The sequence below is a fragment of the Poromitra crassiceps genome (genome assembly GCF_964638095.1).
Source record: "Poromitra crassiceps genome assembly, chromosome: 1".
Classification (NCBI taxonomy): Eukaryota; Metazoa; Chordata; class Actinopteri; order Beryciformes; family Melamphaidae; genus Poromitra; species Poromitra crassiceps.
The window spans coordinates 47,027,786-47,099,874 of record NC_139623.1 but is presented as its reverse complement, the minus strand read 5'-3'; the positions used below and the strand labels follow the sequence as shown (position 1 = coordinate 47,099,874).

General features: G+C 42.3%; 1 protein-coding gene across 2 annotated transcripts; it reads left to right on the top strand.

The window, feature by feature from the left end:
* Positions 1–27,027: 27,027 nt before the first annotated feature.
* On the top strand, positions 27,028–68,569 carry LOC310781698 (sodium/calcium exchanger 2-like; the record flags this gene model as incomplete). 2 transcript variants are annotated; one of them, XM_083642299.1, is made up of 12 exons in its annotated part: positions 27,028–27,381; positions 29,910–30,047; positions 36,496–36,723; positions 37,547–37,774; positions 43,441–43,884; positions 48,307–48,668; positions 52,107–52,210; positions 52,937–52,954; positions 53,935–54,047; positions 62,220–62,319; positions 63,580–63,849; positions 68,193–68,569. In XM_083642299.1, 12 exons carry the CDS (start codon positions 27,028–27,030, stop codon positions 68,567–68,569), a joined length of 2,736 nt encoding a protein of 911 aa, XP_083498425.1. The 2 variants fall into 2 exon arrangements, with proteins under 2 accessions (XP_083498425.1, XP_083498426.1); XM_083642300.1 differs by lacking the exon at positions 52,937–52,954.
* Between the last annotated feature and the right edge of the window lie 3,520 nt (positions 68,570–72,089).

Here is a 72,089-nt window from a genome sequence, read left to right as displayed (position 1 = left end):
ACATGTGTCTGCTGCAGCGTTAATCGGAATTAGTTCGCTTTTATGTAAATTAACTCATTGAGTGCCAGCCACTTTTGGAGAACGGACGCTCCCCAGTGCCAGAGTTTCAGAGCGTTTTTCAGTGATTTCTCGAGGCCCACAGAATATTGTGGGATATTACTATGTAAACACCGAACACGCACAAAGAACGATGAGACTCTCTTCTATCATCTGCAAAAAAAAGTTTATTGATACCATTTTCCGTTCTTTAGTTATGAGCCGGAGAAGATAGGCTGTTTGGAGCAAAAAGACACATTTCAAATTAGAAGCTGAGTTATTCCGCCTTTTGTGAAATGCAGCATTTCAAGCACATTCACTGAGTCTGAAGCTAATATTTTCTGATGTAGTGACGTGGTGTAGTTGTGTGGTGCACTGCGTGCCCCACCCCCCTCTCCCCCCCTCAGCTGCAAACTCCTCCCCACACTAACACACAGCCTAACACGCACCCAGTCAATTTTCGGAGCGCTCCATTTTTGTGCGGCGGTTCCCAGCGCGACACGGAAATGCCAAACCGGACTGCAGGGAAAGGTTTGGCCCTTCGGCGTCGGGTGCTGCCTTTCTGGCGGCTAATCGTGTGGAGAAACTATACAGCAGAGACAGAGGGGCTGAGTTGTGGGCGCGGATTGACTGCTGTTCGCAGCCAACGTCAGATTGCAGCCAGAGCCATCTATATGGCTCTGGCTGCAGCATGAGCGGTTTCTTTTTCATCACGGGGCTTTTTCCTGCTGTTTTCCGGACCTTCCTCTAATCTGGAGAGCACTGTCGCCACCTAATGGGTCTGTAAAATAGGTTATACACATCCAATAGCTACAATATTTGTACAGGAGATGCAGAAGGCTTTGATCCACGTCCCACCGTCAAAAAACGCATTTGACGTCGATCGACGTCCTTGGCACTCTACGTCACTATTTACTTTGACGTCGATCGACGTCCTTGGTTTGTACCCAGAAAAAATACCAAATTCTTTTAATAACTTCAAAATCTTAGGGATACAGATTAGTGGATCCGATACAAAAACCAGCAAATCGTCTGCAAAAAGTGAAACTTTATGGACCTGGTCTCTGCGAATACCATAAATACTATGATCGCTACGCAGGGCTATGGCAAGTGGTTCTATTGCTAGCACAAAGAGCAGGGGACTTAAGGGACAACCCTGCCTCGTCCCTCTGTGCAGCTGGAAGAATGGAGACATAGTGTAATTTGTGCGTACTGAGGCCCTTGGGGAAGAATATAATAGTCTGACCATGGATATAAAACTATCACCAAAACCAAATTTTCGTAAAACGAAAAGGAGATAATCCCACTCTACACGGTCAAAAGCCTTTTCCACATCAAATGACACTACTACCTCTGGGGTCTGGGATGGTTTAGAATAGATAATATTGAAAAGACGTCGGAGATTGGAAAAAGACTGTCTCTTTTTGACAAATCCAGTCTGGTCTGGAGAAATAATCTCTGGGAGCACTGTCTCTAAACGGTGAGCTAAAACCTTAGCCAGTATTTTCACATCGGTGTTAAGAAGAGAAATAGGCCGATAGGATGCACAATCAAGGGGACTTTTACCTTTCTTGAGTAAAATAGAGATTGAGGCTTCGCACAGTGATGGAGGGAGCGAGAGTGCAATGATTGATTCATTAAACATTTCAGACAGTAATGGAGAGAGTAGCTTTGAGAATGTCCTAAAAAATTCATTTGGGAACCTATCGGGCCCCGGAGATTTCCCAATTTGCATGGTTCCAATTGCTCGTGTTATTTCAGCTTCGGAGATGGACTCCTCAAATCTATCTCTGACGTCAATGCCAATGGAGGGGATCCCCACCTTTTGGAAGAAACTCTCCATTGGTGTCTGATCTTCAGGGGGGTTCGAAGCATAGAGATTAGAATAAAACTTTGAAAATGTGTTATTAATTTCCTCGTGGTTGGTGGTAACCATACCTGAGAAAGTGCGAATCTCGGAAATATTTAATCGAACTGAAGATTGGCGAAGCTGGTGTGCCAGGATTCTGCTAGGTTTCTCTCCCTGCTCATAATTGTTAGAGCGTGACTTCAAAAGAAGACGTTCAGCATGTCCAGTTGTAAGAATGTCAAATTCTGTTTGTAATGACAGACGAGTTTTATAAAGCTCGGGCGAGGGGGAGGAGGCAAAAATTCTATCAAGTTTAAGGATTTCATTTTGTAAAAAATTGGTTTGTTGCAATTTACATTTTCGAACATGGGAAGAGTAGGACATAATTTGTCCTCTCATATAAGCTTTTAATGTCTCCCATAGAGTCGCTATAGATATTTCCGGGGTACGATTAATTTCAAGAAATGATGTAATATGGTCAGATAAAAAAAGTATAAATGCTTCATCCGACAGTAAGAGAGAGTTAAAGCGCCATGTACGGTGGGTTAAAGGTAGATTTGGTAAAGTTAATTCAAGAAGTAGTGGAGCATGATCAGAGATTACAATGGGCCTATAACTACAACTTTGCACCGATGAGAGTAATTTGTTATCTAACAAGAAATAATCGATTCGAGAATAAGTCTTGTGGACATGTGAAAAAAAAGAATAATCCCGAGCTGTGGGATTTCGAAAACGCCAAACGTCCGACACTCCATGGGAACTTAAAGATGAGTTAATGGCAGCAGAGCATTTAGAAAGTGGAGTAGGCTTTGGTGAGCTACGATCGAGAGTAGTGGATAAAACGCAATTGAAATCCCCCCCTAGGATCAAACGGTGGATATTAATGTCAGGTAGACGAGAGAGAAAATCCCCAAAGAAGTGAGCATCATCCCAATTTGGAGCATATATATTGGCTAATGTAATCAAAGTGTCGTATATCCGACCAGTGACAATAATGTAACGACCCCTTGAATCTGCATCCACTTTGGAGACTGAAAAAGGAATATTTTTATCTACAAGAATAGCGGCCCCTCTAGATTTGGATTTGAACTCTGAATGAAAGAGCTGACCCCCCCAACCACAGTGTAGCTTAGCCTGATCTAAATCACAAAGATGTGTTTCCTGAAGAAATGCAATCTGCGTATTGAGCTGCTTTAGATGCGTCAGAACCTTTTTCATTTTTACCGGAGAGTTGAGGCCTTTTACGTTCCAGCTGGTGCACTTGATTGATCTACTCGTACCCAAGCAGCAGATTAGAGTCCTGCCAAATGGAAATGTGCGAAAAATAGAAACAAAAGGAGGATACATTTGTGTATATAATAGGGGTGTCACAATATATCGTCCCACGAAATTTCGCGATAGTAAAACGTCACGATATGTATCGTTGAGATGAAATCTCATATCGTGATTTTTTTTTTTTTTTTTTTTTTTTTTTTTCCAAAAATAGACAAAGAAACGTCTTTGTTTGTTGAAGTTCAATGTGTGGAAAGTAGTTCAGTTGAACAAGTCTCTGAAGAGACACATGAGAAGTTATACAGGAGAGAAACCATTCAATTGAGTTTCTGGCAAAACTGTTTACTTGACAGGAAAAACTGAAGATGCATAAAAAATAGACTAAGAAAAGTCTTGTTGTTTGAGTTTGAAGAAAAACTGAAGATGCATAATGAGAATTTATACTGCTGAGAAACCTTTTAGTTCAAAGTAAATCTAAGTGACGGTGTAACTCATTCTATTTCAAGATAAGCCTTATCTCCAATCTCATGTTTTTTCTAGTTGTTATTGTAATAACAATTTCCCACAACAGCATGTTTTGTATTTGTGCATTTCAAATAAAGTACTACTTTTCCAGTCATATATTGTCATTATTCAAGTTTAAAAAAATATTGTTAAAATCGTATCGTATCGTATCGTTATCGTGAACCCAGTATCGTGATACGTATCGTATCGTGAACTGAGTGTATCGTGACACCCCTAGTATATAAGTGTTGGCACTTGGGAATAATAATGAACCATTTCAAAGGGAGAGGGGGACAAAGAAAGAGTATAAATTAATAGTGGATAATCAGACAACTTTTGATTTTTGATTTTTTTTAAACCCCTTATCACCTGAGCAAATTTATATCATTTAACCTTCTTTAAAATATATAGTGTGTGACCCCAGTGAAGAAAAAAAATAATATACGATCCGATGTCATAGTTAGGAAACAAATGAAGTTGTACAGAGTAGCTCCACCAAATGTTCGACAGCCATGATATTAATTAGTATAATAGTGCAACTTATTTTAAGAAGAAGCATGGCTACCATTTGAAAAGGCATATTTGTGGAACTATACTGTACAAGCCACTAATGATCGGAGTGAGATAGGGAAAGGGAGGAGGAGAAAAAATATATATATAAAATAAAATAAAAAAGGAGAGGTAGGGGAAAGTGGGGAGGAGAGGGGGGAGGGGTAGGGATATACAAGTAATGCAGCCCAAAGGACCGTTTTTTTTTCTTCTTTTTTTCTTTCCTTTTATATGGAAGATATAGACAAGGAACAGACAAGGAACTCTTGTAGAGACAAGGAGTCTCCCTATTTTTAACCCTCTCTCCTGTTGTGATTGGTAACTTCTTGTTCATCTCCAAAATGCGGCCGCATTTTGCCCCAGGGCCACAAGAAATGACTGTAGAACAGTCATTTCTTACACATGAGATTACTTTGAGCCTTTTAGTCATAAAGATTATTGAAAGATATTCCATATTCTAGACTGAAATGTTATAACAGAAGTGGAGTATTGGCCAGAATGACATGAACATTTGGACACTTATTCAGCGGGTATCTTGCATGTTGTGTTCAGGTGCACTTTTTCTTTTTTTGCAATTCCATCGCGGGCCACACAGGCGGGCCGTATTTTGCCCATGTGTGGGCTATACCATTTCAAGATTTTGCCATTTGGAATGAAGAATGCAATCACTACATTTCAGGGCCTCATGCACATAGTCACCCAGGGGTTGAGTAATACCATCACCTACTTGGATGATGTAGTAACCTACAGTCATACATGGGAGGAGTATGTGGCTCATATTGGAGCCTTGTTTGAGCGCTTGACTGAGCCTGGGTTGGTAGCCAACCCTCCCAAATGTGAGTTCGTTATCTGGCCCATCAGGTCAGAGGCGGAGTGGTAGCCAAGGTGCAGGCCGTAGTTGATTTCCCCATTCGGCGACGAGGACTCAGCTGATGCAGGGTGTAAGAATATGTGGTTTCTACAGGCGTTGTGTGTCTCACTTTGCTGCTGTGACTGTGCCTCTGACCAATCTGCTCAGAAAGGAGGTGAAGTGGGATTGGTCAGATGAAAGGAGGTGAAGTGGGATTGGTCAGATGAAAGGAGGTGAAGTGGGATTGGTCAGATGAAAGGAGGTGAAGTGGGATTGGTCAGATGGAAGGAGGTGAAGTGGGATTGGTCAGATGAAAGGAGGTGAAGTGGGATTGTTCAGATGAAAGGAGGTGAAGTGGGATTGGTCAGATGAATGCTCAAGTAAAAAACACCCTCTCTAGTGCAACAATTGTGAAAGCTCCTGATGCCTTGACAGTGGATGGATGTGATGTTTAGGAGTAGGGGCTATCCTGTTACAGGCAGGGACTGACGGTTGTGAGCGCCATGTAGCCTATAGTGGGGCTCAAAATTGCACTTTCAATGTAAGTTTGTTCGCTTCCGGAAAGAAGCGAAATACTCCTTGTGGATTGTTATTTTGATAAAAGTCATTAGCCATGCAAAAATCATGATTTTTCCAAGATGGCCACCATTTCCCGCCCCAAAAACACTATTTTGGGGGCGATGTCTCGTCACACACATGGTCTATGGGTCAGCTTGGGGGAAAACGCGGTCCTGGCGGAGATCTGCACTCCACCGAGTGCGTTTTTCTAGTTTGGCGTATGAGTTTGGTTTGCCAACTTTTTCAAGTCTGTCTAATCTTCTAAGAAGATTCCTAAACTACATTCTGTGTCTGTAAGTAATAATTAACATTTATTTTAGACATTTACCTTTATGTGATTCTCAGCTTTGATACTGTATATTTGAAAACTTGAAATATTTCTAGTTTCTTCTTTGACTGTAGAAACGCTAGCTAGTAGCATAACGGTTACAGTACACAAGCTAACCACATTATGTTGTATACTGTATTTGTAACTTACTTGTTTTTTCCTCATTATAGTCTATGTAAATGCAAAGACGTTATACACATTGAGACACATTGTAACTTATTTATTTGTATTTCAGTTTTACAGTGCTTTTAACAGTAAACATCCTAAAACTTTCCTGCTGCCTCTTGGATGTTTATTGAAAAAACCTGTTTAGCGTAGCTAGCTATGAGGACGGGGAGGTCCGGACCTCCCCTAATATTTCAGAGATTTTTTTAATATTTCAGAGATTTTTTTTTTTTTTTTTTTAGCCTTTATTTAACCAGGTTTGTCCCATTGAGATCAAATATCTCTTTTACAAGAGAGACCTGGCCAAGAAACAGCAGCAACACAAAGTTACAACAAACAAACACATAAACACATACAATTGAAAAACATTAAAATGATCAAATAAAACATTTGCATACAGACAGCCTGTTCTCAAGAGATTTTACCATAGCCTTAAAACCATTTAAGGTTACTAAGCTATTAAGTTTAAGATCAGACTGCAGACTGTTCCATGCGGTGGGTGCAGAGAACCTAAAAGCTTTCTTCCCCAATTCAGTTCGGACTTTGGGAACAGAAAATTGTAGAGTGTCCTGAGAACGAAGATTGTAAAAAAATAAAACAATCTGCATGGAAAACAGGAAAAGCATGAAAAACACGGGATCGCTTTTATTTTGAAACGAAAGGCAGGTCAGGCAGGAAGTCATCTGACACCGCGTCCGCGGTAACTTGATTCTGAGAGAGCAGCAGCATGGTGGTGAGTGATGACTGTCTGTCTGCCTGGCGAGATAATTGAAGGTGAGCGAGCTGCGAGACAGTGAGCGAGTGAACGACAGACAGTGAGTGACACACACTGACAGATTTTTTAGCAACAACCAAGAAAGTAATTGTCTAGTCTGTCTAAGTAACTTTGTGTGTTGTGTACGGCTTGGGTTGTGTACCTGTGTTTGTAGGTGTCATTTTGATATGAATTTGGCTAAAACAGTTTGTGTTTGTTAGTTACAATTATGTTGACAGGAGAGCTGAGCAGGTGGTGACATGAAAGAGAATATACTGAATAATGACATCACAACAGTATAATCCTAATGTTGATTTAAAATGATATATTACTCTAAATATGGCTTAAAAAGGGGGGGAAAAAAACTCCATTTTCCGCCTCCCCTTGCTGGACCTCCCCTATTTCGGAACCCTGGCTACGGCCCTGCTGCCAAGCTAAGCCAGCAGCTTAGTGAGGGCTGTGTGTGTGTGTGTGTGTGTGTGTGTGTGTGTGTGTGTGTGTGTGTGTGTGAGTGTGTGTGTGTGTAAGTGTGTGCGCGCACTCAGGAGATGATCCCACACTACACCCCCACCCCACCCATTGATTTCCTGTCCCCACCTTGACTCTCATTCTTTCAAAGCTATTTACTGTTTTAGCAAACATTTATGTAATTACTTTGCAGCAAGGTGTCCATTTACAAAAGGGGTATTTATGAGATCAAAAATACTTTATTTATAGCTTAGGGCAGGCTATGTGTATTCAATCGTAACCAAATAATCGCTCCCTGACATAAAATGTCAATTTTCTATCCATTTCTAATAAAAGTTGTGCTAAAATACTGTTGTTTATGCATATTTTCACATTACTTCAAAATCGCCCTGGACAGTGAAATTCTATGGTAAAAATAGCTGAAATGGCAGCCATCTTTAAAATGGCAGCCATTTTGAAATTTTCATGGAATAAATCTGGCTTCTCTGTGGTCATAAATGTATGGTTTGATAGCACGATCATTCATATTGGACAATTCTACCCAAAGATGCGCCCAAAATAGTGTTTTCAGGCTGGAAAGGTGGCCATCTTGGAAAAGAACGTTAATTTTTGCGTGGCTAATGACTTTTATCAAAATAACAGTCCACAAGGAGTATTTGTGCCAATTTTGGTGCTTCTAACGATTTTTCTGTTTTGAACCCCACTACTACTTTTCGAAGAAGCTTAATCATCACAGGAGAAGTCTTGTCGGTGAAGCACTTTGAAATATATGCAGCTAACAGGGATCAGGTGGTGAAGGTCTATTCTGATTATAACCTGCTGTCCTTTCTTGCTAGGTTCCGGAGCACCAATGCTCATGTGTTCCATTGGAGTCTCCTCTTACAGCCATACAGTCTAGTGCAGGCAGGGGCGGAGCGACCCTATCAGCCCAGAGGAAGCGAAGCTCTTAGGGGGGCCCCATCCAAAAAAAATTTTTTTTTTTTTTTTTTTTTTTTTGAAGGCCAGGCCAGGCCGCAGGGCCGGTTCCAGAACAAGATGACTAGGGGTGCATCCTAGATAGGAAGGGGTGCAGATGCCCGGCCGGCCGAAAAATTTGACATGTTATTTTACTAAAAATAATGCATTTGACCATCATTTCAAGTAGAATGATACCACCCAAGCAAGAATATTTCAAGTGTTTCAAGTGCTTTACTGAAATATTTGGACCATATAATGATAATACAATTATCTCAACCTTAAAAGGTTACATATAGGTGCCAAAAAGCCATAAAATCACATCAAAGAACAAAGAAAAACAACAACTATAATTCAAGTTTAAACAGTAAGTGTGCAGCTGTAGCATTTATACATTTTTTTACTTTTCAACTGAGCATGCAGACAAATAAGGGTGCAATGCATGCTTTTGCACCCCCGTAGAACCGGGCCTGCCAGGCCGCGAAGAAAAATGTGCCTTTTTTGCATGTTTGAATCGGTTTTAGCCATATTTAGTGGAATATCTCATTTTAAACACACCAATGTTATTGTCTATTGATTGAATTCCTCTCAGACTCACACCACTGACTTTATTAAATAAAGTCATTTTAAGTCACAACTGTAAAATAGCTGATAGCCCCTATATCCGAAAACACAATTTGTCACTCACTGAGCCAAGTAATATTATGTCCAAGAAAGACTACAGTGAAGCCACTTTACAGACAAGCTTGTTCTGAAGAAGAAAAATAAAAACACAGGTTGCCAGCCAGGTGGCCTGGCCTGCAAAATTTTTTTTTTTTTTTTTTTTTTTTTGATGGGCCCCCCTGACGAGTGGGCCCGTGGCGGCCGCACCCTCTGCCCCGGCGTACGCTCCGCTACTGAGTGCAGGGGTTCCCAAACTGGGGTACATGTACTGTACCCGAGGGGTACTTGGAGTGAGATGTACTACAGCTGGGGGTACTTGTCAGAAAGTTGAAAATGGAAAAATGTAAGAATAAATCATGAAAATAAATGAAACGTTAATTCATAAATCTGCTGAGAAGGCACTAACTCTTTCAGTCCATTTCTTATTTTGTAATGTTATATTCTTCAAAAGGTGGGTTATCATTAATTCATTGCATCTAGACTCTGGAGGTGCACCGATTGATCGGCACGCGATCGGCAGATTTTGACCTCAAATATGCGATCGGGGGATTGCAGATATTGCTTTATTGTTGCCGATATAGCCGATCATGATGCACGTGTCGTGAGAAACACGAGACAGCCAATTTATCCGCAGAGTTAATTGGTGTCAAAAAACAAACATTGTTTTCACGATAGAAAATGTCAATAGTTTCACTTTCATATTCTGCTCTGTCATTTATGTGATTGTGTTGCAAATCACACGCTTTGCTTTTGTCCGTTTTTTTTTACTCACCTCCACACACACACACACACACACACACACACACACACACACCAGTCCGCACCAGACTCTGTCAACACGCCCCTTGCGTCTTTATAGCCACTTCTTAACATGCAGTGGAATCCGGATTATAACCAGCTCCTAGCCGGTTGGCCTGCATGTTAAAAAACAATTAGCCGGCTTATGCGCACTCCCGCGAGTGCGGATCATGACCATCTCAACCCCTAGTATAGGATCCGCATTATAGGAAAAGCAGCTGTTGTTTAACACTGGCAGCTCATGATCCAGATCATGTAGCTGTTATGTCTGAGTGGGCGGGTGGTGGCACTTTACAAACCATGAATGTCCCATCATTATTTTCATGAATGGACGTAGCGTTAGTTACGTGGCTGGATTATTTGGAAGAGAGCCAATTAGGTGACTAAACAACTAAAAGTTGAATCGTTTCTTTGTCCCCCATCTGCCAGTTTAAAAATGCAACAAGGAGATGATAAATCAATCAATCAATCAATCAATCAAACCTTTATTGGCAGACGCTTGGTCCATAGATGACACATACACAATTACAAAAAGCACATAAGGGCACAAAATAGCCTATGATAGCCTACTAGAGTTGCGCGATCTTGACCTCAGTCAGATCGTCAATCGCCACCCTTTGACATCGCCAATACACAATGTCATCGCGCAAGCACATGGCTATATATTAATATGGACGTTAACGTCCATATTAATTAGCTTTAGCTGCGCTCTCGCTGTACTTTGCTAACTTAGCATCGATGCTAGTGGGACTTACCCAGCTATCGTCATTGCCTGCTTTTACTGCTGCTTGCTGGTAATGTTAATCCCATCATTCCCATGTCAGAAAAAGTCTCCAGATTTGTCGCTAACGTTAGTCTCTTCTGAGAAAGATTGTCTCCAGGAGGGTCTGAAAAGTTTTCTCGAGTTGGATGCAGCCAAGTATTGTGTGAGGCAGCCATTTGAGGCAGCCAGTGTTGTGTGACTGTGAGCGTCCAAGCTAACACAGCTGCGGAGAGGAGCCTATTTGGTTATGTCGATGAGAGGAGCTGACTGACTGACAGCCTATATCGAGACATAGGCCTAGCCTAACTTTTGTGGGGAGAAATAAATTGAAAACTAGTCAGATATGACTTGAATGCCACTTGTAAAAGAAATCACCCACAATGATTGACGACGGTGCAACCACTATTTTGACTGGGTGGGTTTATGTAACAAAGGCAAGCTCTAATTTTTGGCACATTGCCACCTCTCGTTATTGCCTGAATGGTCAGAATGGATCCTCCATTAAAACGGCATGTTTTTGAATGGAGTTTGGTTACAGATTCGCTAAAGCTGTTTCCATATCACATTTCTTGTTATCGATACATGCTACCGCACCCCCTTCCCCCGCCCACTGGCAGAGAGAATACGGACCATTTCCAGCGGTTTCTAAACACAGACTCCTCATGTCTAGAAAGGTAAAACCGGAAAATATCCTGCTCTGGCTAGCCGGACATGATCCAGACTTCATGTTTAGAAGAGGCTTATGAGTCACACAAATCAGCCGGTGAGTAAAGAGCAGGGAGAAGTTACCTCCAGTCCTCCACTACGTTACCTACCGAGGCATTCGCGTTGTGTTAAGTTCGCCTTTGATCCATATTAACGTTAACGTTAAACCTGGCAAAACATCTCGTCTCATCCTCTCTTCATCCCAAGGAAATCCATTGGGGAGCCGATAGCCAAACGTCTCCAGTCCAAAGACTTGGCAACAGCTGTTCTAATCTTGTCATCAACTAGTCAACTAATTAACTAAGCTGAACTGACAACAGCAGCTGTCACCAGCCGTGCACTGGCAAAAGACTGGTGACCACCTGACAAAGCTTTGGGTTAGCTTCGGTTATCTTTAGCTTATATATCTATAAAATAGTTTCCTTGGGTTTGAGCTGTGTTTCTTGACAGCGAAAACAGCGAAATCCCGCATTGGAGTATTTTTGTTGAGTGAACTGAACTGCATTGAACTGGTAACATGGAAATCCCAAAGTGGAATTTTTTGTTCCTTTATAAACTGAACTGAGGGAACTGGACTAAACTATAAAGAACTTTTCTTCTACCCGTTTTGCTCTAATAATCTTTGAAAATGGAACTGGCAGTTTCTCTTGTAAAGAAAATAACCAGGCTATGCAGACTATAAAGCTGGAAAAGATCAGATGTACCCTCAACGGCTCTGTCAAGAGATTCCACAAAACCTGGGACCCCCTAATAAACTACAGTATGTGAATAGTTTACCTGGTCTGGAACTAGAACTATGAACTAGGGATGCACCGATCGATGGGCACGTGACCGGAAATGGCCGATTTTCACGTGATCGGCCTCGATCGTGATCTGCGCCGGTCACTCTAAATAGCCGATTCTGTGAGCCGATTTTCACATGACGTGCGCGCACCCCAAAGCACCGAGACAGGCACCCAGCCACCACACCACACATGCAAGCATACCTTCCTCGTTGTGGATTTTTTTCACCGTCAGTGAAGTAGACAAAGCTCGCAGTTTGTCACACATGCAAGTCGAAAATAAGCCGTGGAGACAGAGATGCGGCCGAGTCCCGCTCGGCTGGAGTCCAGTCTGAGCGGCTCGCTTCACCTCACTGGCCCCTCTCTCTCTGCTCTCTCTCCCCGGGAAGCGGTGCTCCAGCAACCCGCCACCGCGCACAGCCGGCTTGGCGAGGTGAACGCGAGCATTGTGTCCAGTATGATAACCATTCCCCGACCTGCATTCTCCATTCCACATCAGCGCTGCTGCCTCAGCCTGTCACTCATGTTGCAACGTGGTGGATACAGGAGAGACTATTTGTTTCGTATTGCAAATAGAACGACATGAGAACGACGGACATAATAATAAAAATGCATCGGACTCACAAGTGTGCAACGTTTTCTGTGCGTGATGATATTTTTTCGGATGGCAGATAAAAATACGCATACCAAACTTCGGACTGTGTGTAAACTCCGCCTGATATTCAGACTGAAGATCGTTACTGTAACTCATAAACTAATTTCCCCTCTACTCAAGAGGACTGGTCTGGAGCCAGTCTATAAACTCCTTGTCCATGGATCATTTTGATGTTCTGTTGCACCTGTTTTCTTTTGGAAAAGTAAATGCATGATAGCTGTGGCATATAGGCTATTGGATTTAATTTAATTTTTGTATTCATTGTATTTGCACAAAAAAGCTCTGTCCAGTAGCCTAACCTGGAACACTTTTATTTTGAGATGTGTTTGAGTGAGATGGTCCTACTTCATGCAAATGATAAGAATTGTTTATTTGTTTATTTGGATCCCCATTAGATGTAAGAATTGTTCTATGAATCTTAATTTTCAAACAAAGTTACAAAAACGTTTGTGTAAGCTGTCAATTGTTGTTTTTAGAAAAAAAAATCTGAATCGGCAAAAATCGGTATCGGCAAGTCAGACTATTCAAAAATCGGAAATCGGAATCGGCCAAGAAAATGGCAATCGGTGCATCCCTACTATGAACTCCTACTCCTGCCCGTGGCGGGGACTGTCCTATAGTGAATAATATGCTATAGTGCACCTTTTCTGTTTGTTTGTTTTTTGTGATCTGTTTGTCATGTTGATTTTGGTTTTGTTCTGTCTATAGTTATTGATAGAGAATAGAATTCTATACATCCGCTTAAATGTATATGTAAATGTATATCACAGCTTATCTAATACCAAATAAATTGAAACCAATGAGTCCAGGAAGATTTACCATAAAAGTATATTTAATAGCTTACATTCTCTGCAATATGCATATTGACAGAGGGCATGAATCTCAATGTACACATGTATCGATGTACAGAGTCAAATATTCAGCCGCGATGTCACAATTTGACATACGCTTTATACTGTAAAAGGAGGGAGGAGCAGAGAGGAGGGGGTGATGGGGTGATGACTTGACTTGGAGCCTGTCTGTATCAGCAAGTGTTCCTGTCTCATGGCCATTGTCATGCTGAGTTTCTGAAGGCCAGAGCAAAGGGGAGAAATCTCCTGCTTGATAAGCTAGTTATGTGTCTCTGCATAGTGCAAATATGCATTTGTGAGATGTCATGGGTGAATCTATATGTCAGATGTCATGTCATAATGTGTATGTCATGTCATCACTTATAGCATTAATTATGTGTATGCAATTATAGCTTATAGCTTATTGATTAGGAAATATTGATTAGGAAATGGCATGGAACTTATATTTTTCTCCAACAATCCACCCAATTGTTATGTTCATCAACTATAACAATAATAATTACAAAATTTAAGTTCACTATTCACTATAATGCTTGTATCTGTACTTGTGGGCCAGGGCTGGGCAGGGTTTTTTTTGAAAACATAGGAAACATTAAACACTTGAAAGAAAACAGAATTTTTGATCAATATGCAGTCCAGCGCAGTCTCAGCTCATATCACAGCATCTCCATTATCTATTGGGAAGAGAAAAACAAATTTTAGGGATACAATGACAAAATTACATCACCACTGCGGCTATAATAATATAGGAGTGGGCCTTAATGTTAACTCTATATGGTTCAATGCAAACAGTCTAATTAATAATAATATAATGCATTGAACTTAATATTCAGTGTGTTCCAAATCACACTTAAATCTTTTCCACTATTGTAAAAGAAGCTTCTTATATACTTGTATAATTTCACTTTATTCAACGCTCGAGTCCTTCGGACCTTCCTCTAAAAGGAATCATGTTAAGTATTCACAACAGGAACAATATTTTCAAAGTATTCACAACAACAACAATATTTCTCATCTTATGTGATGACTCTAGTTCATTCATTTATTTGTTTGTTCCTGGTGCTGTTGTTATTGGTGTTATTAAACTATTTAATAGCCCATCTCCATGCAGTGGTTTAATTTCTTTTTGGGAACTATTTTATTAGAATAAAATTCTATTTCTAGTTTACTTTAATATTGGTTTGTTTGAATAGGAACTGAAACTTTCTAAAATGCAAAACATTCATAACATTGATTAATCATATTCATTAAAACATAATCACAGTATCATATAACTGATTATTCTTAAAATGATACTTTAAAACACTTAATTTTATTTAATATTGAAAATAGAAAGAATTTTCTTTACTCTAGTGAGCACAGTTAAACGTACTCTCTCTAGTAGTTTACTAGGCTAGGGAGCACAGTACTCAAAGTACAGATTTGTGCTGGTGTTGAAGGTTTTCTGTGACGTACAACCTGTAACTATAAACATTAGATTTCACAATGTGCCTGTATTTTAGACAAAATAACTTCATTACAAGTTATTAGTACAACAAGTACGTACATACGGCAGATAATGTTTTGAGATACTCTGTGAGTACATATTCAATTGTTTATTTAATAATTTGTTTGCAATGAACCTCATAAACAAGATGGCTCCTTGAGTCTGCCTTTCAAGTTTACAGATTTCGTGGACTTGTCTTGAGTGGGCTGGATGAATTCCCCAAAAAAACTGCTTTAAGAGCTAGCTTATTGGGGTGGGTCAGTCCCCAGACTGAGGCAAAACAACAATACTCTAAACGCAAACTCAAGTGTAATCTCGTCCTCAGAGGCCATTGGCTTATCTATAGATACTTTTGAAAACATCTCACCGTACTTAAGTGTAAATTTTGCTTATGTGTATATCAAACCAAAAGTTAAATGTTGGTTTGCCCACTTAATTTTATTTCTCATCCACCCAATTGGTGGTTAATAAATGTGCATTTTTCTGTTTAAGAAAATACTTCAGATTCAGATTATCGTACACAGGAAACTCTTCACCCTTCAACACATTCTATTAGGATTTATTTTCAAAATAATAATAATCAACAGTCTATATATTACTAATTGGTTGATTCAAATTTGCTTACTGCACTTTAAATAATGCAGAGCTTACTCCACTCTATTGATTCATAACAAACAAAACATTCAATCACTTTGCTCTCTCAGGGTGTGTTAACACAATCAGCCTGGAGGTGTCGCCATAGACTAGCTTGGCGTCGTATTCCAAATTGTTTTCGCTAGGCTAATGTTTTGGCTAAGTTGTTCTGAGGGAAGATAAACAAATTCTTTCAGCCTGTTATATTCCAAAACATTTTTTTCTGTCCTACCCATGTTGATCTGATCACAGCATCTGTGTGCTCAAAGTTTTGGGGATTGAACCTGGGGCTTGTTTCGACATTCAATTTCATAATGAATAATACTGTGGGGTTTTAAACCTGTGACTCAGGGCCGATCTCTCCAACCAGAAAAGGCGGTGGCTGGCTCACTGTTGTTTGCTCAAAGGCTGGGAATTGAACCTGGGGCTTGTTTCGACACTCGTAAGCCCAGTGTCCACGTTTCCCACATGCACGGCATCTATCGCTACGACGTTTATGCTTTTGGGGTACACCTGGTGCGGTGTCTAATTTTACGGGCCCAGTCAAATGCTTATCTCTCTCATATTGTTTGATAACAATCCCAAGCTGTCTAATTGTCTCTCTGGCTCCTTCACACTCTGGCCTTCTACAAGGCCCTTCAGCGTCCATTATGATAGCTTTTTCAGAGAGCAGAACCAGATGGCTTCCTTACAGTATGAAAAGACAACTGAGCAGGCCTAGGCTTATCTACAGTATTTGTTTTAGTTTACACACGACTCGGTGAGCCGTTGTTTTGATCAATTCTGTTACGTCTCTCTCTCTCTCTCTCTCTTTGGCAGAAGGCAAATCACTGATTAGGTAAACTGACCTCTCAGGAAAAACTCTGGAGGTAAACACACATCTCAGGTCAACTCAAAACTCTGGAGGTAAAACACACATCTCAGGTGAACTCAAAACTCTGGAGGTAAAACACACATCTCAGGTCAACTCAAAACTCTGGAGGTAAAACACACATCTCAGGTGAACTCAAAACTCTGGAGGTAAACTGACCTCTCAGGTGAAGGCAAAACTCTGGAAGTAAACTGACCTAAAGTAATAAACCTGTATTTTAGAGAGAGAGAGAACTAAGAGAGAGAACTACGTATTTTGTTTATCACTTACTTGTGATCTCTGATAGTGTCCGTGTGTGTAAAGTAATTTTCAACACTTTACCTTTTAGTCGATGTGGGGTCTCTGGTGACAGAGGGACGGTTGTTCTCCTGTTGACCAGTTCCGTCCGTGTGTGGGGTATCTGGAATTTACAAACTTGGTGACAGATCAATTTGTTCAATCGACAATTGATTCTGTATTTTGGGATTGGCTAAAATACACTTTTTGCAAACCTCCTGTTCAACTCCTTTAAAATAGGCTTCTTAAGAAATTGTTTTGTTTTACAATGAAACAGCTGCTTATTTTTGTTTGTTTGTTTGTTACATGCTTGTTACACATTGTAGGTATTTCAAAAACATCTCAACCATATTGGTTAGACAACTATGATTGCTTCCCAGTCTCGCTCGGTGCTAAATATCTCTGGCCGATCCTAGCCAGCGCGCCACGGGGCTACACAAACCCCTCGAGTGAGTGGTATGTTATGGGGAGATCTTTTGGTTTTATTTAGTATGTCGTGTGGTTCTTAAAGACCGTATCAAGCATTATGCCTAGAATCACCGCAGTTTCCCACTGGACTATAATAGTCGCTGCTAATGCAGCCTTATGGCCTTTCCAGGCAATATGTGATAACGCTTCTCAGGCTCTCTTGCTGTGCAGCTTAACACTGGACCATCCTGGTCACTGCAAAATACAGCCGGTCAAGAGAGTTTGTAATGGTCCTGAGGTCATCTGTATTATTTACATTGGGGCGTCCCTCCTTTGTCTCAAGAAGCCCACAAAATACTAACTTAGGTTAATATATCAACCATACATATTTACAGTTATATACAATGTCATTTTGACACACCCACAACATGCAAACATTTCAGATTCTTTTAGATATCAGACGACAGCTTCAGTAATGAATTATGAAATTAATTCAGACTTACCCGCTCTCGTAGATATCCTGTTCGTGACACGCCAATTGATAGAGAATAGAATTCTATACATCCGCTTAAATGTATATGTAAATGTATATCACAGCTTATCTAATACCAAATAAATTGAAACCAATGAGTCCAGGAAGATTTACCATAAAAGTATATTTAATAGCTTACATTCTCTGCAATATGCATATTGACAGAGGGCATGAATCTCAATGTACACATGTATCGATGTACAGAGTCAAATATTCAGCCGCGATGTCACAATTTGACATACGCTTTATACTGTAAAAGGAGGGAGGAGCAGAGAGGAGGGGGTGATGGGGTGATGACTTGACTTGGAGCCTGTCTGTATCAGCAAGTGTTCCTGTCTCATGGCCATTGTCATGCTGAGTTTCTGAAGGCCAGAGCAAAGGGGAGAAATCTCCTGCTTGATAAGCTAGTTATGTGTCTCTGCATAGTGCAAATATGCATTTGTGAGATGTCATGGGTGAATCTATATGTCAGATGTCATGTCATAATGTGTATGTCATGTCATCACTTATAGCATTAATTATGTGTATGCAATTATAGCTTATAGCTTATTGATTAGGAAATATTGATTAGGAAATGGCATGGAACTTATATTTTTCTCCAACAGTTATTTAGGGCATTATTTTTCTGTGGATATTTGTGACTCGAGAAAATTGTATACTGATGTCATATCTGATAAATGAAAAAGTTACAAATAAAGTGTTAAAAAAATAATAATAATAAATAATAAAAAAATAAAAATAAATGAAAAAGAATTGGCTTAATCTGTATTCTGAATGCATGTATCCTTTGTGGGAATCGGCATTTACTCAAACTTTTGACTGGTTTAACCTTGGCCAAACTACATAAATAAATGGCCATGTGGTCATTTTATATAAACTATTAATTGAATTTCCAGAAAATATGCTATATTGTGATATATCATAATCGGGATGTGAAATTACCTATATCGGGATATGAGATTTTGGTCATCTCGCCCAGCCCTACTCAGATTCAATCTTTTTGTTGGTGTTTATTCTTTTCAAATTCATGGTTAAAAATGGTTTGCTGTCCCGCCCGCACCTGTTGCTCGCTCCTTTTCCCTCTCCCTCAATGACGGTTGAGAGACCAGCGGAGGGACAACTGAAAAGTCTAATTTCTCTCTCTCTTATAAGTAACATTCACTTAGCCTACAAAGACTGAAACAGATATATTTTCTGAGTGTCTCCATTTATTTAACTCCACTCAACAACGCATGCAAGTGTCAACAGTCTTGTGCTCCAATTATCTCACAAAAAATAATCATGTTGGCGGTTTCGGTTACACAATATAAAATATTGATGTATAAAAAAAGAAAATGTGCTGCACTTTCAATTTGATGAAATGTGGGCCTATATGTAAAATGGAAACTGTTCTATAATGGACTGCTATAGTTGCTTAAAAAATCGGTAATGGGTGATCGGTCGCGCAGATATTTCTCATCGGCGATCGGTGGCAAAAAAACATGATCGGTGCACCCCTAATTGCATCATTATGCTATAATTTTCTTTTGTAGTTTTCTAAGCAAAATGTTGTAGTTGGGTAAAGGCGGTACTTGGATTCAGAAATCAGGGAAAGGGTGGACTTGCAGGCAAGGATAATGCCGATGCCCTGTCTGGAGTCTGAAGTAGCACTGACAGTGATTGCTTTACAGTTGACAGTCTTGGGTAGTGAAGCCTTTGAAGGAAAAGTCTTTTGCTGAATTTTGTGAGGGGTAAATAGGGAATAGCCATGAGAGGGTTCAGGGGAAGGATGAACTCATGGGAAGGCTGGATATTCTAACCCTTTTTGTTTTGAAGGCAGAGTTTTTGTAAGTAAAGCAGGATAGGTTTGAGCACTGAAAGTAGAAAACAAGAAAGAAAGAACTAGTTTACTACTTTTTTCTATGGGGGGCGGGGTGGTGTCACCGTCTGATTGGTTAGACGCCATGTTTGTCATATGTTTGAGTGGATGATTGGCTGAGGGTGGGCCGACCTAGCACCCGGCATACGGCGCAGACCGCAGGGCCCCGAGGCAGACAGCTTTACGGGACAGCCCGAGCCGGGCTGTGGAGGCTAGGTAGTACTAGCTTCCGCTCATTAGTTTATACGCTAACAAAAATAAGTATCACACACACTCACACCCATACATGAAAAGAAAGGAATAAAGACAATAGAGAACAGGAGGTGGGAGAGACAACGGGCCCTATTCTCCCACAAGCCTTCGGCGCTAAAACGGGCCTTAAACGCAAAAAAAACGTGCCTTGCGCCTGTTTTGGGACGATATCAATATGGCTTTACGCTGCCAAATGCGCTTTAGGCCGAATGGGCGTGGCGCAGTCCCAGAATGGGCCAGAGTGGGCGTGTCGGCGCTAAATACCGGCGTACTGCTATCTTCCGACCTGGCGTACATTTAGCGCTTTGCGCTTTTGAAAACCAGGCCTATTCAGAGTGCGCCAGTTGCGCGGAGCGCTCCCCTCTGGCTCTCTCCCTCCCCTCTGGCTCTCTCCTCTGTCACCCTTCTCTGTGTCACTCTCTCCCTCTCTCCTCAGTCTGCCAGGCACAATACCGACTGTCTCTGACTCCCTCGCTCAGAGTCCCATAGAAAAAATAAGCTGTAAGTTCACTGCAATGTGAATGTCCCAACATGCATTGTGTTTCTCCATTTCGCTACTAAATAGCAACCAAATGAGCCGAAAACCTATATTAAGGGAGGATCTAAATAATGTGTAATGGTAAGACAACCTCCAATTGTAGAACATTTCAATATTGGACCAAATAAAACATCGAAATGAAAACACCACCCTATGTGAAACATATATGTCCTACTGGGGCTATAAATATCCCTTGTCGATTTAACGTGATTTAGATAAGTGACAGCGGAACGCGCTTCGGAAGCTTCTACTGTCATCTGCTATACTGTGATGTTCGCTCCAATAACTTGGCCCTACTCCACATTTAGTTTTACAATAAAAACACATTTATGCAATGACTTTACATAATGTAGACTATATTTATGTGCATCATCCTTCCTGCAGCAGGCGAGAGAAAATGATATCTTTCTGGACAAACTTTCACCAATCTAATAGGCTATATTTTTCTAGCTGATGCATTTAGAACATTATTTTCACTTTGATCTTGCTATAGTGTAGCGTATTTACATGCTTGCAGTATTTAAACTGCAGTTAGATTGGTTTGAGAAGCATAATAATATGGAATAATAGCCTATAATGGAGACAGACAAGACTGGATGAAGGGAGGGGGGGGGGGGCAGAGCGCTTGGCTTTCGTCTGGTTTTGCGGGACCAGTGGAATTGGAGCTAAAAAGGCAAGCGTGCGATTCGTTTATTGCAGTTATCCAATGAGCATGATGGTGCATAATTTTCCGCTTAAAAGGCGTGGTTGTAATGCTTTAGGCTGCGTGTAGCGCCAGCACGACGATATCAAGTGCGCTGGTCCACGCCCACTGATTTGCGCTGCGCCAGGCGCTCGGCCTAGAAACAGCGCCGATGCAACGATAGGGGGCAACATGTCTTCCCTGTTTGGAGGTCTGGAGTGGCAGAGCGAAAGCCGCAGCCTATTGCCACTTCATATAGATCACACCCCCTCAAGTCAACTCCCACTTTCCCATGACCTCACCCTCACGCGACGTCATAAATCACATAACAGGGATAACCAGTCATACAAAGAAGGAGGTTATGATTTAAGAGGTAAATATAATTTGAAACAGCCGTGTGCTCGCACTACTCTTAAGAGCATGTGTATTACAGTCTATGGGGTGACTCTTTGGAACAGACTGGATGACAGGATCAAAGAAAGCTCTAGTATCCCTATTTTCAAATCTAAATTAAAAAAATATTTAATCAAGAAATACATTCTTACTGTTTTTTGGCAATGTCCTTTTTTCTTCCTGGTAGAGTATTACTGTGTTATTGGTGGGTGTATGTACCTGGTTCTGATGTGTATTCTGTACATTAATATACATATATGTATGATATACATATATGTATACAAATTATTGTATGTGTAATGAGGTTATTATGCATACAATGTATAATATATGGTGTACATGATGTAAATTATATTGTAATATACAGTATGTAAAGAATTGTTCTATACATTGGATGGATTCTTGGATGCATTGGTTCAACACAGGTTGATATCAAAAGATTGGGTTTTTGGGGTAATGTTGGATTGTATTATTGGGAATGGGTATTGATAGGGATTTGTAGGTGGATTTATGATGTATGTGTATGGGTAAGTTTGTGTATATACATGCATATATATGTATGTATGTGTATGCATGAGCATGTGGGGAGGAGCGTAAGAGGTGGGATAGGCATATAATATAGGGATGTATGATTTTGTTTATGAATGATTGGGGGGCTGGACTCGATAAGCCTAGGCTTCTTCCTGCCCCTTTTCAAACAGTTCACCTTTTTTATGTTTGCGTTTACGTATTTTTCTTTTGATGAAGTCTATTAGACTGTTATGTTTACTGTTTTTTCACTTTATGTATTGTTTTAACTGTTTGAAATAAATCGTTTCAATCAATCAATCAATCAATCAAACATCATACTAACAAACTGTGACAGGGGTCATTTCCAGTAGGAAGTGAGTGAGAGAGAGCTGGACCCCAAACCAAAGACAATGGCCTAACTAATGAACTATTGACTGTGAACCGAACCGTGACATTCTTCAGTGTTACAGTGTATGTGATACGCGTGTTAGTCATCCGTCAGATTGCCTTTGGGTAACGGTCCTCCTCGCGTTGTGGAGTTGCACAACACCAACAGCATCGACTGAGTGGTTGGGGTCCTGGAGAGCTGTGCTGAGGGGATGGCTTTCCTACTTGCGCTGGCCCAGTTAGATTATATGAGTTAGATCATTACTAGTAGGAACAGCTGCACATTTTTGAATTCATTTTGAATTTTTGATTCATGATTTAAAAATGGTTCAATGTGCCGACTGTAGCGTCCAACAGATGCAGATAGGCTAACTGTGAGTGAGTGGGTGAGTGAGTGAGTGAGTGAGTTAGCGACTGAGCGAGTGAGGAGAGTGAGTGTGAGTTACTTTCTGGATCCATGAGGTGCTTCACACCTAAAAACACGTGTATACATGACCTAATACCTTGAATTAATAGAATAGTCTTTCTCAATTTCTTGTTTCCTATGTCCTTTTCATTCATCATCAGCTCCTTTAGTCCAAGGTACACACAATCTTTAGTCAGTATCGATCAGTTTTATTGCCTTTGTAATTCACACTGTGCTGCATTTGGCAGTTTGGGATGTAAACTGCCACTCATTCGTAATGCACCAAGCTGTGTTGCAGGCTTGCATTTAATATCAGTGTGGCCCAACTGCCGTCTTCATTTCTCAGCATGTCAGTGTGGTGATCTGGACCTCGCCATTACTTGTTTCATGTGTGCAGCCAGCGTCTCTAGATTGATACATGATACAGACTTGGCTAACATGTTTTTTTTCTTCACATCGAGTCACATTCAGTTTGAAACTAGAGAAGCCCATTGTGTAGTGCAGTTGAATGTAAGAAATACCAAATGTACAAACCAGAGTCAAGGAGATTTTACACTTCACCCTAGTCTCCCCAGCCACCGATCATTGCAGCCTAATTAGCGCCAATGAATGATAACGATGGCAGCTGCATGGCTAAATACCCTGGCTTTAGTTTCTCACAGGTCATTTTGACATGCAATTAAGATGAGTCATGGGGTCAGTTTACTCGCACTTAACGGCTAACCCCCTTTGTGTTGGTGGCTATGGCAAAGAGAACAAAACAGCCCTGCACCCTGCTTGACTGTGCAGCACTGTCCTGAAGATGAACAGTAGGAATATGTGTGTGTTCATTAGTCAGTCCAGGTACAGTGTGGCTCATCAATCAATCAATCAATCAATCAATCAATTAATCAATTAATCAATCAATCAATCTCCTTTATTTAACCAGGTCAAAGTCTCACTGAGATTAAAAATCTCTTTTCCAAGAGCGACCTGGCCAAGAGAGCAGCATCAACCTTGTTACAACAAAACACAAGCAATACAAACAGAGAAGTACACAATCACACAAGGAAGAACACAGTATCCAGTTAATATGCAAAATAAGGTCACAGACAAAAATACAGTTATGATGCATCTAGGGACAATCAACAATTTCACTAAGAATTTAGGGGCAGTTACATTGATCGAGAGTACTCATTTCTCCATCCTTTAAAACTGACTTAAATTCCCCCAAAGTGATCAGCTGTGATCATTTCAGGTCCTTCTGTACATTGTTCCAGGAGGAAGGCTATTTGAAGGCCTTTTTGCCTCATTCAGTCTAGACTCTAGAGTATTGTGAGAACTCATGGTTGACTCAAAGCGATACCGATGACTTAATGATTCAGTAGGGTTTCACACAGGAGTCTGGGCCCTATCGTCGTACAGGCCCTATCGTTTGCGCACCTCTTATGCTATCTTCCCTGTGTCTTAAGCTACCATCTGCCTCCACCATCCAGTGTTGTGCTGGGATCTAAGCGCAGACACAGGTGTAGGCGTGGCCCAGGCATGTCGGTGCTAAATACTGGCCTTTGCGTGCCTCAAATGCTATCGTCTGACTCCCGCAAGGGCGTCGCCCATGCCAAACTAGGCGTTTCTGTGCAGTGTTAGGAAAAATGTCCTTGGGTGCTCTCAATTTTAAGGCCACTTAATAGCATGTCTTAGCGCTAAAAACCCCACTGTGCCTGAGTGCACGCAGTATTCTCCGCGCAGTGCAGGAAATCCTCACTTGGATACATTACGCAGGGCATGGATGTCCCTCTCTCTCCAAAACCTCGCGCGCGCACACACACTCCCCCGCCTCTTCAGAATGCCACATTTCTTTTCAACTATAGCATACATTGCACGAGATGACGCCAAGCGCAGCGGGACGACACGCCCACAATTAGGGCTTTGCGCGCCACTATTCCGGCGCAAAACGGGCGCTAACGCAAAATTACCGCATTTGCGACGATAGAGCCCTTAAGCAAGCAGTAAGGGAAGGAAGGAAAGGGCAACTTTGCCTCAGGTGATTGTGGAATTTGATTACTTGAATTATTCACAATACCATTTAAGTCCATTGAACTAAGAGGTAAACCCAAAGTCCAACAGCAACAGAAGGTTCCTAATTCACCTTATGTAGCCACGCCCATTTGACCCAGTTGTGTGGTCGTGTGACAACTTCCGGCAAAAAAAAATAAAAAAAAATGGCTGGCTGCTCCAATATCATCTAACTCTGAATTAACTAATAATTTTGCCAATTGTATGTAACATACCAAATAAAAGCAAACGGCAATGTCTAAGAATGCAACGCCATGTAACTGGCTCGTTAAGTCTCGCATTCCAGGGAATTATGTTAAGGTCTGCAGGTCTTATAGAGAAGTGGCTCGAGCACTCGGGGGAGAGAAAACTATCTGAAGCTTTCTTTGTTGGAGTCCAGGTATGTTTTACAAGAAAGTGCTCGTCATTAGGGATGCACCGATCCACTTTTTTCACTTCCGATCCGATTCCGATACCGATATTATGGCGATACCAATATTTTTCTTGAATATACAGTATAGGCAAAGATTTGCCCAATTTAAAAAAAAATGTTTAAATGTGTGTTGCAAAAAGCAGACAAAATTAAGAAAATATACAAGGCAAAGAAGGATACTATTATACATGGGCAAATTACGACCAGCGCCCGCGCTGGAATTGCAAAAAAAAAAAAAAGAATTGGATCAGATTTTTTTCTCTCGATCTGATCCGATCCGTGAATTAGTGCCAATATCGGCACCCGATACCGATATTGGATCGGATCGGCCACATCCCTACTCGTCATTGTCGACGATAACGTTATCTGACCTGGCTAACAGTGGATACTCGCTTGCTTGCTGTGTACCGAGCTCAAAGTAATAGGCTACGTTCTTTATTTTACCCCCTGCACTGTCTGCTCCAAAAAAACTCTTCTTCATGACGTTCTTTCATATTTGGCGCCGTGACCGCCGGAAGTGTTAACACGACCCGGAAGAATTTGGCCCACCCCCGCGTCTGAACATAAGGTGAATAGTAAGAACCATTTTTAATTTGTCGCAGAGGTTGACTAAAGCTGCCATAGGCAAAGTTTTCCGACCACTTTTGTACACATTTGTAAATAACACACTGCACTACGGAGGCCTGCCAAGGACAAACATTGCACCATGCACAAAATGCTAACAGCTAAGCTAAACATAGTATCTCCAGAGAACTCTCGCTGGTTACCAGTGTCACTTTGCCAGGCCTGTCTCTCACTAAAGGTTATGTGCCAAGGTTATAGTGTGAATAAAAAGTAGAGTCCGCACACTGCTGTTGGAATCTCCCAGTAGATTTATTTTGACGTTTCGGTCTCACAACTTTCTTCAGAAAGGTTATAGTGTGCCACAAACAAATTTGCTCCATCGTTTCATCGATTCCACTATTACGAGAAAATTGGATTGGAGGGGTGATTGGCGTTTTTAAACAGTGAGGGAGGAGCCCAGCTAGTTAAAAAAAGAAAAAAAAAGAAAAAAGAAATTGAAAGCTACTGGGTGGAGCGGGAGGAGTTTTGTTCCGGACCTGAATTGGACAACAAGCTTTTGAAGAGGTGAAAACAGCAATGTGTGTGGATAGCACACATTAGGTTCAGGATTGCATAAGGTCTGATATCGCTTATTGCAGGTTTAAGTGCAACTTCGCACTTTGGTGGCTCAAAGTGGCTGCGAGAGATAACTGGCAGAATTTTTTGAAAGTCAACCTGAAATTAATTTAGGAAAACTAAAGTGAATCTGCAGCATCTCAGGTAGGATCTGTCCCACTTGTGATTCAGGCTGAAATGAGTTGCTCATTCATACATGCCCTGTTATGCAGAAAGGTGTGTGTGTGTGTGTGTGTGTGTGTGTGTGTGTGTGTGTGTGTGTGTGTGTGTGTGTGTGTGTGTGTGTGTGTGTGTGTGTGTGTGTGTGTGTGTGTGTGTGTATGTGTGTATGTGTGTATTGTGTGTGTGTGTGTGTGTGTGTGTGTGTGTGTGTGTGTGTGTGTGTGTGTGTGTGGGTGTGGGTGTGGGAGTGAGGGTGGGCTGGAGGGGGGGAGGAAGTGTCCTGGAATACCAATGGGTGGGGGGCTTTATGTTTCAAAACAGTCTGATCAGATAGTGAGTTTTGAAATCCAGAAATCTCAGCACCCTGCTAAGGAATAATTGTACATATTTCTCTGTTTCTCCAGGAGAGTCTTCTGACCCAGCTGCCCCCCCCCCCCCCCCCCCCCCCCGGTGACCCCAGGCCCCACCTGACTTAGGGATAGCATGGGACCCCTCCCCCTTCACCCCTCCCCAGTCCTCTTCCTCCTCCTCTCCCTCCTCCTCCTCTGCCACCCCTGCACCTCCGCCTCCTTCAGGCCCCAGGTTGTGCAGCGGGCGTCGAGCAACCAGCCGCCCCCGCCCCCGGGGAACGCCTCGGGGTCCGGCAGGCGGACGTGTGACGACGAGGTGGTGTGTAGGCCCGGTATCCTGCTGCCAGTGTGGGAGCCACTCAAGCCTCCAGTGGGGGAGCAGGCGGGGAGGGCAATCGTATACTTCACCTGCCTCCTATACATGTTCCTGGGTGTGTCCATCATCGCTGACCGCTTCATGGCCTCCATAGAGGTCATCACCTCTCAGGTATCATTTCACCATTTTGTCCTCCTGTTTGTTTGTTTTGACATGAAAACATGAGCACAGTGTCCTGATCTGGTGAAGCTCGAAGGCTTTAGCCACAATAAGAAAGCGGGTATATGCAGACTGTAAACACATTATTTGTCTCTACTGTGTAAGCAAACAAAAATGTGCTTATCTTTTTAATGGCTTATGATATTTTGAAGAGACGGCTGATTGTAATTATGGGCACTTATGTGACCTCACCATCTATGGCTGTTAATACTGTTAATTACAGGCTGTTGATATTCTTTATATCTGTTAACAATCTTTGAGTCCTTTTATATTCTTTATATCTTGTATATTTGTTCTAATTTATCATCAGTGATGTCACATAGCTTATTTTTCCCCACAGAATTCTGACTTTAATCTAAAAATTCAGACTTTTTTCTCAAGATTCTGACAGTAACTTAGAATTCTGCCTTTATTCTCAGAATCCTAATTTAAAATTATAATCTAAAAGATTTTCATCCCCCCCAAAAAAGAGTCACTCACAATGTTGATTGAGGCTATGTCCATTTGGATGAAGCCTTTGCAGTATAGTGACATTATGTGACATTACACTGTTTCGATCTCACCTGCAATTACCACCCAACACCATAGGTGTCACCCAAGAGAACAAAACTGAAATCTTAGAGATTATCACTTGTACCCTCCTTATATTTTTTGCCTGTTACACTTCCTCGTCCAGCAGCTGGATATTGATAATCAATTATATTCATAATAATTATTATAATTATTATTATGATTTTTATATTGATTCTTATCCATTGGTAACTTCATCCCTCATACCTCATATCAACATTTCATGCTTACTCAGAATTTTAACCCCTCAAATGCCAGTTTACTGTACTTACTGTACAATCAAATTTACAGTAGAAAAGACAAAATATGATTTTTTTGCTTTCCCATCAATGCCACCTGGATATCCCCCTGTGGGATTATTTTAGCCTGTGATTTCTCACATTTTTAGCGGAGGAATTATTTTCTTACTTATTTCATCTTTTGAGAATTGCAATCCTTATTATCCATCCATATTTTTTGCCTATCTGGCTGCTTGCCAGATATTGATCGATAAACGACGATACGCGCCGGTTCTGTGACACGGAAGTCCACAGGATGTATCTGGAGGACGACCCGGATGTTGTTCATGAGCGATCTTTGCCATCCGGGTGACTGGCCTGTGGTGACCTGCTCTCAGAGAAGCAGGGAGACGCAGAGAGAGGCGGACAACCAGACAGACCTCCGCACCGAGGCGTCCAGCACCATTAGCCGAGAAAGAGCCTCGTTTCACGGCTTTGGATTTACTGTGCATCGGTGCTTTGAGCGCACCTCAAACCGGGAGCGATAGACAGCTCCTACAACCACAAAACACGACGATGTTAGAGATCTATGGTCAATTTTCGACGGCGATTCCAGAAATGCTATCGGCGAGTCGCTACGACGAACGAGCGCGGAGATACGGACGTATTGTCAATGAAGGTGAGTTTCATAAAAAATCATGAAACTGCTAATTTTCGACTGCCAGCTAATTTTCACAAAAAACATAAGATAGCTTCATTGATCCATCAATCTTGGTCTAAAGGCTTCAAATCAGTAGTTTGCACTGGAAAATCCGGGTTCTCAGGTCATGTGACATGTTGCTAGGACGACCACTGTACTGTGTATTTAATGTTAAACTGCATGCAATTGGCTGCTATGCCAGCACTGATCAAATACAGGGGTGGGGCCAAACACAATAGAAGCTACAAATTTGATGTATTGACTCTAGCTGAGAGATGTAAGATCAGAAAAATAATTATTTTTGGGGAAAGTACGTGGGAGTCAAAACATTTTTTTTGTTTTTTTGCTAAATTAACATTGAAATCAATGGGAAAAATATGCAATGGATTTTGAATGGTTGTAACTCCACCAAATGTTCAACCAACTCCAAGGTTAGATATTAAGGTCAAATTTAAAGGTGTTTGGTCCAGGATGCCCGCTGAAAAAAATAAAATAGATTAATTTTGTAAAAATTTCCTGGAGGTCTCAAAAAAGTGGTTTTAATGGTTTTAATACGCCGGCTGCTGGATCCGAGGGGGGTTAACGTGATTATAGCACTTACTTTGTGCCAGGAACACTTTTTTAGCATGGCGGAAGGGTGAATTACCATGATAAATCAAAAAAACATGATGGGGAAAGTTTCAGCCCTGAACTCCCAAAACTTTTTTTTCCACAGAAAAAAAAAAAAAAAAAATACACCTTACGATCCAGCTGCTGGACGAGGGGGGTACAAGGGACTAAAAAAAAAAAAAAAAAAAAAAAAATTGCAAGTGACCCTAATCATCTTCGGTAGTATTAAATTGTGTGTGGTGTAAAAATAATAATAAAAAAAAATCAGGCGAGCCTATTTGAATTCCAGGTGACCCCACTTAGGATCATGACCCTAAGTTTGGGAACCACTGCAGTAAGGCATATTGTTCCACTAATTGTGGAACTAATCTCTGTCTTTCTAGGAGAAAGAGGTGAAAATCACCAAACCCAATGGGGAAACAACAGTAACTACGGTGCGAATCTGGAACGAGACTGTGTCCAACCTCACGCTCATGGCCCTGGGCTCCTCAGCACCAGAGATTCTGCTTTCCGTCATTGAGGTACACAGCGGCTTCACATCCTCTGAACCCACATACATCTCATTTACAAAACAAAAATAATCAAGAAGTTACCTGTCACTGTGAACAGGGTATTTCCAAAAGTCTCAAAATGTATACAATTATCTAAATTTAAAATAGTAAAGTACTAATGACTGGGGTGCCTGCAGACTCCAGAGGTATAGGAGGGATCAGCCGAGCAGCATTTTGGTAAACAAACCGCGTCACTGGGTGGAAACGACAATGGGACCTATGGAGCATGAGCATGAGTGTCTGACTCTAGCTGGCTGACTCTGGTTACATTTTAAAAACTGCGACAGTTCACACAACTTTAACACGACAGGCATATATTATACCGTACATCAAATTCTGCTCTCACTCAGAATGTCAAAATATAAGCGATGTGAGGTATAGTTTTTGAGATATTAACGTTTGTTTGGCACAACTCATACTAGTTGTTATACTAACTGCTGCGGGGGTCCACATTTCTGGGTGGTTGTGACGTCACGCTGATTCGTCCTATCCACCTTATTTCTAGCTGCCATGATGCTTGATGGGTGATTTCTCAGCACAGCATCGACTTTGATACACGCTGCCTTGCATGCTGAGTCTCAGAAACGGCCCCCAAATTCCCCAGAATTTGGACCCCGCGGTGGAATTCGCAGGGTGTTGTCTGAGACGACGAGTGAGGAAAAACGAAAGAGTAGTCGCCTGAAAAAATAAACACCGGCAAGGGCTTTCAGTTCTCAGATGAAGGCTACAGGTAACTATCGTTAACAATAATGTATTCTTACCTTTTCTTCCAGTTTAAAGTTAAACAAACATTGCCAGCTGTGCTTGTTAAGTTTAATTAGCCTATTGTCCGTTCGGAATGCGAGTTGCCCCTGCATGTGACATGCGGCGTGTCAATCAGCTGTAGTCTGCTTTTAATAACATTATTGTCGTCATTGACAACGTTAGACCCGCTTCGTTTCAGAAAATCCTTTTTCATCTATCTCTCTTTCTCTCTCTGCATGTTGTTATGCAGGTGCCCCTGTGGTATAGTCACACTCTCTCCACCTGTTGAGAGCTGCTGACTCAGGCACACGCGTGTATAATTGTGAATTATACTTTTGATTGTTTCTTTCATCTCATAACACACAGTAGCCTACACTATAACCTACACATCAAAATAATCATTTATGCTATTTAATAGGATGAGCTGTGTGGAAATGTAATTTGAGACCATTTTAATACAATTCAAACTGTGCTGAGAGGGGATTATTTTCACTGCACTTGGTGACCGGCAGACTTTAATTTGTCGGACTTTGATTAATTATAACGTCACAGTCTGGCAATTACCGGATAACAGAAACCCCGGTCTCAGCCCGTGCTGCGCATGTTCATGAGTTTTACACATTGGAGGGTGAGATACGTAATTGTGACATTGTAAAAATGACATCGGGCCGCTTTGCGTCATAACGTGACGCAAACCGTGACTGACACCACTACCCGCTACCTGACCGCATACCCGCCCGCCCGTCCACCTAGGCAATTTTATTATAGGACTAGGAAGGGCGGAGACTCTGGAGATGATGCGCCATGGCTGCAGTTATGGAAATCGCCCGCTCCGCGGGCTCCCAAAATCATGACTGACAGACAGACAGACAGACAGACAGGCCGACAGACAGACAGAGACCACCACCTATCTACCTAGATGCCATCATGCCCTCTTTTGGCTAGTGGGCATTGAAAGTTAATCAATTCGAAGTTGGCCCATGACCTGCTTTTCTGCCAAGATTCGTTCAAATCGTGATTGATAGATGGTGATAGACAGATCGTTCATTCAATCACCTGACAAGTATTTTTTCTATGAAAGTGCACTTGTGCACTTGTCCAAACAGTTTTCAATGACGAGTTCCCAACTAACAAACCATCTGACCATGTCAAGTTAAGTCAGTAGTTGTTATATCTTAAATATGTTGGAGGAAGAGGGTTTTAAAATGTCTTACATGTAGTTATTGAAGTCTGAATATTTTCCCCATGTAATGGCAGGTTTGCTTTTTAATAAATTTCATTTTGATGTACCGGTATGTATGAAATTAAATCATAGTATAAACGAATTAAATCTATTGAGTCAATGATCTAGTTAGCACAGTTGGACAGTAAGGCATACAAAATAAGGCAAATACCATGAATTGTTTATTTCACCAAAAGCTATTACTGGCAGTACTATGGAAGCCCATAGCTGACTCTATTCAAATGATAATTTAAACTTGAAAATGGTAATGTAATTCCTCAATAACATTATCATTTTCAACACATGTGTGTGTTATTTCAGTAAAAATTAAAATTAAAATGGAATAATCCAATTTTCATTTTCATTTTCATATACTTGTAAGGGCTTTCTATGACTATATAAGAATTAAAATGACAAGCTGTTTGACATTTAATTTTCAAAGTCCATAGCCCGCTCTACAATGGACTATATTAAAATGGTAATTTCAATTTGGTAATGAAAATGCAATCCAAAAAATGCAGCCTAATTTTCCATCTCTGCAAGCATTATTTAAGTCACAATTCAAATTAAAATGCATTTTTGTAGAAAATGTCAAATGATAATTTAAATGGTATTTGACATTTCATTTTAATTTAGTCATACTGCTTTTCAATGGACTATATCAAACTTGTAATTTAAATGTGGAAATGTAAATGCAATCCAAAAAATCCAGCCTAATTTTCCATCCCTGCAAGCATTATTTAAGTCACAATTCAAATGAAAATGCATTTGTATTTGACATTACATGTTTGACATTCAACATTACATTATCAAAGACTGAACATGCTTTACAATGTACTCTATTCAAATGAAAAACAGCAAAACAGCGCCTCCCGTGTATTGCAGGTTCATTTCGGGCACTATCACTGACAAAACTCAAATGGAAATGGCAATCTGTCAGGCCGCTCGTCAAGGCGGGCCTTCACTTAAAAGGATGTCACTCATTGGCTACTTTCAGGCTGCCCCAGTTGACCGCGGAAGTAAACAGACCCAGAGGTTTGTAGTTACAACATCAGATGCTTATAACTCCTAGGAAAATGGCTTAAACTGCATGAAACTTTGTGCGTGAAGACATCTCCCGACATATATACTTCGGTTTAAAATTGGTGCAATTTGGAGCAAAAAAAGAAAAAAGATTTTTTTGTGTAATTTTTTTTTTTTTTTGCTCCAAATTACACCAAAATTAAACCGAAGCATCTATGCCATGAGATGTATTCTGGCACAAAGTTTCGGTAGCTGTTTCCGTTCCCAAGATACGTCCAAAAAACCTTCAGAAAGACCGTTTTCTTTTTGGCTCCAAATTGCACCAAAATTAAACCGAAGCATCTATGTCATAAGATGTATTCTGGCACAAAGTTTCATGCAGTTTCATCCATTTTCCTAGGAGTTATGATCATCTGATGTTGTAACTTTTTCATGAAAACAACTGGGGCAGCCTGAAAGTTGCCAATGAGTGACATCCTCCTAAGTGAAGGCCCGCCTTGACGAGCGGCCTGACAGATTGCCATTTCCATTTGAGTTTTGTCAGTGATAGTGCACGAAATGAACCTGCAATACATGGGAGGCGCTGTTTTGCTGTTTTTCATTTGAATAGAGCAGTGGTTCCCAACCTTTTTACACCAAGTACCACCTCAGAAAGTAGTTGGCTCTCCAAGTACCACCATATGACCGACGTTAAAATACAGTCTATTCAGCCAGGCCCGTAGCCAGGGTTTGAGAAATACCGAGGTCATTTTAGCGCGGCGTGGGGGGACCAGGGGGGGCTGTGCACCCCCGGATAGAAAATTTTGTCCATTTTAAAGTAAAATGCTTCAATCTGGTGCACTTTGAGAGCAAAATGAAGAGGCTAGATCTATAAAGAACTACATACATCATGTTAGATTAATATCCTCTTTACTGTGCTGTTGCTTTAAAATTATACAAAAAATAAATGTCTCCCCATATGATATAATTTATATTCTGCATACAGGTCACATGGCAGAATACTGCTCAATTAAATACAATGGCCCATCTACACAAACATCACTTACAGGGGAGTTACTTACCCATTCACTTCAATAGAACTGTCCCCAAAGTCTAGCCCCAATCTAGCCTCAATGCAAAATCGGAATGTTGTGAGTTATCTCTCTTCTATAGCACACAGAGAGGAAGCAAATTGTTGCATTTCCGATCAACTGTCGCATTAAAACATCAATGACAGATTAATAGATCTGGGGACCGAGGTCATGACCTCGGTGTCCTCAATGGTAGCTACGGGCCTGTATTCAGCTATGCACAGTTCACGCAGGAGGCAAATTTATTCCAACCTGCAGCCTATGTGCAACCTGCAGCAGCTGCACTTGTGCTGGGTTGACTGCTGTCTTCACCTCCTTGTGCTTCATCGTTGCTGCTCTCCTCTACTACAGCTCTTTTACGATTCCCTCCCGTTTTGATCCACTTCATAATTTAAACATTGGGATTCCAGGGATCAAGTACCACCAGCAGGGGGGGCGCAAGTACCACCTACCTTGAGAAACACTGCCAATAATATTAATAATAATTATTATTATTTCACTTTCACATGTTTGAAAACTACTACTAATGACCACCATGGATTTTGCACAAAAACTAAAAAAAAAAAAAAAAAGAATTCACAGAGCCTTCCAAGTACCACCAGCAGGGGTCGCAAGTACCACCTACGGTACGCGTACCGCAGGTTGGGAACCACTGGAATAGAGTACATTGTAAAGCATGTTCAGTCTTTGATAATGTAATGTCGAATGTCAAACATGTAATGTCAAATACAAATGCATTTTCATTTGAATTGTGACTTAAATAATGCTTGCAGGGATGGAAAATTAGGCTGGATTTTTTGGATTGCATTTACATTTCCACATTTAAATTACAAGTTTGATATAGTCCATTGAAAAGCAGTATGACTAAATTAAAATGAAATGTCAAATACCATTTAAATTATCATTTGACATTTTCTACAAAAATGCATTTTAATTTGAATTGTGACTTAAATAATGCTTGCAGAGATGGAAAATTAGGCTGCATTTTTCGGATTGCATTTTCATTACCAAATTTAAATTACCATTTTAATATAGTCCATTGTAGAGCGGGCTATGGACTTTGAAAATTAAATGTCAAACAGCTTGTCATTTTAATTCTTATATAGTCATAGAAAGCCCTTACAAGTATATGAAAATGAAAATGAAAATTGGATTATTCCATTTTAATTTTTACTGAAATAACACACACGTGTTGAAAATGATAATGTTATTGAGGAATTACATTACCATTTTCAAGTTTAAATTATCATTTGAATAGAGTCAGCTATGGGCTTCCATACAGTACTGTAGTTATGTTGTATTACATTAGTTGTACTTACAGCTGGTCAGTAATTTTGACGCATATGCATGTCCACTGTAGGAAAGAGACGGTTAATCAAAGGCGGGTACAAACTCTGACCTCCTGTTGGTGGTCATCATAATGTATCACAACTGCCTACAGCAGGGTGGTCAAACATGCGGCCCCGGGGGCCAGATCCGGCCCCCCAAAGGGTCCAATCCGGCCCAAAGGATGACTTTGCAAAGTATGAAAATTGCACTGAGAAGTCCTTCAATCCAATGTGATGCACTTGTGAAGGCTGAGGTAGCAGGTTTCAGGAGCAAGTTCAATATTAAGTCGCCTATTCATGTTATCTGTATTCATCACTAAATAGTCAGCTATTTTCATTACCTTTGCTTGACTATAGAGAATTGCACAGTTGCCATCAATTGTAATCAGGGGTATAGTGATAAATACAGAGGTGGGTAAACTATCCAAGGTGAGTAGTTTACCCACCTTGTTTGCCCTCATTGATTGATACAGTTGATCTGAAAATAGGTGAGTAAATTATCTGCCTCATTTCAAAGGTGTGGGTAAATTGTGTTTACTTGTGTTTACCCTCCACTACACCCCTGATTGTAATGCACAGTACAGACAGTAGATTATGTGCTTGATGTTATCTGAGATAACCCTACCCCTATATTGTAGGGTTGTACCTGTAATTCTTTACACTAAGATAAACGGGAAAATGTTGAGGTTTTGTCATTTATAGGTTATTATTGATTCTTGATTTTTATTGTCTGGCCCACTTGACACCAAATTGGCCTACAGTATATAAACAAAAAACAATTATACTTTGAGGAAATTTTTTGATTTATGCTTCCCCCCAAAAGCCATATCCTAATAACATAAGTTTGATACACACTACGAAGTACATTAAGAATTTTTGGTCCTGAATTATGGGTAAACTGTTGCTTAATAATTTGGTATTCTACAGACATTTGCAGAAGCCTACAGACATGTGATGAAAGAGCGAATCAAACTTTTGCCTATTGATTTTTGTCTTTCCTTCTTTGTCCCTTTGACATTTCAATTTGCCAGGTGTGTGGGCACAACTTTAATGCAGGGGAGCTGGGTCCGGGCACCATCGTGGGCAGCGCCGCCTTCAACATGTTTGTGATCGTCGGCGTGTGTGTGTGGGTCATCCCTGATGGAGAGGTTCGCAGGATCAAACACCTGCGGGTGTTTTTCATCACGGCTTTCTGGAGCATCTTTGCCTACATCTGGCTCTACCTCATCCTGGCAGTCATCTCACCTGGAGTTGTAGAGGTGTGTGTGTGTGTGTGTGTGTGTGTGTGTGTGTGTGTGTGTGTGTGTGTGTGTGTGTGTGTGTGTGTGTGTGTGTGTGTGTGTGTGTGTGTGTGTGCGTGCGTGCGTGCGTGCGTGCGTGCGTGCGTGCGTGCGTGCGTGTGTTCATGCAGACTAGTTTGTTGTGTATTCTAATGCAGGGGTTCCAAAACTTTTCCGTCCAAGTACCACTACGTACCAAACCAAATTTCCCAGGGACCACTTCCACTGCGTATACCAACCCCCCACAATAAAATACAATTTGCTGATTTAACCATGCAATAGCAGCAGAAAGGCTAAATGATGATATAAGGCTACTACACACACACACACACACACATTAGGCTGTGAAAAGAGGACCCCTTTGAAAATATTTTTTTCCCCTCGCCGAAATGTAGCCTAACTTTGGAGTGTTATTTAGCTACCTTCCTGAGAAACTAGCATGACATGGTTGGTACAAATCCATTCCTTAAGTCTTCTAGTTTCATGATATCAGAAAATTCACTCTGGCTTTAAAACTGAGCCTGCTGCAGCCTCTGAAAGTAAATGTTAAAAATTGTGATATTTCCCAAATATCGCGATATTTCTGAAAATCAGCCCAATCCGGCTACTCCTCAGGGTTAATGTGTATGTAGAAACTGTTTTCTGTAATTAAAAAAAAGGGGGGGGGGAGGCAATTCTCTGGCGGACCACCAGGCGGGGCCCCGCGGACCAGTTTGGGAACGAATGTTCTAATGTATTGTATAACTGCTGCATTTGTAATGAATCAAGTGTGTGCTCATATTGCTTGGGTGTTTATGAGCAGGTATGGGAGGCCGTGGTGACCCTGGTCTACTTCCCGGTGTGTGTCATCTTGGCATGGATCGCTGACCGTCGCCTGCTCTTCTATAAGTACATGCACAAGCGTTACCGCGCTGACAAGAGGCATGGCATTGTGGTGGAAATGGAAGGTGATGATACGCCCAAGGGCATTGATATGGACGGAAAGGACAATTGCCCTGGAAACTCCGGTGTGCAGAGTGCAGAGGATGAGGTGAGAGATTCGGATTATGGAGAAATGTTGTTGCAGCCTTATGTTGCAAGATCAAATGGTGTGAGGTGTGAAATATATATATTACTATATTACTGTATATATTTTCACACTAGAATATGTTCATAATATATATAATATAATATTTTCATATTTTCATATTATGCTATATTTTCAATGTTTTTCTTAACGAGTGCGGACAGTTTACTTCCCACAGATTTTCTGTTCCAAAAGTCCGAACTGAACTAGGGAAGAAAGCTTTTAGGTGTTCTGCACCCACTGCATGGAACAATCTACAGTCTGATCTGAAACTTCATAGCTTAGTAACCCTGAATGCTTTCAAAGCTATGGTGAAATCTATTGAAAACAGGCTGTCTGTGCCAATGTTCTATCTGATCATTTGAATGTTATTCAAATGTATGTGTTTATGTGTTTTATGTTGAAACTTTGTGTTGCTGCTGTTCTTGGCCAGGTCTCCCTTGTAAAAGAGATCTTTGATCTCAATGGGACAAACCTGCTTAAATAAAGGCTAAATAAAATAAAATACGGTAAAATGTTTTTTAGCCCAAGCACAGCAGGGGATCTATGGATGATATTGTTGGTCGGTCTGTCGGTCGATCGGTCACTCGCTCACTCTGTTCGCCACTTTATGGTCAATCTCAAGTGGGAGACCCGGGTTCAATTCCCAGCAGAGACGCTTCCACAAAATGATTGACTCTTAGTATATTTGAAACAGGGCTGGTTCATCTGGTAGAGCGCATACCACAAAGGCTTAAACCCAATGTACAACAGATGCGGTACGGCTCAGTGCGGATCCGGTCAAACTGCCGGAACAGACTCATGTCCATGGTAATTGATGGACAATACACATGGTACGGAAAAAATACGCACCTGTTCTATTGTTGTCAGCTCCCGCATGCGTCTGGCAGATTACATTGGTGTGGGTCTGTTCAGGCAGCTGCACAGAGAGCAGCCGGTGGACATTGGCCATTATTCCTTTTCGCTGTTCGAATCCGACCTGTGGTCCTTTGCCGCATGTCATCCCTTCTATCTCTCCCCACCTTTCCTGTCTGCAAATTTTAGATTAATAAGGAATTGTCAACCGTGGGTGCTAGAATGTACAGTATATGAATGCTATGATCATATCACACCTAACTGTTTAACAAGCTGGTCACAGGCAAGAAGTTCAACCTTGAGGCCACTAGAATCATTATTTAAACAAACCATGAACCTGAACCTAATAGTTTTCCCCACTGTAACATATTGGAGAAATATAACCTTCTGAGCTGGGAAAATATGATCAAACAAGCGTGGCTTGAGAGACTAACAGGAAGTGTAAACACAATCTGAAGTTCCGATTGTGTTTACACTTCCTGTGACTCATAAACCTAGTCTGACTCATATATAAGTCAAACTAGGTTTGGCCAGGTGAGTCAGACTAGTTTGTGCAGGTAAAACATCTGGCGTTTTGAACAGGAAGTCGTGACACAATGGGTCAAGTGGGCGTGGCTACATAAGGTGAATAAAATTGTTCATGGCATGGCTCCTCCCACACTCAGTTGCTTTGTTAGGCAAGAGTAAATCAGAGGAGTTACAAGAGGAAACTACATCATCAATCAATCAGCCTTTTCAATAAAAGCAGCTGATGAGTGTAATGCTGTACCAGCCCACATCAGGGAACTCACCACTTACTGGTTATTTTCTATAGCAGGGGTGAGCAACTATTTTTCATGGGGGGCCACATGAGAAACCCAGATTGTTGCCGGGGGCCGAACAAATATTGTCATGCCGTAACCCACGGATGGGCAACTTTGATGATAGAGAGGGCCACAAAAATTGTCCTCGCTACCAGGTTTTGCTGAGGGCCGAACGGCGCCAGCGCGAAAAATTTGGGGCATTTGAAGCCAGGTTTAGAGGACTAACTAATTTTAAATTAACAGTTATGATGTCATTATTCAGTCTTAACGACCAATATTAGATAATTTTCTCACTCACTCCTATGTCACCACCTGCTCTCAGGGCTTGAAATTAGCTTTTTTGACCACCTGCCAATATGGCTGCTAGATTTTAAAGTTACCAGCCAACTAGAATTTCCACTAGCCGAAATGTTTTTCTTGAAATAAACCAGAATATGAGTGGGTTAATTTAAGCATAAGTATCAGTAAGTGGCCCGGGATGATCAAGCCTGTGTTGAGGGTCACATGAACAAAAATGCACTCTTGAAGCTAAATAAATCCAAAACCAAAGAGTTAATTATTTAAATTTCTACTTCAATGTAGCCTTTAGTCATAAAGATTATTGAAAGATATTCCATATTCCAGACTGAAATGTTATAACAGAAGTGGAGTATTGGCCAGAATGACATGAACATTTGGACACTTATTCAGCGCGGGTATCTTGGATGTTGCGTTCAGGTGCACTGTAAAAAAAAAAAAAATGCAATTCCATCGCGGGCCACACAGGTGGCACCCGAGGGCCGCATGCGGCCGTATTTTGCCCATGTGTGTTCTATAGCATGAAGAAAATGGCTCACAAGCCACCAAATCTTTCAGCACTTGTTTGGATGCCTTCCTATGTTGCTAAACTGCCCTGAACATTGCTCGACTTACCTTAGGTCCTTACACATCAAGAGCGATGCGAATATACGGCACGAAATTGCGATGCAAGTTTTGACCCACCTGTCAATCACAGCCACAGATGTGTACATGTTGGAAGCGATTTTCTGAAAAATCGACCGTGGTTCGAAAAAATAAACACCGCAATAACGCTCAGCGAAACTTCGCCGTTGGTATGCACGGTTGCATTGACTAATATAGGTTTGGAAAATATTATTGACGTGCGAATTAATCGCACGAGAAAAACGCTCCCGATGTGTAAGGACCTTTACTGTTGTCCTGTTGCTCATGTCTGTCTCTGCTTGTCTGTAGTGCTTATGTGATGCTGCTGTTTCTCCTGACGCTTGTCTTTGCTTATGTCTGGAGTGCTTATGTGATGCTGCTGTTGTCCTGACGCTTGTCTTTGCTTACATCTGTAGTGCTTATGTCAGGGGTTCCCAACCTTTTTTGGCTCGTGACCCTACTTTGACGTCGCCAAAATCTAGGGACCCGCGACATTCAAATTCCGGTACACCATCGATGTCGTCATCAGTGACATCATCAGTGATGTCACATAGTATGCTTCTTTTTCCCATCAGAATTCTGACTTTAATCTCAGTATTCTGACTTTATTATCAGAATCCTGATTTAAAGATTTTCATCTAAATAAAAAAATAAAATTAAGAGTCACTCACAATGTTGATTGAGGCTATGGTCCATTGATGGAAGCCTTTGCACTATATAGTGATATTATGTGACATTAGTAATGTCACATAATGCAACACTGTTTGGATGTAACCTGCAATTACCACTCATCGCCATAGGTGTCACCAAAGAGAGCAAAGCTGAAATCTTAAAGATTATGGGCTCTATTCAGTCCCTGGCCTTAAATTTGCATTTATGGCTGGGCCCAGCGCTATTAGTGGGCGTGGTCACGCGCATTCCCAAATTTTTCCTTCACGCTAAACGCCAGAATGCGCGGCGCTAACCATTTAACCACGCCTTTTTAAGCATAGAATTATTCACAACTGTGGCCATTGGTGATCTCAGTAAACCAATCACATTCTTCCCTTTCAAGCTCCGATTTCACGGAGCGATCCAGTCCGGTCAGAAAAGCCCGAGAGTGAGAGAGAGCGAGAGAGGGAGAGAGAGAGAGAGAGAGGGAGAAGTCTGCATGCAGACACAACTGAGAGTTGCTTTGGAAAGGAGCTCGCACCGCATCGTCAATACACGTTCGCTAATTAAACTGTTTGTTTTGCCGGTTGGGAGGCTCAAACTGTCAATAGTGTCTGGCAACATAGAAATAACTAAAATATATATATTTAGCTGATTGATGGATAGTTTCCCATTCAGTCTGTTTTGGCCACTTCTTCCTTTCACTTTTGGGACATGGAAGAATTGCCTCCAGCACAGCGCTGTTGATAAGACGAGAGATGGGGAATCCTCGCGCTGTGTCACCAAAGAGGTGCTGAATAAGGCCTGGTTTTGAAAAACGTTAACCGCAAAATTAACGCCCATTGGGAAGATCGCTTTAGGCTGGTATTTAAGGCCGAAACGCCCATTCTGGCCTATTCTGGCACTGCGCATTTCGGGGCGTAAAAACATGACGTTATCCTCCAGAGTCAGCGGTAGGCAGGCGTAAAGCGTGTTTTTTTGCGGTTAAGGCCAGTTTAGCGCCTAAGGCCAGGGGGAGAATAGAGCCCATACTTTAAACACAGAACTAAAAAATAAATACCGTAAATAAATCGCAAGTGACCCTAATCAATAATCACATTCGTTAATATTAAATTGTGTCTGGTGTAAAATATATATATATTTAAAAAAATTAAAGAAATTTCAGGCGACCCTATTTGAATTCCAGGCAACCCTAAGGTTGGGAACCACTGTGCTGCTGTTGTCCTGACGCTTGTCTTTGCTTATGTCTGCAGTGCTTCTGTGGTGCTGCTGTTGTCCTGACACTTGTCTTTTCTTATGTCTGTAGTGCTTCTGTGGTGCTGCTGTTGTCCTGACACTTGTCTTTGCTTATGTCTGTGGTGATGTGGTAACTGTTGTCCTGCTGCTTATGTTATGTCTGTCCTAGCTTGTGTTAGTAGTGCTTATGTCTGCCAGTGTTGGTGTCTATAGTCCCACTGTTGTCTTGTTGCTCACGTCTGTCTTTGCTTATGTCTGTCTGTCTGTGTCTCTGTCTGTCTGTCTGTCTGTCTGTCTGTTTTTACTGCTGCCCGTGTCTGTGTCCAGCTTATGTCGGTATGTCTAACAATAGACATGCCTTACTGCATGTGTATTGTTTTAAACTCGTTTCTTGATTTTAGGATGCCAACTTCACACCTGGCCAGCGGCTACAGAGGGAAACTAGCCTCCTGGCTAATGCTGGCATATTTATGGTGTTTTTAATATGCACTGTTTATTCATATGCACTGTCCCTGTGATGTTGTTAAATGCAGTGCGTTCACTGCTTACTTTTGTAATACAATATTCTCAGTTTGTATTGGTATTTATGTTTCATCCATTGCACCTGTCTGACCTGTGGAGTGCCCCATGGGTCAATTCTCGGTCCTATACTATTCTCCCTATACCGTATGTATATGCTTCCCCTGGGTCATATTATCCACAGCTTTGGCAACATTTCATATCACTTACGCTGACGACACAAAGTTATATTTGGCCATTTAAGCCAGTGGTCTGAATAGACTAGCCACTCTCCACAAGATTGGATGGCTGTCAAGCTTTTACAGCTTGACTCTGACAGAACAGAAGTACCTGCGTTGGGGCCAGATCACCAATCAAAAATGATTAGTGCTTGGTCCTCTTGGAATTAATACAAAGTTGTCAGTTAAAAATGTAGGTGTGGCCTATCACGTGAAGCACTTTGTGACTTCTTGTCTGAAAAGTGCTGTGTAATTGTAGTTTTACTTATATCAGCACTCACCCTTTACATTTTACTCAGACACACTGATGAAGGCTGGATGGCCGAAAGCGCTATGTGCGACTAAATAAATCAGTTATTTTTGTACATCCTTAATTCCATTGCAGTTTTACTTACCACTGATTTCTGTTGTTTCCCCTCTTGGGCAGTTGGTCCACATCCTGAAAGAACTAAAGGATAAATACCCAGAAAAAGACCTGGACCAACTAATCGAGATGGCCAACTACAATGCCTTGGTTTCGAGGAAGAAGAGCCGCGCCTTCTACCGCATCCAGGCGACACGCAAGATGATCGGTGCTGGCAATGTGTTGAAGAAACATGCTACAGAGTACGCACGCCGCAAGTACACTCCTGGTAGCCACGGGGACGACAAGGCCACATGCTCCCACATTTACTTTGAATGTGCCCAGTACCAGTGCACAGAGAACTGTGGCACTCTGAGCCTTGACGTGATCCTCGATGGGGGCACAGGCCAGAACACTTTTTATGTGGACTACCGCACAGAAAACGGCTCGGCCAATGCTGGGGCGGACTACGAATTCAGCGAGGGAACCCTGGTGTTCAAACCTGGGGAGACCCGGAAAGAGATCAAGGTGAGAGAGGGGGAAGAGGGGAGTACGAAAGGAAAGAAGCTTAAATTATAAATAGGAATTGCAAAATATTCCAGGGTTGTGGTCCATTGAAAGTTTGTCAATGTATTCAAATTACCTTTGTATAAATTCAAAATGTGTCAATGTATTCAGATGACCTTGAACTAAGGAGTTGAATTGGCTCCCCGTTGAGTTCAACAGTTGAAACTCATCATGGTATATAAAATATTGCATGACCTGTGTCCAAATTACTTCACTAAGGGACCGCTCGTTATTTAGAAAGGGGGTCACTGGAGGGATTTGGTGTGCTCTGAAATAAAAAGCTGTGCCCCTTCCCTGATCAAAACATATTTTTCCTTGACCCTCCCGAAGCGATTTGAAAAATATAATTGACCCTCCCCAAACAATATTGTGGCGAGCTTGCGTGGAAGAATGCAGACTGACACAGATATCTTACTTTTAACCTAACATTTGCAGAAACTCCGGCCAGAGGTGATCGAACACACTAACAGTCTCAGTCATGGTGGCTACATTGATAGTAAAACTAAACATATCCTGGCCACACAAACATTGCCATACCACATAATGCAATCAAAACATGAGCACAACATCACTAAACCACGTTTTTAACTGTACAGTAACACGCTTCCCACAAGAACATGGAACTCCCATAATCCTTTGCGCTGCTTAGAGCAGAACTGTCACCAATCAGAGTGACCGCCTCCTCCGGTCGCTACATAATGCTATTTCCGCTTGTGAAACAATCTTCAGTCTGTGTATATCAATATTTGTGTTTAAATAGCAGTCAATGACTGATGGAAAAAAAGTTCGCCGGTTCTATTATTGTAGTAAAAACACAACCCTATGTGAAACATATATGTCATCCTGGTGGTATAAATATCCCTCGCAGACTTTTTTTTGTTCAAAGTTTTTTTATTTGTTTTCTGTATATTATACAAAATACAAAATACAAATTCAAATACACTTGACACTTTTAAACAAAAACCCATCCCACAAGAACCCCTGGCCTATTACACCACATACATACATCACACTATATCAATACACAAATACACACAAAAGAAAAAGAAAGAAAAGAAAAAACATACAACAAAAACAGATTAATGAAAATAAATATGAGAAAGGGGGGGGGGGGTAAATCTACATATTTGAAATGCTTTTAGCGTCCATTTTCTCTACCTGGTCCAGGACTGGCTGCCAGATGGTATAAAAGTCGAGGGCACAACCCCTTGTAGCGTATCTGATTTTTTCTAGGGTTAGATGATACATGAGATCTCTGACCCAGTGATTGAAAGTTGGAGGAAACTTGTCTTTCCATTTAAGGAGTACAAGTCTTCTGGCCAGAAGTGTACCAAACGCTATCATCTTTTTGCTGCATTGGTTGAGGGAGAGATCATGCGGTATCACACCAAAGATTGCAATTATGGCAAGAGGTTCAATGGATATTTCCAGTATATCAGAAAATAATTTAAATATGGACTGCCAAAAATCTACTAATTTTGGGCAAAGCCAAAACATATGTGATAAAGTGGCTGGGGTTGTTTGACAGCGATCACAATTGGGATCCATGTCTGGTGTAAATTTGGCCAATCTCGCCCTGGACCAATGCAGTCTATGTACAATCTTGAATTGTATGACTTTATGTTTTAAACAGATTGAAGAGGAGAATATCTTTTCTAATATGGACTCCCATACATCCTCAGAAAGATCTGTATCTAATTCTTCCTCCCATTGATTTTTTAAATGTGTCAAGGGTTCTAGATTGTGAGAGTTGAGTGAGGTATAGATCCTTCCAATACTCCCTTTGGGGTAAGAGCTAAGCTCCAAAACAGATTCAAGGAGAGAGCTGGGCGGTAATGATGGGTAATGAACCGAACATGAAGATACAAAACTACGAAGCTGTAAATATTTATAGAACTGAAAGTTGGGGATTTTGAATTTTAAACTCAACTGTTCGAATGATGCGAAATTATCATTAATATATAAATCTTTTAATTTGGCTAGTCCGTTCTTGGCCCAGGTATTGAAGGACCCATCTATAATAGATGGCTTAAACATATTATTTCTTGTTATAGGGGCATTTATTGACAAATTATTAAGTGAAAAAGCTCGTCTAAACTGTGCCCAGACTTTCATAGAGTGTTTGACTACTGGGTTCACAGAGTAACTGGATATAGGTTCAGGCAATGGGAATTTGGAACAAAGTAAAGCATGTAAAGAGGCGGGCCCACATGACATGTTTTCCAGCTGCAACCATTTGGGACTTTCCCTCGCAGACTTAACGTAATTTAGGAGATGAGTGAGCCGTAACTCGGTTCTACTGTGACTTCCTAAGACGACTTATCTGCGCATAGAGCCCATATATATTTTGTGATGCCATGTCTGTTTGTTTGCTCGACTTTGTTCCAGTGGGTTATTGTACTTCCATATTATCACCAGAAAAGCGCCACCGATTCGCCAGATACTGTACACGCCCACTGTCTGGATAGGCCAAGCACAAAGATTGACAGATAGGACCGCCAAAGAGAAACAATGCACCGGGACATACCAAACAGTTTGGACAGGAGGGGTGTAAATGAAGCAACTCAGTAGTTGTTGAAGTCCGAAAAGCAAACATTACACACACAAAAAAAGTTTATATATTTTTATCGAATCAACATTGTATACCCCTCCCCTGGACTCAAATTAAAGAGAGTGTACCCTCCCTCAGACAAAATTTAAAACAAAATTACCCTCCCCTATTTTCCTCCAGTGGACCCTTCCCTAAATAACGAACGGTCCCTAAGTATTTTCAGTTTGTTCGGGACGCTCACAGCCGGAACACGAGAGCTGAAGTGAAACTAGCTAATCTAAAAAGCAAGGTTGTAGAAGTACATTCCTCTACACGGGGGAGAGGAGTGGAACAAGATCCCTATTGAAATTAAGATTGCGAGTTCACTGAGCGGTTTTAAGAACCTTCTGAACAAATACCTGCTGAGTAAGCTAGAGTAGTGGGCGGTGTCTTTTCTTTTGTTTTGTTAGTTTTCGAAAGCTTTTGTTGCTTACATCTCTTGTTTCCCTTTATCCGTGATTATTCTGTAATGTTCATTTTATGTAATGTGTTACTGTATGTCCTGTTTTAAGAGCAAGGACCATGTTGGAAATACATGGACTTTTACTTTTTTATGTCCATCCCTTAGATTGCTGTCTTTACATCCAAATCAAATCAAGTGAGAATCATGCAGGAAGTAGAACTGAGAATAATAGAATAATAATAATAATAATAATAATAAACTTGAATTTGCATTATTACCCTTAACTGGTAGTTAGCTCACAATGTTGGATTGAGGGCTGCCCAAGAAAAAACAGAACACAGAATAATTCCAAAACAAATCTTTTCTTTGATAGCCTATTCTAGAGTAAAAGTCATGCCAGCTGTGAATCATGTGAGAGATGTATGTTCTGTTTTCTGGAGGAGAACCCCCCCCCCCCCACACACACACACACACACACACACACACACACACACACATACACACACACACACATGCACCATACCTGCCAACATTAGGCTTGAAAAAGAGGACAGGACCCCTTTCAAAATGTTTTTTTCCCCCTTGCCAAAATTCTGCCTAAATGTGGAGTGTTATTTAGCTACCTTCCTGACAAACTAGCATGACATGGTTGGTACAAATCAATTCCTTAAGTCTTCTAGTTTCATATGATACCAGAATCTTCACTCTGGCTTTAAAAATGAGCCTGCAGCCTCTGAAAGTAAATGTTCAAAATTGTGATATTTCCATTGATATTTCCCAAATATCGCGATATTTCCGAAAATCGGACAAACCCGGCTACTCCTCAGGGTTAATGTGTAACTGTTCTCTGTAAACCCCCCCCCCCCCCATTTTTTTTTGGGCAAATCTCTGGCGGGCCACCAGGCAGAGCCCTGCGGACCACAGTTTCGGAACCAATGCCTAATAGGTCTTCTAGTTTCATATGCTACTTCACTCTGGCTTTAAAACTGAGGCCACTACAGGCTCTGAAAGTAAACCTTCATGTCACCTAACTCATCGCAGCCCACCAGTAACGTTCCTGAGTGCCGCAATTAGCCCGCGGGCTGCACTTTGAGAATCCCTGCTTAAACCGAACCTATTACTGTAAACAGTAATAGGTTCAGCTGTAAACTGTACAGCCGTAACCAATCGACAAGTGAACTTGCAACTCAAGGGTCTCTATACAGTGGAACACCAGCTGACATCAGTTTTACAAATGATCACAACAGTCAACATATGATTTAAATGGCACCCGAGCACCACATTGTTACCAAACAAGCAAGAAAAGGGGGTTAGTGGTGTCTTAAATTACATAGACTAGTATCAAACCAGGCATGAGGAGAGTGACCTTTCGTTGTTCTCTGCTCTACAGGTGGGCATCTTGGACGATGACGTCTTTGAGGAGGATGAGCACTTCTTTGTGCGTCTTCAGAATCTGAGATTGGGGGAGGCTGGAAATGAAGGAACAGGAAATCCACCCAAGGGCAGACTGGTGGAGCCGCTGGCTGCCACTGTGACAATCTTGGATGATGATCATGCTGGCATCTTCTCGTTTGGCCAGCGGGTGCTACGGGTGAGCGAGAGCTCCGGCACGCTGGCATTGACGGTGATGAGGAACTCTGGCTCCAGGGGCACGGTGGCCGTGCCATACTATACAGAGGATGGCACTGCCAAGGCTGGGGTGGACTATGAGGAGGCCAGGGGGGAGCTGGAATTCACCAATGAACAGACCAGGTGAGGCATGGTCAACAACCTGAGAAAACAATTGGGAGTTTAGATGTTGGAAGCCACAGAGTCAAGTCAAGTCAAGTCAAGTCAAGTCAAGTTTATTTGTATAGCACATTTCATACACAGAGGCAATTCAAAGTGCTTCACATAAAATGGTTGACAGGAAAAGAAAAGAAAAGAAGAGAATAAAATGGACATTTAAAAGCATCACAACAAAACTTAAAAAAAAGAGTATAAAAAGTGCATTAAGCAACAGGCGCAGCAGTTGCAGAAAGAGCTAAAACTTATAGAGGACTCATTGGGTTTGCATAGTAGCTGTCAGCAGTTAAAAGCGACGGTAAACATAAAAGTCTTTAGTCTATTTTTAAAAGTAAGTAAGGTTGGGGCAGATCTGAGGTCTTCAGGCAATTTGTTCCAGCGCATAGTGGGTAAATGCAACCTTCCCATGATTTGATTTGATCCTAGGGACAGTTAATAAGCTGGACCCTGTTGACCTAAGAGTTCTAGACGGTTTGTAGCGTGGGAGCAATTCAGCTATGTATTTTGGGCCTAGGCCATTAAGTGATTTATAGACTAATAACAGTATTTTAAAATCTATTCTATGACACACTGGCAACCAGTGTAAGGACTTAAGAACTGGAGTGATATGATCAGCTTTCTTAGAGTGATGGATTTGTTTCCATGAATCTATTCATTGCAAGGGAGGAAACAGCACCAGGCTGTTAAGCCTAATTTATATTTATTGGAAAGTGTCGCGCAACACATGGTCGCCGACAAAAAAAAAGAAAAGTGGTGCTGCATTTATGGTTCAGTGAACATTCTCCTCGGCTCAATTGTCACGTGACACTCGACATAGAGAACGCTATAAAGAACTTGTGCAGACAGCCAAGAGAGGGTATGCTGTATGCTGGTTTGTTTATGTCTAGCCTGACATCGCCAGAACAATTCCCAACTGTCAAAGCAAATTAAACATGAGCTCACAGATGCGTCAGGTTCCCAGGCAGTAATAAAATCGCTACAGTGAAACCACGTGGGACATCAACAGGCAGATTGCAACATAATGGAAACGGTTAACAAACTAGTAAACAGTGCTACCTTTAATATTGCTGTCCCTGCAAGATATAACGTTTGGCTGCAGCATAATGACACACAACCACACTCTCACAACTCACCTCCTCTCTCTCTCTGGGAAGTTGGTCACGGTGTTCTTTGTGATTTTCACAAAGTCATACATCCAGGACAGGCTGATAAAAATAGCAGGGTTTTCATATTAATTTCAATAGGCTACAGCGAAAACCAAAAGAAGGAAGTCAACCGCGCGTGCCTTCTATCTAGCCAATCACACTTGGGCAACACTATGTGACGTAGTAAGCGCATTACACATTTCACTTGATAGGTAGTCTCGCTGGCCAGCCTCCCCTCCCTTCCGTCCGAGGAGTCTGGCGCCACAGGTCTCGCAATAGTGGGATTGCGATGGGCGGCGCTTAGCGGCAGTGCCCCTGGAAAATAGTTTCAAACAATCCAACTTGCCGTTTTCAGCGTGTAGCAACGAGCTAGTGTGTAGGTTTCTGCCGTTAGCTTGCTAGCTAGTTAGCGTTGTTGTTTTCACCTCGGCGGCAGGGCACTATTTACAGCAACACACAGGGAGGAGGGAGCGGAAGCCGCTCTGATTGACATGGTCGGAGCCAATGACAGAGTTTGTAATAAGCCGGGAGCGGACATCCGGCTGCCACTGAAACAGTCGCTCAAAGCAGAGCAGAGTAGAGCAGGGGAGGGTTTATCCCAGTTATGGAGACCTGCGGCGCCAGACTCCTCGGACGGAAGGGAGAGGAGGCTGGAGATGAGCTGTGACCGTCGCCCTTGGTGAAGAGAATGCAGGATCGGGTCCCCGAAGCCTGAAGAAACTCGTGCACCAAACGCCTTTGTTTAGTCAGGAAGATAAGACGGAATTAGCTCGGCCTGAGAGTGTAAACAAATTAGCACACGGAGCTTTCAATGACACGTCTACCAGATGGGCTGGAAGAACGAGGAGTGGCATCTTGGGATCTGGGTGGACGTGACGTTTTCACGGGGAAAGGAATGTGGTTGGTTATATAAAAAAGGTCATTTTTGGAGTAAAAAAATTATATTCTTCCAGTTGCTGCGTGCGCAGCGAGATGGCACTAGAGCGAGAGCTTGAGTTCGAAACGAAGTAAAACCTAATCAAAACAGTCATCTTTAAACATTCTGGGCTAACTTCAAGGGAATGAGATAATAGAGAAGATACACTATTCCCCTCTTTACATTTATATTCATACTACACTGGACTAAAAGAGCTTGTGGGAAGAAGCAACTGAAACCCACTGCAAGATTATTATGGGTAACTTATCAGTCATCCACTCCAGATGGAGGACCTCCAATTAGACAGAATTATCTGCCGACACCTAATGATAATCCTTTCCCTGATCAGGGTTGGGAACCTCCTGTCACCCCATGTTAGGTGCTGACAGATCAGGGTTGGGAACCTCCTGTCACCCCATGTTAGGTGCTGACAGATCAGGGTTGGGAACCTCCTGTCACGCCATGTTAGGTGCTGACAGATCAGGGTTGGGAACCTCCTGTCACCCCATGTTAGATGCTGACAGATCAGGGTTGGGAATGGGAACCTCCTGCCAGCCCATGTTAGGTGCTGACAGATAAACCTCCTGTCACTCCATGTTAGCCATTACATTTTCAGGCTATATAAGTTGTGTTTGCACATGTGCTAATTGCACACTTAGTGCTAAACTCTGTTATGTAACATGGCATTACAGTAGGTCCTGTTCAGTAAGGTGTGTGTGTGTGTGTGTGTGTGTGTGTGTGTGTGTGTGTGTGTGTGTGTGTGTGTGTGTGTGTGTGTGTGTGTGTGTGTGTGTGTGTGTGTGTGTGTGTGTGTGTGTGTGTCCGTGTGCGTGTGCGTGTGCGTGTGTGTGTGCATGTACAGTACCTGCGAGCACACTACGTTTAGGACCTGAATTATTCAGATGTCCAATGTGATTAATTATTTAAGTCACTTTTAGCTTGTGATGTGATTTAGATGGTAGAGCGTATGTAAATATTTAAAATATTTAAGGAGTGGAGGTGGTGGGGGATCAATTCTGGTGCTCCGTGGAACTTTTCTAATGGTATGTATATTGTGTTTATGTACTTTTATTACATTGTTTACCCTTTATACTTTGCTAAAGAAATTGAAATATCTGGTGTGTGTGTGTGTGTGCATGTGTGTGTGTGTGTGTGTGTGTGCATGTGTGTGTGTGTGTGTGTGTGTGTGTGTGCGTTTGCGTGTGTGTGTGTGTGTGTGTGTGTGTGTGTGTGTGTGTGTGTGTGCTTGCGTGCGTGCGTGCGCGTGTGTGTGTGTGCGTGCGTCCGTGTGTGCGTGTGTGCATGCGTGTGTGTGTCTGTGTGCATGCTTGCATATCTCCACAGTCAGACCTTACAAGTGCGCATCATTAATGTGGAGGAGTATGAGAAGCAGGAAACCTTCTTTGTCATGCTAGAGGAGCCTAAATGGCTGAAGCGAGGAATCTCTGGTAAGTGTGTCAGTCTTTTATACTTTAGCGTTAACGTATAGGCCACTTGCATATTCCTGATTACAGTAATAAACTGCAGCATCACATGACAGTCAGAGAAAAAAAACCCTCATTCACACTGACTACACACACCAAACACACCGCAGAAATATCCCGCTCAGGACCAAGTGTCAAAACAATAAGAGCGGGTAGCAGTGGCAGCGTGGGGCTGAACACTGGGCGTCTGCGTCAGAGGTAGTAACCGAAGATTACACGCTGCCGCTCACGCTTGTCTCTGTTTCAGCGTGGCGCAGGCGCTGCAACCAATTATGAATTTAGTATCAATTGCCTGTTCCTTGCATCCTCAATGTGCCAAGAGGGAGGTGCAGGAATTGGATATGTGCTCGTTAGAGGAGATCAAAAGGAATTGATTACATCATTTTGTAATGTAATTCATTTCATTTGACAAGAGGGGGGGGACAGACGGCTTGCAACAAGGTTGCCAGCGGAACAGTTACTGAGAGAGAGATAAGAGGTTTCAATATGCTTTCTCTGTGCTCCTGAGAGAGAGATAAAAGGTTTCAATATGCTTTCTCTGTGCTCGTTCTCAGCAAGTGGCCAACCTCCAGTACGGGCTCTCTGTGCAGACATCACCACAGATTCCCTCAAGTCATTGTAGTGTAATAGGCCCTGAAAGTAGTTAGCTGTATGTCATTGTATTGAATCTTTCTCTGTCTTTCTTCACAGCACTGCTGCTAAATCAGGGTAAGATGCTTTGCAAATGTGGGTATTAACGATGCCATGTGTAGCATTTTTTATTATAAATAATAATAATAATAATAATAATACACTTTATTTGTATAGCACCTTTCACAACATAAAATGAAGCTCAAAGTGCTTTACAGTAGGACCCAGATAAGAGCAACAGCAACAACAGGCATGAGAATAAAAACAGAAATAGCAATAAAAGCAACAGTAAAACAATAAGACAGTAAGACAATCAAAACAAGGCACGGATAGAAAATCAATTAAAAGTAAGAGTATAAAAATAAGACTTAAGCTGCTTCTTAAAACGAACTATATGGTTTGTGCTTCTCTAATATAAATATATCATCGTCAAATGAATTGTTCTTGGTGTAATTATTGCAAACAAATGACACCATGATGGAGATGACTGGTAGCCTCTTTCTTTCACCGGCATTGTTAGTGCTACTGTTTTCTCAAGATCTCCGCCAAAATCCTATTCCTTCTTGTTCCAGAGGCTGTTGCACATGTGTTTGTTTTCTCGTTTTGCTTTCCTTTCACATCCTTCATTCCACCATTGTGAGAAATCCCAGAAAGCTTTAGACCTTTGTGCCGAAAGAACAGCGACCTCTTCCTGTTCTGTGCCATACAGCAGATTTTTGCTGAAATGCGACCTGTTGGCACACAATGCAAAACACAGTGTAGAAGCCACCAGAGGCTGCCAGTCATCTTGCACGCATGTGCTCATTTGTTTACAGTAATTATACAAATTTCTCAAAATGTACATTGTAATGATTTATTGACGATGAAATGCAACACATTGCAACTTTATGAATACCTTGGAAGCAGAGTGCAGTGTGTGGGATGTCTTTTATTTTGCATGTTTTAGGTTCTGTCCAGCACTTGTTGAGGACAGCGGCATGTGCGTTTGTTTCATTCTTCCATCTACGAGACATTGACATTTGTGACTCTAATAATGTAACGTCTCCTCTCCCTGACAGGAAACCCCACCCCTGAGGAGGAGGAAGCCAGGAGGATCTCTGAAATGGGCAAGCCCATACTGGGAGAGCACAGCAGGCTGGAGGTTATCATAATGGAGTCCTGTGAGTTTAAGGTGTGTGGGTGGGTGTTGGATGGCATTACACTCGCAGTAAGCCAACCATTCTTTATACTAAAGTATGTCTTTGAATTAGCGTTACAAGCGCCAACAAACAAATGCCCTTGGTTTGAAATCCGATGACATCCGCGACATTTTGATCGCATTAACGGTGAGTTCTTTGGTGGCTGAACAGTCCTATCCTGGACCCACAAGCTCTATTGCAGTTGGGGCATGTGGTGGTGGTGCTGGTGGTGGTTGTGATAGTGGTGGTGGTGGTGGTGGTGGTAGTGGTGCCAGACCATAGCTGCATTTCTATTGGCTCTCTTCTGTTGTCTTCTGGTTGTCCTCTCAGTATCCAGTGTGCGAACCCCATCCACACACAGCTGTCGCCAAGTAGTGTGGTCAGCAGCAACATCCTCCAGGTCCTCGGGTCTGATCTTGCACTTGGTCAATGCGTTCTTTATGTGGTCCTTGAAGCGCTTCTTCGGCCCTCCAGCTGAGCGTCGACCATGATGTAGTTGGCCGTATACCAGTCTGCGGGGTAGCCGACATGGGGGCATCCTTATGACATGCCCCAGCCACTGTAGCTGGCGCTATATAACCTGTCTTTCGGATGAGACGTTAAACCAAGGTCCTGACTCTCTGTGGTCATTAAAAGTCCCCATTGGCACTCTTCGCAAGAGTAGGGGTGTAACCCCGGTGCCCCGGCTACTCCCACCCGCAGACACAGCCAATTGTGCCTGTATGGACGCCCGACCAAGCCGGAGGTAACACGGGGGCGCGAACCTGCGACCCTCGTGTTGGTAGGCACTAGGCAGGGAATCTACCGCTACACTAACACTACCCAAATGCCTGACTTCCGATACTAAAATAATAATACATGTCATAATACTATCAGTGAGAGAAGAGATGATATTCAGATTCAGATTCACTTTAATAGTCACAGTAACTAATCAGATTACATATGAGGAATTTGACTTAGTGCAACACTATGTAGCGTAGCGGCCACATCAATAGTAGAAGACAAAAACAATATAGAAAGACAATCCAATTTTTTAGCTGCAGTCCTTTGAAGTGACGTATGATGGGGGTAGGATCATGTCAGTGGGGTCAGATCATGTCATTCTAAATATTAAAGAAATCTGTCATAATTATGATCTTCTGCTTAGGGCGTAATGTAACATAGGGGCTGAACTGAATGAATTTATTATTTATTAACATAGTAATGTTATGTTGTAATGTTATGTTGTAATGTTGATGCACTATAGTAATAGTGCATCAGTTGATGACCCTCGAGTGTTGTGGGATGCATAAAACAATATCATTTGCATCAAATCTTATTATAATAAAGTTAGGAAACATCATATTGAGTTTCTGGAAACTGAAATTGCAACAGTAGAACAAAGCATGCTAAATAACATCATGCCTGATAACATACGCAAGCGACAGAATTCATTGGTTGAACTGACGGCCAAAAGACACAGGACGCGGAAGTGCAGCGAAGCGCCGTGGTGCGCAGCCAATTTTCATTGGGTGCCCATGTTAACTGATCTGACCTTCCACACTGCTCGTCCTCTGCTGCGCTTCTGTTTGGCGTCTGTTCTATTTTTTATATATATATACACTATAGATATTTATTTATTTATTTGTCAGGCATACGTGCGCAAGCACGCACACACACACACACAACACACACACAAAGAGAGAGAGAGAAAAAGGTGGCAATACGAGGTGGGGGTTTGAGTCAATTCACACATCATTTCAGAAAGAGAGAGAGGGAGGGGGAAAGAGAGAGAGGGAGGGGGAAAGAGAGAGAGGGAGGGGGAAAGAGAGAGAGGGAGGGGGAAAGAGAGAGAGGTGGGAGTGATGTTGCTATCTGAAGTGTGCTTTCAGGTGGTCAGAGCGAGAGAGGGACAGAGAGAGAAACTTTTAACCATGATCAAAATGAGATAGATATGAGAAAACAAAAGATGAAGACGAGCAGAGTCACTTGATGCCCGGCGCGGAGAAATGCGCTCCTTGTGTGGACAGCCAGGCGCCTCAATGCGCTTCATGGCACATGCTTCATGGCACATGCCCGGCGCTTCCGCCTCCTGTCTGTCGCAAGCGTTAGTGGCCTGATAAGAGAAAGAAAGCAGAAGTCATTATCCATCGCACTAGACAGAACAATTACATGAGTAGTGTTTTTGACCTAGTCGCCTTCTTGCTCTTAACTCATTCACTGCCAATATCTGACTGGCATTTTTGGCACAGGCCAAGTATTTCCATAATGTTTGGTCATCTTTCAAGACCCACAGTAAATTCTGTACTAGGACTACAGTGATGTCCAATACCTCGAAATGAAGATCTAAGTCTCTACTTTCACCCCCAAAAAGAAAGTTAGCTTTTAGCATGTTCTGTACTCTACTTATAACCCTTTTTATACACCCCATGTTCACCAAAAAAGCCTGTCTGGGAAGAGAAAAGGGAGAAAAAAGCATTTTTGTAAAAGGGCACAATCTCAGGCATAACTCACTCTCAATTCTTTTATTTTGAACTGTATTGACATCAGACATGTAAATATTATTCGTTAGGACACAAATGACAAAAAAAAAAAAATATATATATATATATATACACACATGAAGTGCTTTTTTTTTACATTCAACAATAGTTTACTCGGTGTGAGTGTGCAGACAGACAGACAGACAGACAGACAGACAGACACACCGACAGACAGACAGACACAGACAGACAGACAGACAGACAGACAGACACACACACACACACACACACACACACACACACACACACACACACACACACGATCCCCCTTTTAGATTTCTAACCCAACATAGGATAAGCAATAACCACGCCCTGTGGCGCTGGGATTGGCCAGGAGCAACACTGGAGGGCGAGCAGCCCAGCGATTTCATGAACCAACTGTAGAGCTCTTGAGAAGGACAGCGGGCTGCTGTGAGTGCCTTCTGCCCGCTGCTGCCTAGCTGTTCCTGTGTTTATTTTGATTTGTTCTGGTACACCGTCCTCGTCCATGTCTCCCTGTCATATCTATGATCGTTCCCGTTTTCCCCTCGGCTATTCAACACGTCCTCACCGCCCTCGCAAACTGATCGATCATTTCCTCATTCCTCCGATGATCAAACACATCTCTTGATTACTTTCTCCCGTTTTCTCCTGGCTGGCACAGAGGAAGGCGACTCCAGCTCGGCGTTACAATGGCGTTTCTCCTGTCTGCACAAGGAAGCGTTACCCGCTCTCTGCTATTCCTCTTGCTCAATTTATAAAACAACAGCTGCGGTATGTGTTTGATCGCGTGCTGTCGGCTACCCTTTGAAGGCAGGGACCTGTGTCTGTGTGACAGGCTGGGCAAGTGTTTGCTGCAGGCGCTGCACCAATAAAAACAAAAACACGTCAAACACGTCCTTGGCGGGGAAGGCCATTGCTGATAACACGTCAAAGACGTCATTGGCGGTGAATGAGTTAAGCTCAGGACGAATGATCATCAGGCAAATATTTTATCAATTAGGAATGAAAAAGAGCTAAGCTTGGTAGTGCGGACGTTGTTGCAATGAACGTTCAATTTTGGTGTGCACATCAAAACACATGGAGGAGTCCAGGGACGTTCGACCATTTATTTTTATAGAGTGAAGTTCTGGATTGTGTGCGTACGTACGTACGTGCGTGCGTGTGATGATAGTGTGAAATTGAGTACAGGATACCAACTTGAGATTTTGTACACCCGCCCCTTCAAATGACAGATTTGAATAAAAATTGAATGCCACGCTGGTTTGGTCAGGTGACAGTTAGGGTAGGGTTGCTGCTGGTTTGGTCAGGTGACAGTTAGGGTAGGGTTGCTGCTGGTTAGGTCAGGTGACAGTTAGGGTAGGGTTGCTGCTGGTTAGGGTAGGGTTGCTGCTGGTTTGGTCAGGTGACAGTTAGGGTAGGGTTGCTGCTGGTTTGGTCAGGTGACAGTTAGGGTAGGGTTGCTGCTGGTTTGGTCAGGTAACAATTAGGGTAGGGTTGCCGTCCCAGAGTGAGCCGGTGTAGTGGCATGGAGTGCTAAAGATGGACAGCCTGGGGCAGGGCCGAAGGGGCGTGGCACGTCTGGAGGGCATCCAGGAGGGAGGGCTGAAAGGTAGAGCAACCCTAGACTACGGCCCGGGCGCGTATGGCACAGGCGGGACCTTTCAGGGGCAGCCTGGATGCTGGTGGCGACAGCTGAACAGTTCTGGATGCCAGCCTGGATGTGGCGAAGGCTGGGCTCCACAGGAAATTGGCAACAAGAGGATGGGCCCCATTGGAGGTCTGCGACGAAGCACCGGAGGTCTGCAACTGGTGATGGGCCCTACTGGAGGTCTGCGACGAGGCACTGGAGGTCTGCAACTGGCGATGGGCCCTACTGGAGGTCTGCAACTAGCGATGGGCTCCACTGGAGGTCTGCAACAAGGCACGGGAGGCTGGGCCGCCCGGTGTGGCAGCGTTGAAGGCTGGGACGCCCACTGTCTTGGCAAAGGAGGTTGAGCCGCCCACTGTGGCGGCAAAGGAGGTTGAGCCGCCCACTGTGGCGGCAAAGGAGGTTGAGCCGCCCACTGTGGCGGCAAAGGAGGTTGAGCCGCCCACTGTGGCGGCAAAGGAGGTTGAGCCGCCCACTGTGGCAGCAAAGGAGGCTGGGCCTGCCCGATGTGGCGGCATTGAAGGCTGAGCCGCCCCCGTATGGTGACGTCGAAGGCTGGGCCACCCTGGGTGGTGGCTCTCTGCAGAGTTGGCCTAAAGGTTAGAGAAGTGAGCTTGTGACCGGAAGGTCTTTGGTTCAATCCCCGGGACTGGCAGGATAAATCTGGGTGGGGAAAGTGAAAAGGCAGCGCTTGCCCCTCCCTCATTACCACCACTGAGGTGGCCTTGAGCAGCAAGGCCCTTAACCCCAACTGCTCCAGTGGAGCTGATCAGTGGCCAGCAGATCAGACTGTGGTTGTACTGGTCAGCTTGAATGTGTGTGTGAATGTGAACAGGGTGAAAAGAGAGCATTGCTCTCAGTGAGACTCCCCCTGTATAAATAAAGGTAAAAAAAAAAAAGTAGTCATAGAAGAAAATAGTCTGTGGGTCTTGGAAAATTAATGAAAATTATCAAAAACCCTGGCGGTGGCTAGTGACTTTTTCTGAAAAACTGTGGCGGAGAATGAGTTAAACAGTGGGCGCACTGAAGCTGCCTTCCAGGACTAGCTCCGCTGATTGCAGGGACAGATTAAATAGGTGACCGGTCAAAATGGAGTTACCTATGGTCCAATACATGGGCTTCAGTGAAGGTTTTATTTCCATGATTAAGTTATTATATGCCAACCCTTCTGCAGTAGTCATAACAGGTAATACCTGTTCATCTAGGTTTTCAGTTTCCAGATCTTCTCGCCAGGGTTGCCCTTTATCTCCACTTTTATTTTCTCTCTCTTTGGAGCCTATTGCTGAGGCAATACAACAGTCAGAGGTTTTTGAGCCAATCATTATACTGTACATGACACACCTCATATTTCCTTATACGGGGATGATATTTATATTTTTACTTAAAAAAAACGAAATCACTCCCATGCATCTTTAAAATCTTTGAGGCTTTTAGTAACATCTCCAGATGCAAAATTAACTGGGCAAAATCAGCATTTATGTCATTGGGTTAATCAAGTGCGCAGACAACCTCTTTTGGTGATCCCATCATTCACAATTTCAAATATCTAGGGGTCTCTATCCTTCCCTTGACACATTTGATCACTAACAACTACAATAAATTCCTACATGATAAAGACCTACCTCCTCTCAGTCTAGACTTTCAGTTTTTAAGATTCATATATTACCTCATATTCATTTCATCAGCTCAATGTTACCTCTAGCTCCACCAGATGGTTACTAGAAGAAGTTGCATTCGGTTATCAGTACTTTTGTGGTTTTGCTCTGCATCCACTTACTACCTGCTTCACTCCACAGACTTGTGTGTCATGGCCCCCATTAAGGACAAATTAACATATCCATACAATTTGCCAAATCTGATTTATTCTAACATACAAGATGGTGAAATGGGATTTTGGGCCAATTAAATCACATATTTCCACTGTGTGGCATAAAGTTGAGAAAATTGCTAAAATTAGCAACACATTTTTCATCAATCTCCAATTTTCCGTAACCACTTTGTTTTGATAGATGGTAAGCCTTTTTTCCCTCCGTGGGGTGACAAAGTGGTGGATACTCTCCAAGATATTTTAGGGCAACAGGGTCTGCGTGAATTCCATGATTAAACAGGTCCTATAACCTTCCGGTCGCGTCCTTTTATTTTTACCTTCAGCTGAGTTCAGCAATGCGTACTCAAGGTGTCCCATTGGGCACCGATTTGGAAACTCATCCCCTTCACTCGATACTTGGCACCAAAGCTAAAAACAATGGTATTGTCTCTGACCTTAAATTATACATTTATTACAAAGTCCTCATATAAACCTCTGCCACTTAATAGACTATGGAACAGAGATATTAATACTTCCTCAGACATAAATTGGCATACTATATGGGCAAATATATCCTTGGCATCCCGTAATCCAAACCATCAAATGATACATTATAAATGTATTCGCAGGTCTTATCTCACACCTCCTCGAGGACTACTTCAAAATTAAACTCAGAGATCATCCATATTGTGATTTTTGTCCAGACAATACCATGGGCACGTTTCAGCATATGGTTTGGCAGTGCTCGGGGGTTAATTGAATTTGGGAAAATGTTTCCAATGATACCAGTGTCCGGTATCATTGAGGGAGCCATCCCTCACTGACAGTCTTTACTACTACGTAATGACACCTCCTCCTTGTAGTTCACTTCAAAAGTACGGCGCCTCCTGTTGGTGGGCCTAAAAGGATGCTAGCTTGTCGCTGGAAAGCGCCACATGCACTGTCGGTTAGGGAATGGCTTTCTTCTTACCGAGACATTGCACAGTTGGAGCTTTCTACGGGCACGATTGCATTGTGCCAAGATACAGAATATTGTCTTCTGGTCAAATGTAATAGTGCTTTATCATCATTATTTGCTGCTGAGATGCTGGGTCTTGGGGTGAGGTGGAAGAGTGTTGTTGTTGCTGTTGTTGTTGTTGTTGTTGTTGTTGTTGTTGTTGTTGTTGTTGTTGTTGTTGTTGTTGTTGTTGTGATGTAATGTAGTGTTTGGTTATTGTGTGTTAATCTCATCTGTCAAGTGTTCTCTCTGTCTTGTCTATTTTAGTTTAAATGTTGTCATAAAGGTATAAAATAATTGATCACAAAAAGAGATATTCAAAGGACAGATGCACTCACTCAGAGATTCCTGGAATTAGTAGAGAGATTAGCCTGCAAAATCTATCACACATTTGTTGTCAGTGGAACAGCTCCATGTTTCATCAATAATAGGTTTTGGTTCTGGGTTTAGTAGCTTTGTGACAGAGTTGGTCGTCTTCAGAAATACTGACTGGACTATCCTATGGGATAAGAATAGCATGTAAATTGTTCATTTGAGTGGTATTCTCAAATGAGTCTGGCAATTTTATGCTATCCCAAAAATGTTTGTAGAGAGTAGAGAGTAAATAGCTTCTAGTAGTTTATAATATATTTAATAATGTTGCTAATGGGGAGAACTATTTAATACAAAAATGTGTATTTTTTTTAAGTGTGTAAAATGGCAGAAGAGTGTTTTACTTCATTAACAACTTCCTACCATGGCTTCCTCTCACCCATCATACCCATCATATTGGACAGTCTGCCAATGGAGTGCTAGACCCGGTACAGTTTCTGTCAAAATTCTGTGTGCTCTGGGATTGATTATATAGGACTTTTATCTCCTTAAATATCTTCTATTCCCAAATCTTTTCATGTTTCTGATTAAAATAAATGTATTAGCAGACAAGATTTCTACATCCTGAACTTTCTCTCTAGCATGTCATGCATTTCGATTTGAGATGCACTGAAATAGCGTGTGTGCATCACTATGTGCCGTGTATCTTTATTGGTTTGTACTTAGCAGGGTTGGAGTTGCCTTGAGGAAATTCATTATAAGTAGGCCTAGCTTATAATGAGAATTTTCAAGAGAGGTTTACAGCTGTTTTGTTTTGTGGACCAAAGCCCTAGTTTATATATTCAATATGAGCTGTTTTCCTCTGCCTCTACTGACCCACTGTCTTTGTTCTAACAGGCCACTGTGGACAAACTGCTGAAGGACACCAACATGGCGGTGGTGATTGGTACTCACTCGTGGGCACAGCAGTTCAAAGAGGCGGTCACCGTCAGCGCAGGTCACTATTAATGGCCTTTCATTTGCATAACATTGTTGTGTCCTACTAACTCTATTTATTTTAAGTTTTGTTCACAATAGTTTGTTCAGAAGCATAACTAGTGGCAGGAGCTAGCTACTAGCTAATTAGAATTTCTGCTTTCTCCTTTGCTCTCTTTTTGTCTGTGGATTTTGTGGCCTGGGACACAGGGGTGTGTCTAGGGAAATCTGATTGGCCACCCCAGGTGCCACCCCCAAAATCATCAAGCTAGTTAATTTCTTTTTCCTAAACTATGCTCCTTGAAGGGCCACAAGTGTGTCAGATTTCTGAGAATAAATTCAGAATTCTGAGTTTAAAGTCAGAATTCTGACTCGGAATTCAGAATTCTGACCTGGGCCCTGTCTACATCCTTCCTAAATGCCGCACTCAGTGCCACCCTTGCTTGAGTCTGTGCCCCACCTCGGCCACCCCAGTCAAAATGGCCTGGACCCACCACTGTCAATGGGACAATGGAGCAGTTTTTGTCTGTTCATTCACTACGTCACATGCTATATCTCAGCTGACATTGTGATAGAACTGAGATGCAAATGATGCATCTCAGTCACTACTGTGTTTTGACACAGGGGCGTGTCTAGGGGGTGGCCAGGGATGGCACTGGCCATCCCTGGAATCTTATTGGCAAGTGTGTCAGATTTCTGAGAATAAATTCAGAATTCTGAGTTTAAAGAGGACATGAAACATTTAATCATATTGCATTTCACCTCAGACAAAACAGGACACTGCTTTCAAGTCTGAAATTTGCCTAGATTTGCTAGAAAGATGAACAACATTTCAGCTTTGAACTAGGGCACTGTTTGATGATGTCACCAGGTTGACTGTACAGATATATATGTGTGTTTTGACACAGTAGTGACGGTGGGGGGCGCTACAGTTCCAGGACAAATTGAATATTATAGCAACCACGCATATCTCCCAAACTGCAAGTTCTAATGGCCTTGCCTTTGGAGCACATATCCATCTAACCTTTCTCTACACATTTGCCTCCAGGAACCATTATTGTCTGTGATATTTGTCATCTAGACTGCATCATTTGCACAACAAACAAAAGACGAGCAGACAATCCAAATGCCCCTACAAAATCAATTTAAATACAATATCTACTTGAAACTTTTCTTCTTCTTTTTTTTACATTATATAGCTTGCTCCTGATTGGCCCAAAGGGTGACTGCATTATTTGGAGGTGACATGTTTCCTGTTGCCTTGTTTGTCTTCCATTAACAGGTGATGAAGATGAGGAGGGGGAAGAGCAGCGAAATCCCAACTGCTGTGACTATTTCATGCACATACTGGCCATTTTCTGGAAGATTTTGTTTGCCTTCGTCCCGCCCACCGAGTATTGGAATGGCTGGGCATGCTTTATCATATCAATTGGTGTCATTGGCGTCCTAACGGCCATTATTGGAGACCTAGCGTCCCACTTCGGCTGTACTATAGGCCTGAGGGACACGGTCACTGCTGTGGTGTTTGTGGCTCTGGGGACCTCCATTCCTGGTGAGTGTGTGTGTGTGTGTGTGTGTGTGTGTGTGTGTGTGTGTGTGTGTGTGTGTGTGTGTGTGTGTGTGTGTGTGTGTGTGTGCGCACGTGCGTGCGTGCGTGTGTGTGTGCATGTGTGCGCGTGTGTGCGTGTATATGTGTGTGTGAGACAGGTGAGTGTGTGCATGTGTGCGCGTGTTTGTGTTCATGTGTGTGAGAGACAGACCGAGAGAAAGTTTTGTATTTCATATTTGCATGTCCCCATTGCAGCACACAATCACTGGCTGCCATTAAGTCAGGCCTTGCTAACAGAGTTGGCATGCAGCCTCTCCTCTCTCTCCCCAGAGGGTTTTCATAGTCCACTTCGCCTGGCTGATTCCAACTCTGCTCAGGTGTCTTCCATCAGTAGCTAACGAATGGAGCTCTCCATGGTGCTGGACCTGTGTTCACTCATTTTGGCCACTAATTAGCCATTTTTGCCCATTTAGTCTGCCCTAATTACCTCATTTAAAAATCTGTCTCCGTTAGGTCACCTGCATGGGGTGCTCTTTACACTTCCTGAAAGATTCAGCCCGATCGCACGTGAAATTACACAGCTGCAGCCAAACACAATTTATGCTCACACACACACACACACACACTCACCTACTCACTCACTCACTCACTCTCACTCTCTCACACACACACACACACACACACACACACACACACACACACACGCACACACACACACACACACTCACTCACTCACTCACTCACTCACTCACACACACACACACACACACACACACACTCACTCACTCACTCACACACACACACACACACACACACTCACTCACTCACTCACTCACACATACACACACACACACACACACACACACACACACACACACTCACACTCATTCACACACATACACACACACACACTCACACACACACACACACACACACACACACACATAGACACACACACGCAGATGGGTGAATTCACAAAGAGTGCATTGCGGCCGCGAATACTGAAGCACCATGAATTGCTTATCATTTGCAAGTCCGCTATTTGCTCCATCTCAAGGACCGATTCAGAAAAGACATTAATATTAATATTATTATATTCTAACATATTAATTATATGCCAGCGCAAACAGGCCCCTAACGTTTTGCTGCCATGTGCAATTTGCACCTGTTTTTGTGATCAATGATCAATGTGGCAAAGTAACGCTATAAATGTTTGCCAACTGACCAACTGAACCTAAAAGTAATTCCACACATGATGACATACCTTTAGAATAACAGTGATGAGACACAGAGCGATTGGATATGAAACGTGTTACGTGAGCTATTCTGTCAGTGGATAAACTGAAAGATTAAACACGCAATATTGTGCTTCTGAATTTCCATGATGGTAGAGCCACGCGTAAAGCACGTCCCCAAAATGATGTGCTGGACAGAGAGCTCATTATATCTCTCCAAATAAAGTACCGTATTTCCGCTAATAGTAACCGGGGCCTTTATTTACTGAGCCGCAGAGAGCCCCCGTCCTATATTAGAGCAGAGGCCTGTATTCGAGTGAGGCCTTTATTTCTTAATATTAAACTCTCATGGACATACTCCTTTATTTTCATGACTTTTATTGCAAAATATTGCATAAAACCAAACAACGCAAATAAATATTGGTGGTCACTCACTCACTCAGTATCCTCCTCCTCCTCATATAGTATGTCGGTATCCTCCGCGTCCTCATCATCATCAACATCATCCAGAACAACAAGTTCATTGTTGACCAGTTCCTCTTCATCTTCCTCATCCTCGGCTGCCTGTCTGTTCTCCTGGTCCCGCTAACGCAGCTGGGCGAGAGCCTCCCGTCCAGCGGCGCAGGGCTGTCCCTGCTTGAAGCAGTGGATGAGGTTGTCTTCACTCCCATCAGTATTCACAGACTGTCCACAAACTTGGAAGGACTTTTTGATCAGATCCTTGTCTTGTCCAGCTTGTCCCAGGCGGCGATCACCCAGTCCACAAGCAGGCGTCGAGCAGGCGCTTTTAGGTTTCCACCTCCAGCTGTGTACTGCTTATCTGCGTCCCCAGCTATCCAATCGTCGTAGGCATCGTGCAGGCTCTGCTTGAAGGGCTGATTCCACATCACACTGTACCAAATTTTCCGCTGCATATTGCACAACGCTCTCTTTAAACTTAACGTCAAACTTTCGTCTGGTTCATTTGGTAGGGTGCCATGTTTGTTTTTATTTCTCTTGTCTGCGTTACGTCCGGTTACGTCACACGGTAGATGCGTTGTGTTATGGGAAATTTACAGTACCGTATTCACCGTAGTTTTTGCTCCTTCGTTTTTTTTTTTTTTTTACCCGGCCTGTATTGAGGGAGGGGCCTTTATTTGTCCGTGCAGGCCGTGCCCCCGTCCTATATTAGAGCAGAGGCCTGTAATGGAATAGAGGCCACTAATAGCGGAAATATGGTATTTACCATTTCGCAGATGTTATACTGGTTATTTCCTATGATTTAACAGTATGTAAGGTCAGCTCAAGGCTGTAGGAAATGTGATGTGTAAAAACACATTCCAAGGATTCCATGCGGTAAATTCACGATGATTGAAAGAGCCTGTCATGTTTCTTTTAAATAACCTACCGGCTTATAATTTGTTATTTTATCATTGAATTGCTCTGTTCTTGTTTTGTTGTATCAGGTTTGGCAATGTGCCTGTAGCATATTATTTATTCATCATACACCATTTTAACTTTTATTTAGGCTATGAGCCATAACTACATAGCGATTCCATAAGTAAAATGAATAATCACTTATAGGCTGCTTTATGATGTGAGCACTGTTGTTGCTGGATAGTGGAGAAAGTTTGATCCTACGACTATAATTGGAGAGCGTGTATGTCCGGAGTTGCAAGGCGTACCATTGCTCCGATCGCCTCCAAACTTTACGGAAACACTTTTCTGGGGTCTGGCATGGACTTTAGACGTAGCCCCTGTTCTACCCAGAACAGTGTCGTCCATGGCCAGCCAGTGGAGATCGTATCCAGTTACAAGTATCTGGGCACGATTATTGACAATAAACTGAAATTTGATGTAAACACTGACATGCTGTGCAAGAAGGGCCAGCAACGCCTTCACTGTCTTAGGAAACTAGCCAGGTTCAATGTCGACAAAAACCTGATGAAACTGTATTATAGTGCCTACATTCATTCGGTCATTTCCTTCTCCTCTATCTGTTGGTACGGTAACCTCGCTATCAAAGATAAGAACTCTCTTTGGAGAATTGTGAAAACTGCTTCAAAAATTACTGGCATCCAACTGGAAAGCCTCGATCTCTTTTATAATCGACAGCTCCTCAAGAAAGCCCTGACCATCCGTTCCGACAGTGCCCACCCTTGCCCGGCCTTCGTTTTCGTGCCCCTAGGACTACAAAAAATAGGTACAAACATTCGTTCGTCCCTGCCTCGATCCGAGCAGTCAATGCTGCCAGAGGTAGGTAGAAATCGTTACGTGATGTTTCAGTTCCTGATACTAACACTTGCACTGGCACTTTTATGATGGCACTTTTATGATTTTAATTTAAGATGGCACTTTTATTGTTTACTTCTTGTCTCTGTGAGGATGTCTTATTATCCATCCACCAGAGTTGGTTGCATTTTAATGTCAGTGTTTGTCCCATTGACTTATACTGATAATTTCGTTCAATTTGTTCTATTCAATTTTTTCTTTTATCGCTTGCACCAGACTTGCTCAAGTTAGGTTGTCCCATGCTATGTTGTCAGTCACATGTCTGTTGTTGTTTTGTTTTGCCTGCACTACTGCCTGCTGTAAACCAATTTGCCCTCTCGGGACACTAATAAAGAACTTGAACTTGAACTTGAACTTGGGGGGTGCGCTGCTGGGGACCGGACAGAGTGCATTGCTGAATTTCGGGATGAGTTTGGTCACACCCCAAAAAGTGCAGAAAACGCAGAAATGTTTCTATTTTACGTACCAACTCTGCTTCCTGTTAGCAGACAACAACCGCTACTCTGCAACTCTACAACTGCCCACTCACAGGCACGTAATGTGGCTGTATCTGCTGCAGCTCTCGGCAGAGGTAGCTGACATGACAGACATGCTTCACAGCGACTCAGCTGTTCACTGATCCTCGGAAATCTCAGCACTGTCTGCAACCAAATTGCTATGTGAATTGAAGTACGTCTCTTAACGGTAGCACTCAAACAATTAAACATTAAGAGTTAACTCAACCACCCCCCACCCCCCCTTCCCCCATTTGGAATGGCGTTGCCACCAAACGGCCACCCGTGCTGCTGGCTATGGTGTGGCCATATCTTCTAACTTATTGCCCATATTTTTGTCATGCAGATACCTTTGCCAGCAAAGTAGCTGCCACTCAGGACCAGTACGCCGATGCATCTATTGGCAATGTGACAGGAAGCAATGCCGTCAATGTGTTCCTGGGCATCGGAGTGGCCTGGTCCGTGGCGGCCATATACCATGAGGTCAAAGGTGAGGTGTTCCGCGTGGACCCCGGCTCGCTGGCCTTCTCCGTCACACTCTTCACCATCTTCGCCTTCTTCACCATGGGACTACTGATGGTGCGCCGGAGGAAGTCCGTGGGCGGCGAACTGGGAGGCCCCAAAACCGCCAGAGTACTCACTACCATCACTCTGGTCGGCCTCTGGTTCCTCTACATCATGTTCTCCAGCCTGGAGGCCTATTGCCATATACGGGGCTTCTGAGAGAGCCGGGCTTTGGTGGAACACTCACACATAACCAGGGCAACAGTCACCTGGACAGCACTCGAAGACATATCTTCACTTGACAACTGTTGCCATGGTTCACGAACAACACCTGACTCATGTAAACAAACCACACAAGTGCAAATCTGTATGACACACATCCGCTTGAGGAAGTTCTCGTCAGTAGAATTGATTGTGACATTACCGATCATTTTTGCTTACAGGGAATGGATGAAGGAGGGCAAATGGCCGCCAGTCACTGGCTTCTGCTTGATACAGGCTTGATGCTTGAGTGTCCATAACCTGAATTTCAACAGTTTGCTCTCGTTTCTCGTCATGCTTTACAGGGGCTTGTGAACCTTGGTCAGAGAGCTGGTCTTGGCAGACAATGGCTGCCTGTCCTACCTACTGAATAATCGAATCAATGACAGCAGCTTTTACACAGATGAACTACATCAACTGAGCACAGTTTAGTTACAATCTACAGTTTGGGAGATAAGCTGCTGTTGTGTAATATCTCTCACTGGAAAATGGTATATGTCTCTGTTGAGTTATGGTGTCAACAGGCTTTAGTAGAATGTAGTGCTTCTACTGGATTTGAACTCACTCTTAGTCTTCATAGTAGTAATGATGATGAAACACATGACCCAAGACTGGGCCCAAGATTGAAGCATGTTAATGACAAACAATTACACAGGCAATGGATTTCCAATCAGCCGTGGCATGAAAAAAAAAAAAAAAGTATCTAATATCTGCCATTTAGAGTGACTGTGTGAAAAGCGATGATTCATTCACCCTCTAAGTCTTATCCATTTATTTATTAATTGTGTAATTTAATGTCTTTGTAATTTAATGTATATGAGCTGACACGGACAAAAATTATATTGTAATTTATTTTAAGTTGTCATAATTACAATGGAATTTTAACTGAGTGAGTCTCCACTTGATCCATTATCCAGACCGCTTGGTATGGTCTTAGCTCTTGATTAGTGCTATGTTCCCTTTTTCTTTTTTTCAAAGACAGCTTCTAGATGCTTGTGAGTGAGTTCTGAGAGAAGCATATAGACTTTTTTTTTAATGAGGAAACAAGTGATCTGTGTTCTGGTAAAGGGCCCTCTCTGCCTATTCATGCTCTAAATACCTGTGTGCCATAATCAATAAAAGACCGATTTTAGCTCTACACACAACCAATGGAATCAAAACACTACTGACACTACTACTGCAGCTGGACTACGGGGGGAAACTCCATGGCATGCAGGTGCAGTCAGCATCATGGAGAATATCTTAGCTACAGTAGTTGATAGATAGTGTGACTTAAAATATTGGTCAAACTTGAGTTTAAGTAGAGTCCGCACTCTGGTGAATGCTGCTCCCAAAGATTTGGGGGCAAATGAAACGTCACACGCTTGTGCTGGTAAACTGAATCAATCTTTGTTGGTGCCTACTGTCTATTTGACAGTGAATGTTTGAGAGAAACGTCACACGCTTGTGCTGGTAAACTGAATACATCTTTGGGAGCAGCATTTACCAGAGTGCGGACTCTACTTCTTCTTATCTTCGCTTGCACTTCGGTCCTGCACCTGGTCTTCACTTTTTATTGTTGGATGTGCGTGCCTTTTTTTTTTTTTTACCTTTTTTCAAACATGAGTTTAAGACACATTCTAGAACACCTGAACATGAGCTTCCAAACAGCATTCACGTATATTATCTTTCACTAGATATTCGTGTGACTGGTGACCAGATATTCTATTTTTCCCAGGACGCTCCCATATTACAGCAAATTTTCGGGTATCACAATTTACACTGATAACATTATTTGACCTGCATTTTAGACAAGCTGACTTTTCAAACTATTTTTGAACTACAAGTCTCAACTTCTCTGTTCAGCATTCCTACATAGTCTATATGTACTTCACACAGAAGCATCGCCAATCTCCTAATATTTTTTATATCTCTGTGAACTCGGTTCATAGTACATTTGTAACACCTGAACAACAGTTTCATCACAGCTAGGTCTGCATGGCAACACTGATTCAATGATGTCACCTTTCATGTGTTCATGTAATACTTATATCAGTTATGAGATAGAAGTGGAACACTGTGTAATTCAGACTTATTTTTTTTAAGTCCTGACAATTTCCATTTTCATCTGAAAAACGTGCTGGGTTTAGTTATGAATATGGTGAAGCTGTTTTTCAGATGTATGGTTTTTGCCTCTATCCATCATGCATATGTTTTTCCAGCAATACCAAATGCCTGGATACTCTCAGAACTGCTGTGATGAGGATGGGCTTCCTTTGTGTACATTATAGGCCTAGTGCGGCTATTGTTCATTTAGTGATAAAAGTGCCAAATCTGGCACAGAAATAGCTTAATATATGTAGAAGACATCTGGATATTGATTTATATAATATACAGTGTAGTCCAACAGTTCCATCTTCAATTGTCCCACCCTGGGTATTTACAAGTCCATTAGTAGATTTAAGTATAGCCTAATCCAAGCATGCACATCCCGGTACAAAGTTATATTGATCATCACTTTATAGATAAGTTGATGTTATTTACAGATGGTTCAAAAGATCCTGAGACTGGAGGGACAAGAGCGGCAGTCTTTATCCCACAGTATAAGGTAGAGATTAAGAAAAGGACAACAGATCATTTGTCAGTTTACACAGTGGAGCTCCTAGCTATTTTAACAGCTTTGCAATGGACGGTAGACAATAGGAAGAATAGTGCAGTAATTGCCTCTGACAGCTGGGCAGCACTTTTCTAGTATTAGTTCTTTGAAGTCATGCAGACAAGATATTGTTTTTATGATTCACCACCTTATAGGCTATATGAACTGTATAAAATGGTTATGACTGTTGGCTTTGTTTGGGTTCCTGCCCATGTAGGGGTAGAGGGAAATGACTCCGTCCGATGTGGACATATTAGCAAAGCAATCACTTAAGTTGGAAACAATAGATATGGATGTTCCAATGAGTCAAGCGGAAGGAAAGTCAATCATTAAAACATATATGCAGAAAGTATGGCAAGAGCACTGGGATTTAAATGAAACAGGTAGGCATCTGTATAATATTCAGAAGAAGGTTGGAGTAGGAAGTAGGCTGGGCAGGAACCAGAAGGAAGAGACAGTCATGACCCGTCTCAGAATAGGACACACTGGATTGAATAATACACTTAATAAAATAGGAAAACACCCAACTGGCATGTGTGCACATTACAACAATCTGGAAACTGTTCAGCATGTGTTGCTGGAGTGTGAGAGCTATGAGGAGGAGAGGAGGTATACTGAAATCAGCATTACAGAAAGCTAAGCTAAACTTCACTGTAGGGACATTACTAGGAAAAGCAGTAAGAGGAATATACAATCAGTTAATAAAGTACTTGAAAGAAACTGGGTTAGTCGATAGGATTTAGATACCTTTTTTCTAATCTTTTCTTTTTATATTTTCTGTCAATCTAACGTTGCACACTTCAGTCCGGTAGGTGGCGATAATGCACGTCTAAGCTGGTTGCC